General features: G+C 39.3%; 1 protein-coding gene and 1 long non-coding RNA gene across 2 annotated transcripts; one reads left to right on the forward strand and one right to left on the reverse strand.

Annotated features, from left to right (window-relative positions):
- Positions 1 to 37,733: 37,733 nt before the first annotated feature.
- Positions 37,734 to 41,030, forward strand: LOC129509278 (uncharacterized). The gene is made up of 3 exons (XR_008664324.1): positions 37,734 to 37,965; positions 39,222 to 39,307; positions 40,870 to 41,030. It is a non-coding gene; the product is annotated as an uncharacterized LOC129509278 (long non-coding RNA).
- Positions 41,031 to 41,781: 751 nt separating this feature from the next.
- On the reverse strand, positions 41,782 to 42,159 carry LOC129509284 (small nuclear ribonucleoprotein E-like). Its single transcript, XM_055324715.1, has one exon. The coding sequence runs from the start codon at positions 42,124 to 42,126 to the stop codon at positions 41,782 to 41,784; it is 345 nt and encodes a 114-aa protein (XP_055180690.1). The 5' UTR covers positions 42,127 to 42,159.
- Between the last annotated feature and the right edge of the window lie 29,930 nt (positions 42,160 to 72,089).

Genomic DNA, 72,089 nt, shown 5'->3' on the forward strand with positions numbered 1-72,089 from the left:
TTGTGTGAGTGTGTGAACTATTTATCTTTTCCTCATTTTCACATTAGATTTTGGGTTGTTTCTCTCCTGGTGTTTTTACAGACAATAATATTAGGTAGATTAGATCTTTATTTGTGATACGTTTCAAATATTTTTGCTCAATTTATTTTTAGTTTTAAACTTTTATGATTTTTTTATCATGCCAAGTTATTTTTAAAAAATTATTTAGATATGCTTATCAATGTATATTTTTCATGTCTGGATTTGAATCCTAATTAGGTTTCCCCCACAACAAGATTATAAAGATATTCACCCATGTTTTCCTCTACTACTTGAACTATTTCATGTTTTAGATTTAATCTCTAATTGAAGTTTATGCTGATGTATGGATCTAGTCTTATCTTTTCCCAAATAAGGTTCATTTTCCTTAACACCATTTAATAAGATCAGTGACCTTACCCTTGGCATGTATTTGGTTCTACTAATTTTGTTCTATTTCATGGCCTCTCTATTCATATGAGAGTATCATATACTTTTTTTTTTTAATTATAGAGATTTTCTAGTGTTTAATTATAGTGTTTTCTAGTGTTTTAAATCAGGTAAGGCCACCTGGCTCTTTTTCTTTTACTTTTTTCTTCAGAATTTTTCTAGTTATTGCCTTTTTAAAAAATATGAATTTTAGAACCAACAGGACTAACTCCAGCAAAGACTTCCTGGTATTTTTATTGGGATTGCATTAAATTTAAATAACTCGAGGAGAACTGATCGATATCTTTGTAATGTTAAGTCATCCTATTCAAGAGAAAGGGAAATGTTTCCATTTTTTGAAGTCCACTTAATGTCTTTCAGGATTTAAAGTTTTAAAATCTTCCTCATGTAAGTTTCATTTCCGTTTATTACTTGTGTTAAATTTATTCCTAATTATTTTATCTCTTTTTGTGGCTCTTGCAAAAGCATTAAATTCCCTGATTGGTTATGGTTTATATATTTGAAGGCCATTGATTTTTATGTATTAATTTTGTATCCTGATATCTTATGGATTTTATTGTTTTGTCCTACCACTGAATGGCTTCCCAGGGATTCCATCATATTATTTACAAATAGAGATAATTTTTGTTTTCAATTTTTTATGCCCAGCTGGAATCCTCCTCTGACCTTTTGTACTCTCCAGTGCCGTTTTTGCTGTTAATATGAACTCAAGTTATCTTTGTCTTTTCTCAGTAATACACCTGAATGAACCCAAGTATGATGAACTGTAGGCTCTACAGCCTCCTAGCCATGATCCTAGTGACCGTCTTACCAAAAATAAGAATGTGTTGGTTTGTTTCCAGTTGAAGCTGTCACCTTCACCACTAAATCAGGTCTTTCATTGCATTTCTAGGTGTTGCCTGGGTGGCTTTGGCTCTAACCTTTCCTTTCTCCTTCACCTTACAATCACATCAACTGCCAATTCATGCAAATTTCACTACAGCAAACTTTTTTCCTTTCCCCTACATCCAATGGCTAATCCACTTGATGGGTACATGGCCCAGACCCATTGCTTCAGTTGGATATCTTTGAAGGTTAATTTAGCTTTAGAACCTATTCTGGGATTGGTTTAGTCCTCTGCTGTGACTGCATTTCAGTTTACTTCTTCTCTCTGCTCACTGCTAACTTCCTCGCTGTCTTCGAGATATTTCTGAGAGCATTCCTCAGTGAAGTCTCTGTATAAACATCTAAGGGTCTTGGTATGTTTTCTGGGGAATCCCCATCTGTGACATCTCCTTTTCATGTGGACTGCTACACCCAGGGTTAGGCCCTGTTGTTTCTTGCTTAGAATATTGCTAATGCTTTCTAACTGGTCTCTCCTCTCATGGGCTCCCCTTTTTATAATCAATCTATACAAGTGTAAACAAACTCTTTATCCTTAAGCATATCTTGAATCACGCTGTTTTCCTGTTCCAAAACTTTGGTGGCTCCATCATCCACTTAATAGGTTTTTATTCTTTATCATGAGCTTCAGGGCATGTGTTAATTTAGCCTCCACTCTTTTCATCTGTCATCCTCAACCGCAGTGCAAGTGTCCCATGCTCCAGGTAAACTTGACTAATTGCTGTCCTCCAAATGTACCATAAAAATTTCTCCATCTGGGGCACCTGAGTGGCTCATTAAGTTAATCATATCTGCCTTTGGCTTTGGTTGTGATCCAGGGGTCCTGGGCTGGAGCCCTGCATTGGGCTCCCTGATCGGTTGGGAGTCTGCTTTTCTCCCTGCCCCTTCCCTGCTTGTGCTCTCTCTCTCTCTCAAATAAATAAATAAATAAATAAATAAATAAATAAATAAATAAATAAATAAATAATTTTAAAAAGAATTTCTCCTTCCTACATTTGTCTCAATTTTTCTTTCTTCTATTATCTTTCCTTTATAAAACTCCAACTGCATTTCAATCTCCACTTCATACACCACATTGTGAAGATTTTCCTTATACCTCACTTAAATACAAAGTCTTCATTGGTCATCCCAATGCATTTTCTACTTCTTGTTATCCTCTTGACTCTATTGTGTGCTTCTTTTACCTTTCTACCTCCCTTCCTGTCCTGCACCTTGCTGATGGAATAGTCTTCAGGGCAAGACTTACCTAAATCATCTTTATATTGCTTAAAGCAGCAAGCATAATTCTTCATCTTGGAGCTCCATAAATTATTAATCAATTCAACTGAATGTGAATTACTAATTTGTTTGACATTTGCATGAATGCTTTTATCTTTCCATCTTCTCACATTTGGGGGCAGAGGGCTCCATATGTAGGGCATTATTTCACTAAAGGTTTTTTTTTTTTTTGATGAAATAATATTTACATTCTGTTTCTCAGTTTTCATTGGAAGAAGGTCCTTGAAATTTCCTTAAAAATATTTCTGAAACTAAGAACAAAATAGTGCCCCATAGAGTGATGGCTATATCCTTTTAGACATAGACAAGAACTGTCCAGAATTCCTGAGGATGGAGAGGAGAACCATGAGACCAGAGAATCAGATGATGTGACATCAAATTCATGATGCAATTCAAAACACAGCTGTGGGGCAGGAATCTGGAACCAACCATAAGTTTCCTTCTCTACTGTTTCCATCCTACAACTGAAGTGATATGGGTTTTAGTTTCCTTTTGTGTACAGCAGTTTCACCCATATCAAAGTAGAGCTTTTCTTTTCCCATGAACCCTCGCTTCGTTTTATTAACTAAATCTCTTCTCCATCGAATGATAATAGTGATGTTATCCAAAGCACTCTTAATTGATATTCGATATTGCCCATAACACTACAATTAGAGACAGTGAAAGTAGAGTGCTAATTAAAAATAAGCTTTTGGTGTTAAAAATAATATTTATGTAGGCCATCTGTAGAGAGAAAGAAAGAAAATTGAATGAGATATCATCCACCTCAAAATATATTTTTAATTTTATCTATGTCATCCTATTTCTCAGAGGAAGCTAACTACAAATGGTGTAGTACTAGAAATGCACACTTCTCCTTTTTGGGGTATAAAGGTTGAGTTTTCAACAAGCAGAGTGTGGTTACGGTTGAATAGAACAGTACAAGGTTGTGTTTACATAGGATCTTTCATTGAAAGGACTTTGAGTGCTTCACAAGCACTGCCTCATGAATCCTTCCAACCTCCTCAGGAGGTGAATGGAGTTACTGTTCCCATTTAACTAATGGAAAACTTAGAAAAGAGAGGGTGAGAGCTTCATATTCATCAGTGACCATACAAATATGACCTACATAGCTTTTTTGGTTTTTGATGTTATAGCTATACTTGTAGAAATGCTAGATTTATGTTTTGATTTTATACTATTGTCATTTTTCCTTACTTTTGCATTAGACTGTTTAAAAACTATCACATAAAAACTTTCATAAAACTTTTTGTATTGCAAAGCATCATCTTTAAACTTCTGCTATTATAGTAATCATACCAAAGTGCTTTGTTTTGCCTCGTTTATTAAGAGGGTACATTTCAGTTACCTTAGCCACCAAGATATAACCACAATCCCAGATTTGAACTAAGACTGGTCCTAGGTGGGGAATTGCTGTCACAAAGCCCATGAAACTTGCTTTGCAGAAAACAGCACTAGTTGAAACACCCAAGCAATGTGTGAAAAGGAAAGCAAGTGATAACAGGACACTGATCCACTGGCATCAGAAAGAGATGACCATTGTAAAAGTAGGGGAAGAGTTCTAATCAGCAGCCTGCTGTGGATGCTGAGATTATATGAGAGATTTTGAATATTGTCAGAAAAAAAAGCTGCTTAAATGACAGCAGTTGGGTTATTGAAACTGGTTTCTAATTCTTTTTCATAGTAGTTTGGGAATGGTCTCCTCCTCCACCTTACACAGCACTGGACAAGAAACAAAATGGTGGTGATAGATATGCAATATTAATTTGATGTGCTCTTCTTAGTGAGAGTCAGTCAGAATCAAGTGTATCTATGTGTATCTATGAGACCATTCTATTTCGAATTCTATTTTGAAGACTAAGGTCAGGAATGGTTAAAAAAAAAAAAGAAAAAGAAATCCCTGAAGTAATATATATCAGAACAGGAAGAGCTCTTCCCTTCCTCTGAAAGAGAATGAATTGTCTTTTATTCACTTTAAGTCTAGAATCTTAGCCAATCAGTGAGTGAGATATATGCTGGCCCTTTGACAGTTGTCCAGTCTTGACACTGTTGCAAATAATTTGTTGACAGGAACACCTGGTGATGGCAACAGAGGTGAAGGTAGGAGAGAGCCTCACTGAGCTAGTGTAGCACTGGCAGAGAGCAGTAGGAAGGAAGCCAGTCAGATCTAGATTTTATGGACTCTACTTGGCATGAAATAAAGATGAAAAAGGGTTTGGTTTGATTGTCTCCTTTATATCTATTTATAAATATATTCCAAAGGAAAAAACTGTACCATTTCTGAAATCCTGTACCTGAGTCTTTAAAATCACAGACTATTTCTGGACCCAGTGTTCATTGGATCATATGTCATGATGCCAAATCATTTTTTGGCTATCAGAGCACTTGAAAAACATGTTTTGGAGATTCTGTGTAACATTCTGGGTGGGGTGGTTTCTAAAAGGCTCAATCTTAAACACAAAACAGAGCTGTAAGGCCAGTGATTAGTTTGATGCAAGAAGTTCACAGCTCTGCTGAATATGCATAATGTTCAGAATGCTCTAAACCCATGCAGGGTTGACACATCTTTCACCATATGTTGACATAAGAAGGCTAAATAGTGTGGGTTACACATTTTCAATCTTTACCCAAATAAACTCAGTTTCTGCAAAAAATGATGAGAATTTGATAGAGAATTTATGTAGATTTCTCTTCAATATTTCAACATTCTACCCCTGTGTTTATCATTAATTTAAGAAAACCTTTCTAATCCTTTTGAGGCTCCCTACAATTTTTTTCTCCTTCTGCCTCATTCGAGAGGCAGAGTGATAAACACTTTTGTGTTTATCATTCCCATCCTTTTCCTTATAGTCCTCAAATAAGTATAAAAATATGATATATATCAATACATAAATATATTCTGTACATATAAATATAGATACTATAGGTTTGTAAAAATATATAATCAAACTGTAAGCAAAAGGTATAAGTATACACATATCCCTAACAAAAGTGCTAATTTTTAAAACTTTATAGGAAAAGTATAATATTTTATACCTTTTTCTATGATTTGCTTGTTTAGAGTTTAATTGTGACATATGCATGTAGCTCATCAGTTCTCTCTGTTGTATTTGGTTGCATAAATATACCACAAGTTATCTATTTACTCCCAGGCTTTTAAGACGGATCTCTCTCTCTATCTATCTAGATCTATGTCTTTCTATATCTTGATGTTCACAAGCAAAATTTTCTCTAGGGTATAAAAAGTGGAATCACTGACTAATGGAATATGAACTTTTGCAACTTTGCAAGGTAATGCCAGTTTGTTTTCCTAAATCAGTAAATCAGTTCACACACCCACCAACAGTGGCTCATGGTTCCTATTGTTCCATATCCTCTCCAACCTTTGGTATAGTTAGACTTTCAAATTCTTGCCAATTCAGTGGGTGTGAAATGGTATCTTATAATGGACTTAGTATTATTTTCCCTTGTTTCTAAAAAGTTTGAACTTCTGATTATATGTTTCTCCTTTAGTTAAATGTCTGTTTATTTTGCATGCCCATTTTATTATTTATTGGGTTGTTGACTTTTACTTATCTGTTTTCAGTAGTTATTTCTGGACACAAATGCTTGTTTTGACTATGCATGTATGTAGCAAATATCTTCTTCCAGATTCTTTTCAATTTCTTTTGACATAGTCTGTTATTTATTTAATTTTTTTTCACCAAGGCAAGAAATATTTTGTTTAATATTTAAAGAGGTAAAATTAAATTAATTATAATACTCAGAATTTTTATTCAAACATAAGGATTAGAAATGATAAAATATATTTGTGTTATTTTATTTATAATACTCATAATTTTTATTCAAACATAAGGATTAGAAATGATAACATATATTTGTGTTATTTTATTTTATGTGTGTGCTCATTATTTTAAAACGCAAAATGGCAGATATTTGTTTTCTGTCATTCTCTGGCACAATCTATTGAGATTGTGATATCTGGTCTTAACCAAATGGATTTATTTACTTAACTGAATCCTGTTATCATTTTGGGTATATCCAAAAAGTCTGTAAAAAATAAAATAGCAGCACATGTCTGTCTCTCTTTCATTCCAGATCCAATTTCTGGGAAAAGGGCTTGATACTTGTTTCTCTTTCCTTATAATCATTCACTCCTTTTCTGGTCATCTGGCTTCCCCTCAACTCACTTGGAAACTGATTTTTAAAGATCACAGAGACCTTGTAATTTCCAAATTGAATGGCCTATTTAGAATTGCCAGATTTAGTAAACAAAAATACAGAATTTGCAATTAGATTTGTATTTCAGATAAACAGAGAATTACTTTTTAGTATAAAATGTGTCCTAAAAGTCTCAATGTATGTCCCAAATGTTGTCTTATCTCCTACCTCAAAGCATATTTGGTCAAGCGCAAAATCCTGTCAATGCCTCAAGTATTCATATTAATAATTCCTTCATAATGATTGTGATTCTACAGTGAAATAAAGATAGGAAATTTGGGTATTTAGTTCATATGGTACTCTTTTAGAACAGGGAGTTCTGATTATATATTTTTCTAATCAAATGGTGTTCAACCAGTCTCCAGGCCTGACATTTCCCCCTCATGCTGGCTTCTCCCAAGGCAGTATGACTAAGGGAGAAGATGCAGGCTAACATAAATTATCCTGGTGGGAAGTGGTAGAGCAGCAGGGAATGGTTCTGATGAAGAGAAGAATCCAGCTCTGAGAAAAAGAGAAAATTAAGATGGTGTGTAGGTGGGGGGGATGGGGAAGGAAAGCATAGAACTGGGCCTGAGGTTCCCCTCTCTCTCTTACACTAATGCTCCATCATTCAATTTAGTTTTCCCCTAACATCTATCCTCTGGAAGGAAATGCAAGAGACAAATAAATATAAACCCCAGAAATGGAAATTAAGGCAACAATAAAATATCTTGGATGGGTTTCAGACCCATCCAAGATGAGAGAGTGTGGTCAAAAATCTTTCTAAATAAATGATTTCTGTTTGATTTGAAATTTTAATTGCAGTAATAGTTTCATGATGCAAATGAACTTGTATTATGGATTTTCAATAACTTGAAATTAGAGTAGTATACCAAAAACAATGGCAATATTTAACACTTAGAAATAGCCGGGTATGACAAAAAGACAGAATTCCTAAAACCAAGAATCAGTACTTCTTTGGAGGTTCTGTCTTTAGTCATTGCTTTTGCTGTAGAAATTCAATTCTTCATTGGAGACCCGCTTTAGAAGTGATTGTCTTCTTGAAGCCCGTGCCAGTCAGGAGTTTCAATGCTTGGCTCAGAGCAAGTTTGCATTTCAATGTACGCCTTACTGTGGCTGAATACCACAGTTCTTCCAAGTTCCAGTCCCTTTCTGGATCATAGCTACCTTAAGGCAGGAGCCTATGCTTTATCTGTAGTCACCTCTCCGCTCTCTTGGCACTGGGCTGAGCTTAAGGACAGTTGACTTGAACCTCACTTAGCCTTAAAACAAAGAAGAAACAATTCATTTTGCTCAGTTTGACAAGTATGGTTCTTGTAGCACAGTTATATATTCCTAGTAAAATAAATTGGTAATATATTCTATCTCCGAAATTATACTTTGATAATCTGTTGAGTACACATACGTTTAAGTTTTGGAAAATACTCAAAAATTTCAAAAGAGACAGTTGGATACTTAAGTGATAAAAATGTGTTTAAAAAACAAGGGTCTAAAAATGCTTGACCAGCTAAGCAAGGGAAGATCACTTAAAAATTATGGCTCTTTCTCTTGTCTGGAAAGCCAGAAGACTTTACACAGGACTGTAAGGAGAAAATTTGAAAAACAAGGAAGGTGGCCTTTCCTCCAAAGACTTCAGCTATATATTATCAGGGATCCCGATTTATACATGTGGAAATTGATGACGTTGAGCAACTTGCCTAAAGGGAGTCATTGATGAGAGCTGGGAAAAGTCTCGCAGCTTGTGCTGTAACCCGCACACTGTGTTGACAGAAGCCAGGCTCTGCAGACTGTTTTGTAAGTGTAATGTTAGCATAATGTTAGCAAACAATAAAGCAACATCTGCTACAGAACCGGCCAGAGAAGTCAGTTTTTTCAAAGAACAAAATGACCTGAGAGAGAGGAGGTAAGTCTGAGAAAGATGAGTCCTATGGTCGCTAACATTTTTATTAGAGACTTAGAGAGAAATGAATGTTCATCCCCTCATAGTAACTCGGAGAACATGTGAGGCACCACAATTACTCCTGCACAATACCTCTCTATCCCTTGCCTCTAAACAGCCCAGTTTTCTGGTTATCTGACATGGATACAGCTTTACTGAAATGACGGGAGGAGAGGGAAGGAGCTGTGTCTCACGTGGGAAAGGTAAATGCTAAAATGAAAAATAAGGCTGGCATCAGAGTGGCTCAAAGAGTGTTCCCTCATAATGTTTCTAGGAAGAAAGTAAGCATGCCATTTAGATCATTGCTGGAATATTGAATTGCTACCATTGGCTTTCACAGTTTGAATAAAATATGTAACCAAATCCTAACACTCATTATAAAAACACATATGGAAAATCCTTTTTCATTTAGAGCAGACAACATAGAAGCACTATTTTAGCCACAAGAATGTGTCCCAATGAATATGACACCAGAGCCCCAGACTGCTGTGCTGCTTTAATTTGCCACACAAGAACTAGGATTTTTTTTATTTTGCTTCACATTCCTCACAAGGCTCTATTTTAAAGCTCTTAGGCAAGAGGTGATGTGGGGACAGCATTGTATTCATAAAGATTTCAAAGATGTGGAGGTTCCCACTGTTTGACCTATTTTGCCATCTAAGCATTACGTACTGTAGAAAGTTTCATACATACAGCAAACTCATTAATGCTTAAATATGTTCTTATGTCTGTGCATTTATATGTGTGAGTGAATATACATACGTTTATTTTTTGGATGCATACTTTTTCTGGATGACAAGATGAATAATATAAATATTATCAATTATGTATGCATTTTCATTTAAGATGATAGTTATATACCTTAAAAAGAATTTACTTTTCAAATCCAGAATTCTTTAAGCAAAGACAGTTAGTTTAAAATTCAAGAAAGCACCCAAAGAATACAAGAATAAGAACTTGAAAAGGTACATGCACCCCTATGTTTATTACAGCATTATTTACAATAGCTAAATTAAGAAAGCAGTCCAAGTGTCCATCGACAGATGAACAGAGAAAGATGTGAGATAGATATACATACACACACACACAGACATACACACACTGGAATATTATTGCATATATGTTGTATAATATATGTATATTATATTATATACCTTGTATAAATACTCACACACAGAGAAAATGGATTATTCAGCTAAAAAAAATGAAATCTTGCCATTTGCAACAACATGGATGGAGCCAGTGAGCATTATGCTAAAAAAAATAAGACAGAGAAAGACACATCCCGTAAGATTTCACTCATATGTGGAATTTAAGAAGTAAAACAAACAAGTAAAAAGAGAGAGAGAGAGAGAGAGAGAGAGAGAGAGAGAGAGAGAGAGGCAAACCAAGGAACAGACTCAACTAGAGAGAACAAACTGATGATTACCAGAAGGGAGGTTGGTGGGGGGGTGGGTGAAATATATGATGGAGGTTAAGAGTACACTTACCCTGATGAGCACTGAGTAATATAGAGAATTGTTGAATCACTAAATTAGTGTACCTAAACTAGTGTAACACTGTATACTGAACTTAACTATACTGGAATTAAAATTTAAAAAACCTAAAAAAATTATAATAATAATGGAGAGGAAAAAAATAACATTCAAGAAGGCAACAGGAGTTAATTGTATAAAATACAATGTGCCAGATTCTATCATCACTGACTTGCTAGAGGAATGTATTTTGGAAGCTTTGTTCATTTTTTTCAGGCCACTAATACATTAGTGCAGTAAAATAGCCTCAGAACTGATGTGACTACTAAAAATATGTAATTTACAACTCAGAGCAAATTATCCAGTGGTTGAATCTCACCTGATCTGGTGTTATTGCCTGAATCTCAGAAAAATCAGAGTTGTTTTTTTGAAGAATAAGGCATTAGTAGGAGATTGGGTTCTGTCCATCCATGTCTGTCATTTATTGATTCTTTCATTCGACACATCTTTCTGAGTGCTTACTCTAAGTGAGGCACTGCTTTATAAGCTGCTACAGAATGTTGAGTAAGTTTGACAAGTCCATCTTTTAGGAGTCTCTCGTCATATTTTAGTGAGGGAGAAAGAACAATAAGCAATTACAGAGATGAAAAGAAGATGATTTCTACTAGTAAGGATTGATATAAAGAAAACAGAATGGGGCAATGTATTATGGAGGGAATTTGGGAAGCCTTCTGAGGAAATAATATTTGAGTTGAGCTCTGGATGGTAAAAGCAAAGCATCTTCTTGACAGTCTGAGAGGGTGAGTATTCCAGGCAGGGAGAACAGTCAATTTCAGGCCTGAGGCAAGGCTACATCTGGAAAAACAGCCAGGCCTGAGCCAGGCTGGGCCAAGAGGAGGTAAGGGGGAGAGGAGAGGATGAGGGCAGAGGTAGGAAGGACCTGACTTTGAAGACCATGGTAAGGAGTCCTTCTGTGACAAAAAGTCATTGGAGGGTTTTAATTGGGCCACTGGCTTGATTTAGGTTTTGAAAGATCACTTGGATTTTTGGGTGGAGAAAGCATTATTAGGAGATGGAGATAGAAATAATAATTTTAGATGACATTCCATTGAGTCTTACAATGGGTACAGCAACAGAGATGGAAATATCAATGGGTGAGATGGGGATGTGTTTTGTAGGTGAAACCTACAGGATGTTGGGTTAAGGGAATAAGTGTAACTCAGATGGCTTGAACATCTAGGTGCATGGTTGTGCCATTTATTGACAGAATAAGTTGGAGTAGGTTGTGGTGGGGGATGAGGAGGTGAGGATAATCTGGGCGAAAATACAAAATTCTGTTGGTTAAGTTACATTGGAGATGTTGGTTAAACACTAAGGTTGAGGTAAATGATTGGGGGAAGAAAGCAGGGCTGTTTATCGAAAACTGAATCAATGAATGAGCACTGGAGAAAGCTGGTGGAGATCCCAAAGAGGTGGAAAGCATCCTTATACAAAGCTTTGAAAGCCTCAAGTCAGAATCACTAAATCAACTTCTTCCTCTGCCTTGTCATTAAAATCTCCTTATCTTTAAAATCCTTTTGGTCCTTCAAAAGGGACAAGTGCCTGGGGCCGAAGAATTAAGTACAATTTGGAAATGTTTGTAGACTCAACTATAAAAAATACAGTTTCAGCACAACATCCCCACCCATCTCTTCTAGTGCACCTCCCCCACCCGTCTGTTTTTTTTCTAATCCATTTTGAACTACATTCCATGACAAATGCGCAAGGAAGAAAGCTGGTTGTTCTTGTATTGCTCACTCTACTCATCCTTCCAGGAGAACAGACTACATGTTTATAACAAACCAGTAGAACTTTGGGTGGGAAATGTTTTTCTTCCCTGTTATCAGAATGTAGCCAGACTTAAAGAAGACTGGTTATCTATTAGTCTTTGGTATTCTAAACACGCGGGTGTGGACTCCCCACCTGGCTGTGGCTTGCCTGAATTGTAACCAAGATTGTCCCAATTAGGTCGCCTAAATGCTTTTTGGCAGTTCAACCAGAAGCCCAGTGCTTAGGCCAGAATAATAATAGTGTTGTAAATTCATAAAGGACAGAACTGACATCTAAGAATGTGCAGTGAGTGCTTTAAATATGAACTTAACAAAAATATATATTCAGAAATGAGCTTGATCCTTTGAAAGATCATCAGGGAAACAATGCAAATCTAAAGCATTTTTAAAACTCCTTAAAAAGAAAAAGTCTTTCAGGAATAGTTTCAGTTGTAAATGCAGACATTCTTTTTTTTCTTGACATTTTCCATTTTTGATCAAAATTCATTTATTAGAGTGGAAAAAGAAATTACAGGATTTAGAGTCACAGACCTGGGTCAGATCCAACCTTTGGTACATTCTGGGTTTATGACGTTGGAAAGCACTTGAGTTTTCATTTACTTATCTAAAAACTGGAGAAATTATAACACCCTTTAAAAATATGCATGCCTTGAATCCAGGAATTCTACTTTTAGGAAATTGACTGAAGGAAATGATCATAGAAATCTACAAAGACTTATCTGTGAAGAGGGTGCATCCAAACCACTGAAATATTTGAATTCTTTGAGTCGATTATGACGTATCCACATACGAGAATACCAACCAGTGAGTACAGGTGACTTTGTAGAAGTCCTGGATCCCTGGGTGGCGCAGCGGTTTGGCGCCTGCCTTTGGCCCAGGGCGCGATCCTGGAGACCCCGGATCGAGTCCCACGTCGGGCTCCTGGTGCATGGAGCCTGCCTGTGTCTCTGTCTCTCTCTCTCTCTGTCTCTCTCTCTCTGTGTGACTATCATAAAATAAATAAAAATTAAAAAAAAATAAAAATAAAACTTAGTGACACGAAAAACTGTTCAGAATATGGTAGTAAGAGAAAAATCATAAAGTCATGCACAATGTGATTATTTTTGGAGGTGAGAGCATATTTATGTATTCACTCATGGAAGAAGGATGAAACCGATAAGCATCGCCATGTCACTAGTGGTTAGACTGGAGCAGTGAGATCTTGAACAAGGTTTGGCTTCTTTCTACTCTTCTAGATTTTCCAGACTTCCTTCCGTGAACATGAACTAATTTTATGATTATTAAAGAAGTATTACGTGGGGACACTAATATCCACCTTGTAGGTTTGTGGTAAGAATTTAATAGGTGAGATGATTTACAAAACACACTTAGCTTAGTGCCTGGCATTTATCTCACATTCTCAGTTACTTTTTCCCAGTTTAATCACTCATCACGGATTCAGCTTAAATGATTTCTGACTTAAAACAACCCCAAAATATCGCACTTTAACTGGTGAAAATTTGCCACCAGGCGGGATAACCGGAAGAACGCTCCACAGGCCGCAGCGAAGGCAGTTTCAAAAGAGATGCACCTGAAACGCTCTACAAGTGCTGTGGCGGGGGACGAACTACTCGGGGGCATTTATTTGGACACATAAGCTTCGGATTGTTTGTTTAAAAGCCTGTCATTACTGTGTAGTCACATGGGGTCCACAAACGGATGGAACAATCATCTACCTCAGAGTGAGCAGTTAGTCTGTCATGACGAATGCCGCTTCTTGGCAGGGCCTCCGGTGTCATCCCGGGAACACTGCGTGAGCGCCGCTGCTTTTTCTCAGCAACATTCTTCATCCTGCGGAAATGTAGAGGGAGGCTTTCGCCGGTACGCTCGAAGGGCAGCGGGCAGCACCGCGGGCGCTCTTCCCGCGCCATTCAGCCACCCGCGCTCCTTGCCCACCGCCCACGCTATACGCTACGCGCATGCGCGCACGCACGCACGCACGCACGCACACAGCCGCGCGCGCAGCGCGCACTCCTCACCGCCCGCTTCCCTCCATTTTCCCTTCCCCTGTGCTGAGTTAGGAGCTTCTCTCTCTCTCTCTCTCTCTCTCTCTCTCTCTCTTTCTTTTTTTTTTTTAATCTCTGTTTTAGCATTTACCGTAGAATATTGTAAACATTAGTTCGCTTATCTCACTCTTGCGCTGGAGTTCCTTGAGACATCCGCCACCTTTATTTCCTCCGAGCCTTCGTCTCTTCACGCTAGTTTTTCGCCGGCAGACTGGGAGCTGAAGGCCTCACGCCGAGGTTCGTCGCGGTCACTGCCCCGCATCGCGGAAGTGGAGTTCCTGGCGCGTCCTGGGCACCCAAGAATCGAAGTTTTTGTGATAATTGTATTACTTATTCGCTTTTGTATTCTCGGGATCTGGCGAAGCGCCTGATAGGTGATGGGTGCAAAATACGTTTCTAGTGGATTAATGAATTTATGAACTTACAGAATATGGCTTCCAAATGAAAGAAGAATGTCTTTTTTTTGTAGTGCTTAGAGACTGGGGCTGCTCCCCCTGCTCACCTGTTTCCCTGTGGGGTGCTCATGCTCGGGCACTGTCTGTCTTTGGGAAATGAATTGCTCTCCTAGAGGTATGGAAACTCTATTGACTGTTGATGTCGTGTAGATGTGGCTTAATAGAGATAAGAGAAATTTCCTTCCTTGATCATCACCTCCTTAATCTACCTAGTTTATTGTCCCGGGCCCAGTGTTGCTGTCTCCTTAACGTCTAGGCTCTCTGAATCCCAACAGCCAGCTCGTGGCTGCAGTAATCTGATCAAGATGAAATCGACTACTGCTAACCCCAGGTCCCCCTGATCTGTTAGTTCCAATCTATTCGCCTGTCTCAGTGTTGACAAAACCTGTCACTTGATTTGCATTCCACCTCCTATCCGTCCCCTACTTTCTTCGAGGAAGATATTTGGGAATTAATTTAAGCCAGTCCAATCGCTCTTAAGAGTTAAGTGCTATTTTTAAGCTTTTGGGGAGCCATTGAGGAAGGATGATTTAGGGGTCGGGATGATTTCACAGTAATACCCCACAGACATTTCAGGTTCCTGCTAAGTTTCAGCATATTAGGATACTAGAGGTAAGGGGATCACCATTCTTGGATACTAAATGCTAAAGTGCTCTGTAGCAAATGGCGCCTTAAAGCAATGCTGTAAGGTGCCGGTGACACACATCAGAAGCATCAGAGGATGACTTCATTTTCAGTATCTTCTGAACAGACTGTTTTCTCTTTGCTGTTTATCTCCACGTGGATGCAGAATTTCATCCTTTTTAATCAAGACCGTTGTCTGTCTCCTGGTCAGACTTCTTGCCTCCTATCGGTACTTGCCTGTAGGTAGTTAATTGCCAAAACATCCTCTCCTGCAAAGATCGTGTGCTGGATCTAGGGCTCTGGGTGGCTTTTCAGGGGGATCAGACCTCCATAAGCTGGTGATGAGGTGAAAGACCTCTTATTTGATGATCTCAGTTGCTTTTATGTGCTTTATTTAATTGAACTCCCAGTCCACCTACCAAAGTACTTTCCTCAATGAAAAACCCTACAAGTTCTAGGAAGTCTTCTCAGGTTAATAAGAGCAGAGATGTTGTATCTTGTCTCAACATTTCCAGACCTTTCTATTGATTGTCTCATCTCAGTTATGCATCTAACACTGTCCCTAGTTCCTCTTTTACTATTCATGCTTGTATGTAAGTCTATGCTTCCTTGATTAACTGCAGTTTTTGTTTTGCTATCTGTGTATCCCTATCATTGCTGGCACAGAGCATTATTCCAGTGATATACTGCACAGTTAGAATGGAATGACTACCTTCCTTTTCTTTTCTTTTCTTTCTTTTCTTTTCTTTCCCTCTTTCTTTTTTTTTCTTTTCTTTCTCTCTGTCTCTCTTTCTTTTGTTCTATGATCAGTGAAGCACTAGCTATAATTACGACTTAATACATGCTTTTTGTTGATGATGAAATGTTCCTTCACAGTCACAGACTGTACATTCCTGTAATCCAGGTACTGTAGGTCATGGGGAAACAATGGTGGGATGTTAATGCTGATAAAATCTGGAATCATGTCTTATTGACAAACTGAAAACCTGGATACCTTTTAAAATAATTTTTTTATATACATAGAACCAGCTATTATTATGGGTTAGGATTGCAAATAAGTCCACAGTTTTTGACACAGATTGTTGAATTTGGATAAAGACAAAGAGCTTTCTTAAATGCCTGGATTGCTCCAACTTTCAGGGAAGTCATCTTTCCACAAATAAGGTAACATTAATTTTTTTTTTTTTCTGGTGAGGGCACCAGATTTTTCTCTGTATGTACATTTTATTTTGACATACGGAATAATGAGAAAATCTACCACTAGGTTTTGGAGATTATTGCCATAATCACTAATTTCACAGGGAAGAATGATGATTGCAATCATATTTTTGTCACTTTGTTGTCATTCTTGGTAATAATCCATAGCACTGTTGAATCAATAGGCATATGTATGTACATGGAGAATGTTAAATTAAAGCTAGAAGGGACCCAAGAGCACTTTTGTTTTCTAAATAAGGAAACAGATCCTTAGAGAGATGACATTTAAGATGAGACAGCTAACATATTGCAAGCCCAAGCCATTGGATTCCTAGTCTAGTTCCCTTTCTAGTAAACTGTGCTGCTTCTGTGAACTCTTGGCATTGAAAACAGGGCAGGCAGGACTGGTAATGTTGAGAGATGGCTCCCATGTTTTGCCCATTTACATAGAAGTCTTCTAGGGCTTCACTGATACCGTCACTCGTTACAGAGGTGTTATTATGGACGTAATCAATGCAGGCTTGTGTATATGGAGCATACCTACTTGATATGTAAAATAATGAGACATTATACTGAAAACTTTTGTTCTTAATAATGCTGAACCATCACTGACCTGGCCTGTAGGTCTTTGTGAATGAAGAAAATTAAATTCAGTGGCAGCAAATCTTTTATATGGGAGGAAAAGGTTGAATATTGGGGAAAGGTGCAAAACGGGACACATTTCCAACTTGCTGTGCCCTTTTTAGGCTATGTGATTCCAGTGGCTGTGTTCCTGGCTTATTGGCGGGGAGAGGGTGCCCTGCTGTTCCTTTTATCCTCTTGTTTTTATCTCTCAACCCCTTTGCAAGTTCCAGAAGTTTCTGTCTCCAAGTCAATGTAAAATAAAACAAAATATCGTGTATAACCTTTCCTCGATCTTATTTCCTATTTCTTGTAAGGACTAGGCTAAGGAGATGGTTGACCCATCCATAGATTAAAAACCAAAACTGAAAGAAAACCTCTAAACTTTTTGTAAATTCACTCTCTTTGTACTTCCTTGTAGGTAAATCTCACTAGGCCTTGGCTGGGTCCCCTGACACATTGGGGTTCATCGTGCTCCTCTTCTGCAGCACTTAGAACTACTGAAGTAAGGGCAAGCCTGGTCCTCTGCTTACCAGAATTATAACAAGGTCTTCATTTTGTTCCACTTTTTGGGGCAACTTATTGCCCTGAAGCACAGGACTTCCCTCCCCGAGAGACTTTAAAATGTATGTCTCTCTTCCAAAATATGGGAATCTTAATTTGTAATAAAATCACATGAATGAGTTGTGGTAAGTTTTTGGCAGGATCTAGAAAATAATGGTTTCATTTAAGCATGAATCACTAAAATACTGCTTCCTTCACATAATTAAGTCAAAGCAGCCCTTATTGTTAGAATTAAGAGATTTCCTCCACAAATCTCTGTGCCTTACATAGACTTTCAGTGTGGAGATCTGGGCACTATAGGACAGAAAAATGGTTTTCACAAATCTGCTCTTCTGTAAACCTAGAAGAAAGATGCACTGCTTCTCATTACCATCCTGAAGAAATATTCTCAGGTTTCCAGAGTATCAGTAGGCTGATTATGACATGTATGAATCAATATACCAAAGGTGAAAAAAGGAAAAAGTTGAGGAATGTCGTTTCCCCTGAGGGAGATTTTTTAGTAACCATGGGAGACACATGGGGATCAATATTTAGTGTGGAATGCACCATGGTTGGGATCTTCACTGGGATAGGAGCTTGGAATATTATCCAGTTCCCCATGTCTAAACAGGACTGCAGTTTGGTGCATGTGGTGGTAGTGAGTCCAGAGATCCATTGACAGTGTGTGAGTTTAATGAAATACCACTGGGAGCTTTGCTTTGCTATGGAATCAGTTATTACACAATAGTGTTTCTGAGTCACATAAAGAATAAATAATGTTATTTTCAAACAGTGTTTATTTTTTTAGAAGATTTTATTTATTTGCCAGAGAGAAAGAGAGAGAGAGCACAAACAGGGAATGGCAGGCAGAGGAAGCAGGCTCTCTCTGCTGAGCAAGGAACCCGATGCGGCCTCCATCCCAGGACCCTCAGATCATGATCTGAGCTGAAGGCAGATGCTTAACTGTCTGAGCCATGTGGGCATCCCAAAACAGTGTTTATTTTTAAACATAGGTAGACTTGACCATGTTTAAGATGCTGAAGAAAAGGAAAATGCTCTCCCCTTTGAGAACTTAAAGTCTGAAAGACAACATGATTGGTAGCCTGAATAGTAACTTTGATTTTTCTTTTCCAAATGAAGGAAATTAAGACACTTTTTATCCTTGTCCCAATGGCACTGATTCTTCCTTTCTGTTTCAAGTTAGTCTTGGGTGATGGGCAAAAGTAAGAAGCGTGTGACCTACTTTCAAACCAGGCAGCTGACTAGGGAAAATACGGCTGATTGGAGAAGAAGGAAAGAAAAGTTTATAAGTATTTTTTTTCGGGTAGGATGGACCAGTTAAAAAATATCAGTTTCACTCGTTAACACATTCCATGTTCCTATTAAGACAATTTTTAATAATTGTTGGGCTTAAGTCCTTTTCTGAAGTCAGGTCCCATCTTTTCTTCATGTGGAATACACTGAATGATGTCCAAGAAGCAGAGTCAAACTCTAAAGTCATGATTACCCCTCTGGTAGAGATAAACACACAAAGCAGTACGAGTTTCAAAGGCTACTTTAAAAAATCACATTTTATTCTTTGATTTGCTTAAACATCCAGATGATATGCAATTCAAAATAGTACATGGTGAGAAGTCCATTTCCCTTCAGCCTCAGCCCACAACAATCTAGCTTTTCTCCCAAAGACAATCATTGTTATTGTTTCATTTTACTGTTTTAGAGATGGCCCGGTAGAGGCTTCTTTTAAAAATACTCTTAATCCTTCTGATAATATCAGGTCATGAGGCTCAAGTATTTCTCACCAGTGAAAGGTATTTGGACCCCTTTTGGCAAGCTGGATGGGTAGAACCAGAGATTTTCTTTCCAGGGTGGCAGTGCCTCACTACCACCCTGAAAGTTAGTACAACCAACTCCATTTTCCAGATGAGGAAGCCTGTGATTCTAGAAAACTGTAATTTTCCTGGTCAAACGAGTTGTTACTGGTGGAACCAGAGTTCCCACCTGGGCAGCCTGATCCCTTGGTCTTATATCCTTTCCACCATCAAATAGTGCTCGACCAACACAGAGATGTTTTTGGCACCAGTTAGACTTCTCCAGTGAGGGTGTAAATGAATTTTCTTCTTTTAAAATCATGCTCCCCTACAGCTTATAAGAGAACATCAGGATTATCCTAGCAAAAACCAGAATTCCAACAAAATAGTAGTGCATGAATTTAGATACATACATACCCACAAAGCTTCATGACCTCCTCACATCCCCTCTGTCCAACTCTGATGTCGGGTTTAATGGTTGTCCCCATTCACAAGTTCTCTTGGGGAGAGGCTGTGCTTGTTTCTTCCATTCAGCCACGGTAAAACATCTTAAAAAGGACGGTTGATTCAAGGCAGACTTGCTGGAAGTGCCAGGCAATTATTCACCATCTTTGGTGGTTCATATCAGCAAACTTGCTATTTTTGCCCCCCAGTACTTGCCATGTCATCTTTGAGGTTGTGCTCCCGGCCTCAACAACTCTGAGACATCTGGTGTTGTCAGGGACTCTACAAGTGTCTGATTTCACTGTTTTGAGCATTCTTACTAGTGCACATTCTGATTTGGTTATGTGTGGCCCAGTTTCTTTGAGGCCCTCTATGAATTTGGCTGTGACATACATTTATTTTAGAATCATTTTTTAGATAGCAATCATAAGATGCATTATAAGAGGACATGTTATTCTCCATTTGTATCACTGTATCACATTGAACTGTCATTAATAATTGGTTTGCATTACCTGTATGCTGCTACTCCCAAATCTCTAAGGATAATAACATGACATTAATTTTAGTCCATGTACATAGTTCTGAAAATGACCAAAGAAACAAGCACCCCCCCTTTCTTTTTTTAAGATTTTATTTATGTATTTGAGAGAGAGAGTGAGAGAGAGCACAAGCAGGGAGAGCAGCAGAGGCAGAGGGAGAAGCAGGTTCCCTGTTGAGCTGGAAGCCTGAAGAGGGGCTCCACCCCAGGACCCCAGGATCATGACCTGAGCTGAAGGCAGATGCTCAACCAACTGAGCCACCCAAGTGCCCTGAGAAGTGCTCTTTTAAAGGAGGTTTTTTTCTGAGCATTGACATATCATCTGTATTCACAAAGAATGAAGTGTTCTGCTATTTATCTCTGATCCTATTACACAGAAACATTCCGTATAGCTCTAAATGGGCATCGAAAAAATAAAGCCCATTACTCTCAATGCATATAGGATGTACTTTCTTTTCCTTGCTTAAGTTAAAAGCACAGAAACATGTCTGACCCAGATTAACATTTCTCATGATTAGAATGAATAGACATTTAAATTGCTTTGTAACTGTAACAAAGTTTGTTAAAATACACTATTTTCTTTCTTTTCTCAGGCTTGTAAGAAACCGCATTCTTGAGAGTAATATTCCTCATTTGCAACATTAACAGACATTATGTGTAGCATCTCAGTTCTCCCCCTAGCAAGCCTGCCTAAAGATAACAAGGGATTTGTCACAGAAACTTAGCACTGGGGGATCCCTGGGTGGCTCAGCGGTTTGGCGCCTGCCTTTGGCCCAGGGCGTGATCCTGGAGACCTGGGATCAAGTCCCATATCAGGCTCCTTGCATGGAGCCTGCTTCTCCCTCTGCCTGTGTCTCTGCCTCTCTCTCTCTGTGTCTCTCATGAATAAATAAATAAATTCTTAAAAAACAAAAAACAACAACCCAGCACTAAAGTGCGTTGGTGATTGAGGCTGGACAACCTTGGGTATCCTGGGTGAGAAGAAAGGACTGCCTTCACGATTAAAGCCAGACCATTGACTGTGGTGTGAAAGCTCTGGTCTCTGCACACAGGACAAAGCATTTCCAAGCATGCTCTTGTAGGATGTTCGTACCTGCTATTATGGTGTTGTGTGCCCCTCTAAACTCATATGTTAAATCTCCAATATGATGGTATTTTCAGGTGGAGCCTTTGACAGTGAATTAGGTTTAAATGAGGACTTGAGGGTGGGGCACATGATGAGATTAGTGCCCTAATACAAAGGGAAAGAGGGACTAGAGCTCTTTCTCTGTCCATCATGTGAAGACACTGTGAAAAGATAGCCATCTGCAAGCCAGAAGAGGACTCTCATGGGGAAACTGAGTCAGCTGGCTCCTGGATCTTGATGTTCCCAGACTCTGGAACTAAACTAAATAAACCTAATAAATAAGTTCTTGTTATTTAAACAACCTGGTTTATGGTTTCTGTTATGTAGCCTGAGCTGACTAGGATGACTGCATACTTTAATGCTACTCTATTTTTTTTTTTTTTAATGCTACTCTAACATTGAAATTTTGACTTATCCTCTTAGTCCTTTACTCAGTGTTACTGTTTGCTAGACAGCCTGTCAGGTCAAAAGTCCTCATGTTATTCCCTGGAAACAGTTTCATCCAACATCCCCAAGTTCAAAGACTGAATCTAGGTAGATTTCCCCTAATCAGGAATATTTAGTGTTTTTTTTTTTAATTACATGTCCTTGATAATTTATTCATTATACTTAATCACCAACACCATATTAAAATTCTTCTTTTTTCCTTGCCTGTGCATCTCCATTAGAATCTCAGCTCTGTGAAAGGACTCTCTTTTGTTCCTCTGTGCATTGCCAGCAGCTAGCTAGCACAGTACCCAGCCCCGACAGGTGCTTAGTGGATGACCGAGTGAGGAGCACTCAGGGTGTGATGAAGGTCAGTAGGTGAGAGAACCTCTGATTCAGAGCTAACCGGGTCCTTAAAAAGAGCTAAGGAATTCTTTGGATGGTGTTTTTCCCAGGGTGTCTCTTTCCATCCTCCTCTCCATTCCTTGTCTGGATACTGTCAAACTCATTTCCTTGCTTTGCTTTAAATGGACTATTTTAAACTGACCTGTGACATGAAGACTGAACTAACCAAATAGATTCCCCAGAGCTTCTCTGAAAGAGTTGATGAAAGACATTGAGGAACTGCTTCGCCAGATCGGTAATCTTGAGCAAATTACAATTTACACTGAGAACCAAGAAGAAACCTAGCACCCACCCAGAAGATTATGTTCTCTGATTCTTCTCTGTTTTAGGGAGACTCTCACACTAGGATCATTCAACACTTACATGTAGAAAAGAAGGAGAAAAGATTTCTCCAATAGACAATTACAAGCCCTAAATAATTGCCTTGCATTATGATGTTAATTTGCATGCAGATAAGGAGAAAAGTGTGGGTGGAGTATATGTAGATTTTCAGAATGTATTTGATAATTTGATATTCAGTGGAGTATCCCAGTGATTTTCTCACTGGGGAAAAGAGGATGATTAGTCACAATTGGGGAACCAACTGAAAAATAGGAAATAAAGGTTATCATAAACAGACAATTTAGAATGGGGAAATATAAAGGGGGCTATGTTTAAGTCCTGCTTTTAACCAGACTCCTTATAAATGAGTTTTAGTGTCTAAATTTGTGAATAGCACAAAATTTTGTTGAGTCGGAAGACAACTAAAAAGGAGACAAATGCAGAAAGTTCTTAAGTTGGCATAAGTAGGGATACAGATGACAACTGGGACATTGAAGAGGTTTTAGGTAATAGTAAAAACTAATATTTATCAAGAGTTCACCAGGCACTGGCCACCCTTCTAAAGACTTGGCATCTATTATTTTCTTAGATTTAGAATCACCATATTGGTGCTAGGATTATCCTCATTTCATTGATGATGGACATTAGTTTGCCCAAGATTACACAAATAGCAAATGGTCGAGCTGTATTTTAACCAGGGATCCTGACTCAAAACTTATGTGGCTTACCACCACTCCAGGGGACCCATCAAATACATAGAGGATGAAGGAAATAGCAACCAGGAAAGAGACTAAAAGTCTAGAAACTGTTCAAAGAGCAAACTTCAAAGAAGAAAGAAGTTAAAAAAAAAAGTTGTGAAATACCAAATCAAATGTTGTTCTATTGTCCTATATTATAATTAGGATGCATTTACATCTGCATTTTTGTGGGCAGTTCTAGTGAGATTAATTTAAGAGGGAACCGACCAATAGAAGATTGGCGATGAAAATGGCAAAACAGATGAAAATGAGAGTTTGGGAGAAAGACTTTAAGTATGAAGTTTGAGAAAAGGCTGAGATGAATATCTATGAAGTCACAACTGACCAAGTAAATATGGACAATGAAAAGGACACATTTGTTTAGTAGTAAACCCATGGTGTTTTTACCTCCAGAGTTAGTGTGGGTGGGATCTATGGTATATATTTCCGTGTTTAACAAATTACTAAGAATAATTATGAGAACTCTTGAAAATAGAGATAGGTCCGGTCTACAAGAGTGATGTCAAGGAGGGTAGTCATGAGCCTTACCAAGACAAGTGTTTCTCCAAAAAGAGAGGAGAATGAGAGAGAGGAGAGAGAGAGAGAGAAGAGAGAGAAAGGGCACTGAAGTGATCACCCATGGGTTTGAAATCAGACAGATGGAGATTTAAGTCCTCAGTCTCCAGTTCACTGAGAAGTTATTTAATCCCTCTGAGATGCGGTTTCATCACCTGCCAACTGTAGATAATCATACTTCACTGGGCAATTGGGCCTGGCACAAAATTGGCACTGAAAAAATGTTGGTTGTTATTATGATTAAGATGACCCCATGTATGTCTGTGCTATGTGCTCCCAAAAGCCCTTCTCTCCTGTGAGGCTGAAGACTATTGAGGGTTTCAACTGGATTTCCCCCTGAGCTGAGATTCCTGGGCTGAGCTCTGAACTTCTGTTTCTATCTGTATGGATGAGGGGAAACCACTGTGATCTCCCTGGATCTGGGGACAATACACACTTTTGCAGCCTTCTCTTGTAAATTAGAGCAGCTTCCCTATTTATTTCTTGATTCCTTTTTCTTAATAGCTTATGATTATATAGTGGTGTCCTATGTATCTCTTCTGAATTTTGTTTTTTGGTGGCTTGGTTTGTTTTGATGATCCTTTTATGCCCATAAGGTGAAAGGAGAAGGACAATGTGTGTTTGCCTTTCTTGTGGAGAGTGGACTCTTTTTGTTTGCCATCTCTTATCTCCTAGATTGAGAACCCTTGAGTCCAGGGACCAAACATACTGCAAGTAACAAAAACAACCATTCTCAAAGAAGCCTTCTGCAATGGAAATGGCAAGCTGAATCAAAGACAAAGTAGAATGTGTTTATTATGACTCACATGTTGCCTAGAACTTCAGAGTCCCTGCCCCACTTTGTTTAAATCAAACATGTCAGGTGATCTGGCCACAAGGACTTAGTGTGACACTAATGTGCATTTTGCTGAAACAAGGTCAGCAGTCAGGGCTAGAAGCTATACCCTAGGGAGTTCAGCTGTGACAGTTGCCCACAAAATTAGAATTTAGGAAATTATTTCCTAAATTTCAACAACATTTCTCATTTCTGGGCAATGCAGTGTCTTTTTTTTTTTTTTATCTTATTTATTTTTTTTCATTTGCCTTGTGAGTAGGGGCCTCCTATTCAGTTAACAACAGTGGGGATTTGACCTAAGAGAGAAACAGGAAGAAAGAAATTGTCCAGAACTTTGAAATTATATATTTCCACTTCTATTATATTTATAATTTCAAAGAAATAGAGAAATATTTTAAAAAAGGGAGCACCAGCCAAAAAAAATCTACAATGAAAAGCAAAGAGTTGATTAGAATTTGAGATTATGACTATTACTTTATTTGTTATTTTTGTAAGCTGACATCTACCTTAAAGACATAACTTTGGAAAAATGTATAAAATTAGAAACACATTGACAATAAAGTCTGCTCACCCTGTCCTCTTAATTTTTACCTCAGTTTCAAATTTTCCGGCTACAGTCACAAAAACAAATGAAAGGTCATTGGAGAACAGCATAGTTTTGCTTAATCTTTAAAACTTCTTTACATGCTTTAGATGGCATCTACCTGGAGCCTGGGGCTGGCCAACAGAGGTGCCTTGGGCATGAAGCCTCTACATGTCCCTCAATAGTGGTTTCTGAGATAGAATCCATTCAGAAATGTAATCAACATCCATGTTTGCTTTAGATTAAAAATAAAGTAAAATAAAATAAAGGATGTTTTTAATCAACTAGGGAAATATATCAGAAAATTTTGGCTACATGTGAAAATTTATAGAGGAGAGACAGAGAGAGGGAGGAAGAGCAGAGGGAGGGAAGGAGACAGATAGGATAGGGCCTGAAGTGTGCCTATTGAATTAATGAGACTTCCAACGGCTGCGTTTATAGCTGTGTTACCCAATGCATGCAACTATGTTTCTCCTTATCTTTCACAATTACTAAAGAAGTTGTCAAGGTCACCCATTTTCACTTTTCTCCATGCATTTACCCTTGTCTTTTTAAGGCTGGCTTTTGAAGTATATTGGGTACACCTCATATCCAACAATGACAAGGAAAGGGAAGGATAAAAAGGCTGAGGGCTCTCTATTCAGAAGGGCTGACTCTAGTCTTTTGTAAATGACATAGGTATGACATTCTGAGTGAAACCTTTGTCAACTGAGGCAAAACGCCTGAGCATTTGCTTTATAACTTTTTTACATTTAGTTTTTAAAATTAACGTCGGTTTTGGAGAGAATAGATGAAGTTGTTAATGTGTTCTTCAGCAGGGAAGGAAGGCTCCAGAAAGGCCCCAGGCTGGCTGCTTTCCTTACACAGGGCACCTACTTTGCAAGTTAAGTTCAAATTCCAGCTTCCTTGTTCAACTTGAACAACACTCAAAAGTTGACTGCAAAGTTTTTTTTTTTTTTCTCTCTCTCTCTTCCCTTTTTGTTCTGTTTTGCCTGATTTTTAACCATCTAATTAAAGAATTCTGGATATAGATTAACTTCTTTCTTTCCCTCCCCCATCCCCCCAGCTGTTTTGACTGCCAGGGACTAAGCACCACAGTGCTTTGATGGATTTCCTATTTGGATGGTAAAATCTTTGTTTTTCTTACAAAAAAGATTTTCTCTGCTTCTAATAAAACTCTAATCTTGCCCTTCTGACTCCTCATTCCCTGCATCCCTTCCTTCCATGTTTCAGGAAGGGGCAATTAAGCAATCCTGTCACGTTGCTTCTGAAAGGAGCAAGCAAAAAAAGTGGCTTTAAGGCTCCTTGTGCTGTGTCATGACATAAATGCCTTCTCTACACCACCCAGCACATTTCGAGTTAAGGCAGGAAGCCTGATTCTAAGCCACTATTGAAATAATCCCCGAAAAAAACAGAATTGTGGAAGAAGGGAAGAGCACTGAAGGAAAAACAACTTTTTTGAGTCAGAAGTCCAGTCTTCTTACAGCGTATAGTTTAAAAGTGTCGACTCATTGGAATACGTTTTAGGTTTGGGTTACAATTTTCTTATAGTGGATCCTGTGATTAAACTCATTGAATAAACCCTTTCTAACCTGTTAGGTGGCACAGGCGTGGAGATTAAATTCTGTCTTCTTTACACCCACTCTGCTACCTTCTCATCCAGCAACACCATTGCTATCTGATTTCTTTTTGCTTAAGGGCCCCAGGAAACACACTTGCCTTGGAGTCCTGAGCACTTGGGCAGCCTGTATCCTCAAGTGCACTGGGATAGGCAGCCCAGGGATTCCACGGAGCATGAGGCCTACACCCATGCTACAATTTTGGTGATTGGAGGGAGACAGAGCTAAGGATTACCAAGAGAAAAAGGGATCCCCTTGCCTTCCCCTTACCACATTTCCTTCTTCAAGTGGAGTTGAGCTGCCATTACTGTTTTTTTCTGATGAAATGAATTTGGCATTTGACTGACTCCTCTCATTTTCAAGACTCAGTAAAAGCTTCAGAGCCATTTCTTCTGGGAGTGGGGGCAGTTCCTGACACCTGCACCTACCCCACTCTGACTTTCAGAGTCTTCTCCTTTTAATCCCCTCCTTATGCCACCTTCTTCTTGGTCTCTCTACAGAGTGGACAGTACTCCTCCTAGCCACTGGGCTCCAGGAGTCTTGGCAAATCTTTGTAACCTCCTGTCTAGCACTTCGGAGATAGATGCACAGTTGTTAATTGAATGAGTAAACAAACTGTGGGAGCCTACAGAGCTCTTCTGACTCCCAGACTGCACCAGTAAGCCACATTTATGCAGAGCCGGGGAGAGCAAGCCTAAGACTTCTTAAAACAGGAGATACTTTGGAGGAGGAGGAAAATGATAGAAGTGGCCTCCTGGTAAACAAAGTGAGAGCCTCTGTAAGGACCAACAAATAAAAATAAGCCAAGCATCTCTGTTTTACTGCAAAATGAATGTTCTAAACCGAGATTCAGAGCTGCCTTATTTTATAAGTGTGGGCCAATCACAAATCCAGTCGTGTCAGTTTCTGCATGTATTCTTCCCTTCCAGTTCTGTGCTAGAGTTGAAGCCATCAAAATGCTAATATGATCTATACCAGTCGTCTCCAAAGTTTTTTAACTGTGCATTCTATAAGTAAAAAATTTATCAGCCCACATCTCCTCTTTCTACACAGCTATAAATTATATGCGTGCACTACTACTTTGCTGATGCATCACACACACTATAAAATATTACTCATATAAATTAAAAGATGAGACAAAAATATAAATAGAAATTCCAGCATTTCTTCTCAGCCCTGAGCAGATCATTGTTGTACCCTCGGTGGTTGGCACTCTCCTCTTTGGAAGTCACTGCTATGACATGGCTTCTCCCATTGTCCTCAGTGTGACTTAATGATTTGGTCAAAGTCAGAGCATGGGGCTGTGGGCTACTTATGCTTCTCTTTGTCTCAGCTCTCCTGATGATATAGCTTTGTTTATCTCACAGAAATATGGAGATCAATGGACAGTACTCTTCATTCTAAAAGTGAAATCATTTGTTTGTTATATTGTGTATTAATTCCTTCTAACCTATAATATTTTTGGGGGAAATCTTATTTCATTGACTCATGTTGATTCTTCCATTAAGTGCAGATGAGGGAGTCATTGTCAACTTTGGACTGTAGAATTCTGGCAGTTGGAAGAGTCTTAGTTGTGACCTCTTGCCTAATTTTTACCCAGTGACATGGGGAAAATGAGCCATAAAGACGATGGGAGGTTTCTTGATATGTCAGATAATCCCTGTTGCCTGCAAAACTGACCTTTCCTCCTTTTCTCTAATTTTGTTTTCCCTCCTCTGAGTGGCCACATGCTTGAAGGCAGTCTGGGCTCCCTCTTCAGCCCTGGGAAGTATCTTGATTAGGGTAAGTCAGTCATGGAAATTGCATTCAGGGGCCTTGCTAAGTGACTGGGTTTATGGTTAGGTGCAGGACATGGTCAGTCCAAACTTTCTGGAAATTTCTTTCAGTTTAAAAAGGGAGACAACCGGTTAGATATTTTTTGCTGCCTCTGGATCTCATCAGGTCCATGTGTCATGGATAACTCAGTAGCCACCTGACGGGCATAAACGGACAACCTCTTCAGGACACATTGCAGAGTAGAGACATGGTCACAGGTCACAGAGCTGTCAATTTAACCATGGTGAAGCTTCCATAGAACTCTGGGTTTTGTGCTATGAGAAATAATAAATGCCCTTATTGTTTATATCACTGTTAGTTGCATCTACTGTTATTTGTAGCCAGAAGCATTCTAACTAAAACACCTATACAAGGATGTTGGAAATGGCAGAAATGGAACAAGAATCCATAACTTTATTTTTTTTAAGGATTTTATTTTTTGATTCATGAGAGATACACAGAGAGGCAGAGACACAGGCAGAGGGAGAAGCAGTCTCCATGCAAGGAGCCCAATATGGGACTAGATCCCGAGACTCTGGGATCACACACTGAACCGAAGGCAGACGCTCAACTACTGAGCCACCCAGGCATCTCAAGAATCCAGAACTTTAAAATAGCAAGTGACATCCTGCTTGGTTTTTATTTACAAATAGTTGCTTAAAAGAATTAATTCATCCTGCATGGTAAAGGCAGTCTGTTCCTGTCACTTAAGGAACTTTAGTCCCTGTATACTTAGAAGGTTCCAGAAGAATATAAAATTATTTGATATAGGAATGTTCTGTTTCTTCGTTTCTGTTGAACGTTTGACTCTGATGACATCTTGATGAGTTTCTTCTGAGAAAATATATTTGCTTTTTAATATTGAGCTTCCCATTCAGGGATGCCCAGTGACAGTATAAATTTCATCTATTGGCAAATATAATTTGCCTACAGAGGCCCAGGGCCAAGAGTCTTTCAGTGAATTAGTGGCAAAACGCCTGAGTGTGGAATTGGGGTAGTTGTATGTTCAAACTAAAACTCCATTTGCTGCTGGTCCAAGCTGCCTTTGCTGCTGCCAGTTAGTTGGGACACTCAGAAATAACCCCAAAGCTTATAAAGGTAATGAGTGGTTTCAAATCACCCATAGACACCCATAGTAAATGGAAAGCTTTTGTCAACATCTTTAATGGTTTCAGTTGGTAAATTATTAACAGAATATATATGGAGTCCTCAGCATTTCAAATACATTTCCTTTCTGAACAGGAACATTGGAGAACAGTCTCCTGCCAACTCACAAGCTGCAGCTGCCTACTCTCAGGCCCCTGCTTCCCTTCCTCCCTCTCTCAGATGCTGTGGAGTTGTCTCTTCCTTTCACTGAAGGGGCTTCTCCAGTCCAGGCCCAGTCCAGGCCCGGTCATGTGATCAGCTTCATTCCATTCAACTCCTTTCCTGGCTTTGGGGGGTGGGGGTGAGGGGAGATCACAATTTGAAAAAAAAAAAAAAAAAGCAAAACCGGATTCCTGTTAAGAATCTGCCACTTATTAACTTTTAGTAAATCACTTAACTTCTTTCAGCCTTGTTTTCCTCACCTGTGAATCAGGGAGGGTCATACTAGACATGTTGTCAGCGTCTCATATGTGTTCGAATCACGTGATGAGTCCTCGGACATGGACTATGAACCTTATGATTCTCACTATTTACAAATTTTATTGCTTATGTTGATATTTTTCCTTCAAAGAAGGTTGACACACATCCACTCAAATGTTCCAATTCTGACTGACTCAGTAGGCAGGAAGAACAAGTCCACATGCCAATGAGTGGAATGACCCATCTGGTAGGTTTGCTGGAAAATATAGAGTGTGTTGTGGTTTTTACACTAACAAACGCTGAGAGGCTGATCCTGTTATTATTTTTCACAGTAAATTTCCTGACTTATACCTAGAATGCTAGATAATGTCCGTATGCTGAGCATATTCAATATTCAAGTTAGAAAGAGGAAAGCTTCAGAAGAGTAGAGGAAGGATGAGTGGGAGAGACAGATTATACTTTATCCAGGTTTTTTAAGATTGCTAGCTATTATATTGTTATGATTGTATCTGTGGGGTGGGGTACGCTATCTTGAATCAGGAGACAATAAAATATGTGGTCTATACCTGTCACTGACTTGATGACACTGGGCAAAATATGTAAATTTTTCCCACCAATGAGATGGAAATGGGAATTGTACCTAGCTCATAGGGTTGCTGTATTAAATGGGATAATACACAAAGTAACACTTGATGAGGATGCCTCCTGTGTATGTGTGCATGCACATGTGTGCATACTTTCATATTATCCAGTTTTTGATGTACTGAGAAGCCACACATTCAACTAATCACTTACTGATCGCTTATACATCTTAATGTGGGGCAGCCCCGGTGGCTCAGCGGTTTAGCACTGCCTTCAGCCAGGGGCCTGATCCTGGAGACCCAAGATCGAGTCCCACATTGGGCTCTCTGCATGGGGCCTGCTTCTCCCTCTGCCTGTGTCTCTGCACCTCTCTCTGTCTCTCATGAATAAATAAATAAATAAATAAATAAATAAATAAATAAATAAAACCTTTAAAAAAAGAAATCTTAATCCTAGGCTGTGAGGCAATGGACTCTCAGGTGCTTAGAATCTAGATTAAAAAAAGAGAGAGAGAGAGAGAAGACAAGGTCCCAGAGAATAAGGAAGAGTACAGATGGAAAGTAAATAAAGATGCTAAATACAGACTGTGATTGGCTGTAAATCCTGAAAAGAATACAAGTTCCTGAGACCTGAAAAATTCACAGAAGTTGTGCTTTGTAGGCGGGCTGTGGAGAATGACTATGTTTTGAATAGTCATATTCAATAGCGGAAGACAGTCCAGGTGTCAAATCATCAGGAGCAAAGGCACATTGAGGAAGCAGGAAGCAACCCAGACTGGCATGAACCATCAGCAAGTGGGAACTGGCTGGCTAGCAAAGTTAGGTCAGGTGTTCTTTTCCTGGATGGTGTCATTGGCTCCAACACCAATGGAGTCTACCTGGTCATTGCACATAAATTCTTGCTTCTTAAGACTGCAGCTATGATGAACAGTGCTCAGGGACATTGCATTAACACATGATATTCACTGTGGCCTGGCCTCTCTCTTTGTAAAGAATTACCTGTTGGGGTGCCTGGGTGGCTCAGTCAGTTGAGCGTCAGGCTCTTGATTTTGGCTCGGGTCATGGTCTTGCAGTTGTGGGATCGAGCCCTGAGTTGGGCTCTCCACTCAGTGCAGAGTCTGCTTGAGATTCCCTCTCTCTCTCAAATGAATAAAAAAAAAAAAAAAAGAAAGAAAAAAAAAAAAGAATCGCCTGTTGTTGATCAATGGTATTTACTGAGTGGTGTCTTAGGCATCAGGAAAGTTTATAAAGTAGAGAGCACTCAAGATACCTGGCCAGATCATTCTATATACGAATGTAGGATAAAACATACATATAAAGAGAATACATCTTTATAGAATAGGATAGCAGCATGTTTTAAGAAAAAATGTCTTTTCTTGAAAAACTGCATAATAGAACGCTGGGTGACGTTCCCTGTTGTCAGCACAGGTGGGATTGTTATGAAGTTGGTGTGTGTGCAGAACAGTGTTTGGAAAACCTGAAATCACAATTTGACTGTACTTTGCCTGAGGCACAGAGGCCCACTCAGCTCTGGTGAGCAGTTGGCATGCCACACTGTTTCCTGTTTGCCTGGTGGGTTACCCATCATATTTTGATCTTGCTCCATCAAAGCAGGCATGATATGTTTAATGATTTATTTTTAATTCTCTTGCTCGTCTTCTTTTTTATTCATGGAAAATGTGTCTCCATTTATTCTTTCCTTAGCCTGGCTCTTGGTGTAAGTATGACAATTTCTCTCCCCATGACTGATGATTCTTTCTTCTCAGAACTTGCATAGTGTTCTGGAGGATGACCTCTGGACACTCCCTGCTTCTTGCTAAGTGTTAGGGCAGACAGCACCCTGAGAGGTGAGTTGGCTCCATCTGCAATTTGGAAAAGTATAAAATGGTATCAATCTTGGAAAATGAAATAAGGTTTCTTATGTGCTCATAAACACAGCTGATAGAAACAAGGAGAGCCACCTGATTCCAGACAGATACCTGTCAAATCTTTCGGAAGGTGAGGAGGAAAGACTGTTGGGGGTGGCTACTGTTGGGGTCCAGCTCTCTGGAACAAAGACTGGGTCTCTTTACTTCTTCTGCCTCATTCAGTGCTGGACACATCTTAGATGCCCACTTAGAGCCTTTGTGGGCATGAGTGAATGAATAAACTCCAAAAGGGCTTCATGGATTGCTGGTAGCTTCAAGCAGATCCGCAGCCTTTTGAAGCTTAACTTACAAATTTAGCAGAGCATCATTTTGGCTCTGTAGCATTCCTGGACCCATCTCACGTTTTGGTAGTTTGTTGTTTTCTTTGAAACAAAAACCACTCTTTGAGACCTGAAACCAGAAAGTACTTGTGCAGCTCTTGCTTGAGAAATACTATTGGTGGCTGCAATGTCTTTTTATTCCCAGAGTTTTCTTCTCTCAGACTCCTTGCTATGAATATTAGTCTTCCCTTTAAAATACCTTCAGAATTTTAACATTTACATTTTTATATGAATTACAGCACTTAGCATGTGAAACGTATTCAAAATCCACACCTATTTATTTTCTGGATAATAGACGCATAATTTCTTATGGACTAAGTAGAAAAAAAATAGAAGAAAATTCACATTGTAACTTTGTCACAGGAATGTCCTTGAGGCTATTGGTATTTTTAAGAAAAAAAGAAAGATCTATTTGTCTCATGCTCGAAATAAGAATGGAAGGGGGACACAGGCACTTTCTTTGATTACAAAGGAATCATAGTTTGTGTCATCCAAACATTTTTTTCTCTCTCCCCTTTCTACCAACCAATGAACAGAAGAGAACAAAACAAAAATTCTAAAAACAAAACAACAACAATAATAGCGGCATCGACAAAAAAAACAACGAACAAGAGGATTTAGGGGGAATGGTACCAAAATTAGATCAGCAAATGAGACTGAGAATTTCACGTGCCTTATATAATTCTAAGAAAGAGATGTTTTATATGTTGCTATCAAAGGAAAGTGGGAGAGAAAAAAAGAAGACCAGGGAAGAAAAGCAAAGCAAGGAAAAAGCTCCTGGACTGGGCCATTGTTTCTCAGCAGGGACACCGCGAGCGTTTGGGATCAGGTGGTCAGTCACATTTTACAAATACAATAAAAAATTCTAATAGACGCTGAAAATGGGTTGGACTCCTTTTGATTAGTTGTACATTTTATCCCCACTTCCAAAATTCCTAATGTTTTAAACTTTTTTAAAAGAGGATATCTTCCTGTTATAGTTTATAAATGTCTCAAAGTGTGGGTGTAAGGCAAACCATTCCAAATTTACCCTCAGAGAAATATTCTTTAATTTTGACTGTTCTGGTTCTCCATTTGACTTTTGCATGAGAATCCTCAGCTCTTTCTGCTCTTCTGTCTTTAAAAGCACACTCCATCGGAGTAAACAAATTCATTCTCATGGCTTCATTGCTGTTTATGGCCTAGTTTTTATACCCATCACTGACATTTCAGCTACTCCTCAGCAACATGTCTTCACCAGGGGTAAGAATCTGAATTTAGACCGAATTACTTCATCTAAGAAAAATAGGATAAAAATTGAACTCAACTACTTTTCTTTAGCTCCTTTAATAAAGTCAATGACACCGTTGATTGAATTTCTTAATTTCACAAATATTTGAGTGGCTATTTCATACCTGTGAGGCCAAGTTCTAGTACCAAACAGAGTCCCCGATCTCATGGAGTGTTATAGTCCAGGGGTAGAAATGTATTAGTAAAATAATCACACAAATGTATAAATGACAAATAGCGGTAAAAGCCATGGACAAACTACAGATGCTTACAAGTGTATGATGTAGATACCTCAGTCAAAAATTATTTTCAAGGCTGCATTTCCCTTACTTCTGTATTTAATCAATTACTAAGACCTATTGGCCACACTTCTATTTTTAAAGTTGTGACCCTGCTGGGGGCTTTCCATTTCTGACATTCGGAGAACTCCAATCGCGTTCTCGCTGGCCTCTGTTGCCAACTATCAGCCTATAACTGCCATATTAATGTTCTTAAATGTCCATTTCTATCACATCACTCTCCAATTTGAGAATTTTCAATGGTCCCCTAAAGTCTATGGAATCAACTTCAGGCAGATTTCTTTGCCTAAATGCTTTCAATGGACTCATTCAAAACATTCTATCACTACATTCAGCTTTACTCATGCACTCCTCCACACACAGTGCTGCCTTCCTTCTCTTTTTTTTTTTAACTTGCTATTTATAGATGTTCAGGATTTTCAAATTGTGAACCTTGAAGGTAGGGGAGTAACAGGAGAGGAATAAGGGAAGAGGAGAGGGTGAGGAGTGGGCTCCGCATTGGATTTCTGTGGAAGATTTCATGGGAAGAAAAGGGCCCAATATTAAAAAAAACACTTGAAGATCTATGTCATTGAAGTTTCCAATTAACATTCATCTTTTCCACATTGACTCTTCCCTCTACCTTGAACACTGTACTCCTGGGTGTGATGCACTTGCTTACCTATTGCCTTGTGTTGTGTTTTTAATAAATTGGCCTCCTTGAACCCTATTTTTACATTTCTTTTGCATTCCCCTGGTATGTGCTTTATCTTGGTATAAAAGAGTGAATAAACCAATGCACACGTGAATACTCTATGGTTATTTCAGCCTGCGGAAAATGTCTGTTTTTTAGGTTATGTTTTCAATCCTATTCTCCATTTTTGGCAACCATATAAATAGAAATAATATCAAAAGTGGCGTTCTACCTGGGTTCCTGTGTTATATGAAAGTTGAGTCTATATAGATATTCAAAAACTAAGGGAGAGAGAGGACTGGTGAGAAGAACTGAGAATGTTTTCTCTGAAACTCTTCACTCACTGGGATTGACCTCCTGCCCTGCTCTGTCCTCTTTGCTCCCCCCAAGGTATACACAAGCCTGTTAGCTAATCTGTGATATGGAGTTTCAAACTTTGTATCTTACCTCCCTTAGGGCAGAATGGAAATCTCTTGTAAGCCCAAGATCTAATTTGGTAAAATTGTAATAATGTGAGTTTAATTGGATCACAAATATTGTTAGCACTTATTATTCAAGCCTGTTCCTGAGCTATAAGAGGACACTGATATATCCCAAATTCCCAACTGGGAACAAACAACAGAGAGAACAAGTCCCTGCAGTGGCTTCTCCACTGAGCCCAAAAAACCACATCTGATAAGCTATGTAATTTGCTATAGCAATTTGTGCCAAAAATAAAGGCACACTTTTGCAGAGTCGCACATTTCTAAGAAAAACCGAACTCCGCCTCATGCTAATCCAGCTCCTTTTCTTTTCTCTTTCGAACTTGATGTTTGTGGCTAAAAACTACCAGGTTGCGTCTTTGTCCCATGCATCTATTCTCCTGGAGTCCCTTGGCCAAATGGCGAGGCCCATACCCTGCTAGTGCCCCCAGGCCTCTCTCACTGTCACATTGAAACATGAAGGGTGAGCAAAGGCACCAGCAGTGGTCTGTTTTACAACACCCCAATAACATGATGTCTTTAACAGCACAGCAGATTCTTGGCTGATGGCCCTGGTTAAAGGAAGAGAGGCACAGAATCTTCGAAGTCATCAATTTTAATGAGTACGGCAACTATTCCAGTAAACTAGATCCCTTTATTTTTGTTTGCTTGACAAAGAAACCTGATACATCCAAGACATTTATTCCTTTTTAGTTCAGCACCAGGACAGGAACTCGTTTTTTCACCACCAGTATTAAGCCCCCAGTGGTGATAAAAATTCCTGTGCAGTCTTTTGGAGGCAAAGAATAAAAGAAGCTACAAGGGGGAAGAAAACACCAAAACAAAACAAAACAAAATACACACTTTTGAAAAAATTCAGGCTTTTTTTGGCTCAGAGTTTAAACATGAATTGTTTGAGTTCCCTTTCAGAGTTGGAGTAGGCCAATGTCTCTTATAAGCTTGGATAGTTTTGTGGAAGTTACAATAGAAATAAGAAATTTTATCTGCATTTTCAAAGACAAAGGATACTCAGTATGTGTGTGTTGTGTGTGTATAGAGGAAGATATGGGCAGATAAATTAATCCAGAAGCAGATGAGACTTTGCCTAATTTATTTATAACTTAATTATTAAAATATTTTGAAGGAATATTCTGAATTTTCTGGGAAAGTCACACTAGAGGTACTAAATAATTCCTAAGGTTCATAGTGAGATAAACAACAGGAAAATTGCTTGAGATGTTTGTGTATCAGAGAAAACAACAACCTGGCTTTTGCCTCTAATCTTTTTCATCTTTGTGCAAACTCAATGAACTCTCATTCCAGATCTGAAGGCAACAGGCAGGCATTTGTTTTAACTCCTTAGGTAAACTCATGTTCTAGAATCGTTAAAGTTGAAAGTCCTTGTACAATTGCTAAATTACACTGCTCATTAGTAAGGGATTCATAGTAAGGGCAAACTGTGCTATCTCTTATGAATTTTTCAATCAAAAGAAAAATCCTCCTCTTTTCTGTTAAAAAAGTTTAAATACAGGGGAGAAAAACAACTCAGAAAAAAATTACGCAAATGGCAAGGTAGTGACAGGGCATCTATCAAAGTGGCTCTGGAAATTCCAATTTTTAAAGTGCTATAAAAATATCATTATTAATGATGATTGACTGGGTTTTCAGAGCCAAGATATTTCAAGGCTGCTAAGTTAGAGTGGAGTGCAAAAGCGGGGGTGCTGAAATGGCTTCAGGGTTCCCTCACTTTGTTTCTTCATTGATTTTTAAGTAACATGTGAGTACACTCAAATTGATGATTTTCATTTTGAATTAGTTTGGCCTCTGTCATGGAGAGCCTTCCATCTTCTCCTGAATGTCAGTGTCTAATTCATCTTCATCAAGTCCCCCCGCAGGAAGATTTGGATCTTATTACTTTTTGTTTTACAGTTTTATCTTTTACAGGAAATTGGGACTCAGAGAAAAAGAAAGAGGAATCTGCCCACTTTTCAGTCAACTTACCCAATGGGAGAAGACACACCTTCCCATGTGGATCTTGTAGAAGCTTCTGGAGGGGTCAGTCCCAGGAAGTGGGAGAGTTGACACCATAATCCAGGGCTCCTTTGAGATATTTTTTTGTTTGCTTGTTTTTGCTTCTCTCAGATTCCTGAAAAGTCTTAGCTTCCCATCTTTGTCAGTTGGATGCCTTTGGTCTTTAAGGACCCAGATGTCCTCTCCTTTTTACAGATGGAGAGATGAAGGCTAATTTAGACAACGCATACAGGACTGGCAAAACCATATTAGACTTTTGGTATGGTTAATTGTTCCCATGAAAGTCTTACATTTTGCATTGTTTTCAAGTCACTGCCAAGGCTGAGGAAAATGACAAGGATGGTTTTGTAAAGTGTAATGAAAATGTGCGTGGAGAACATCACAGACAGATTGTCCTGTGTAGTGTTTAGGTAGGGCCCAAGGTCCAATTTGGGGAGCTTCCATGAGGACGTGGGGAAAAACATGTCAACGCTGACAGAAGCAATTGCTGACTGAGCAAAAATGTTCTCCTCTCTACTCCCTAAAGCTTCCTAACTCTCATCCATCTGCTTTTAACCAGAGCCTTGGGCACCCCACCTGAAGACTCACATTTTCTCTGGTCCCCGGGGAAGACACCAGTTTGCTCAGTGACAGTGTGCCAAACAGGGAAAAAAAAAAAAAAGAAGAAGAGCTTCAGCAACTGTGAACCAGGAAATTTTTTGTTTGTTTGTTTTTTTAAAACAAGATTTGCCAATCTCGCCAAGAAATTTTGTCTAAGTTGCAGCCTGGCAGCCTTTCTAATCGCTCATCATTCTTTTTCTGAATCCCGCATTTTCATGGGGGGGGAGATAATCTTTGGCATTATCCTCATTGGCTTGGCTTAGCTCTCAGTCCCTTGGGGTCCTGTTGCCTCTAGAAACTTTCAACTTCTAAATCCAGCGCTGGCTCACCCAGGAAAGGAACAGGCAAATTGAACAATAAAATTCAAGCCGTAGCTTCCGTTGTGACTCAAGAGCAGAAAATGTTTTTAATGTCCAAGAGCACATAAGTGGCATTAATCATCAAGAATTTATTATTTCTCATTGGGGGCCCCAAAGAAACACCATTTTGCCCAACTCCATTATTATCTGGGATTTGAAAAGCTTTTCAAAACCAGTTGCCTGATTGGATATTTACCTAAGGTTGAGCGTTTCAGAAGTTCTTTCATAGAAATTATATATGCCCCAAAAGAGAAAGTAGTGTTTTTTTCTTCCTTTCTTTTCTTTTTCATTTCTCCCTTGTGTTTCTCTTCCTTTCTTTAGTGACCCTTGCTGTGTCAGCCTTTCTATGCATGATCAGTTTGCTGTGATCTATGGAGAACTCCCACCTCAGGAATTTGAAGCCTGTGGTAAGTCTTTTTGTTTTTTGAGTCTAGGCTATAGATTACTTTTGTTTTGAGAAAATCTTAGGGGCATGTAATATAGTCACAATTTTTTATTCTTTGAACTGCATAAATGAATTAGACCACTTTGTGGAGGAGGGATTTTTGCAATCATAAGCTCAGGATACTTTTCTGAAATATTAAGTATTATTTGGGTGTTCACACAATAAGTTGATAGGATCGATCCTTCCTTCCTTCCTTCCTTCCTTCCTTCCTTCCTTCTTCCTCTTCCCTTTCTTTCTTTCTTTCTTTCTTTCTTTCTTTCTTTCTTTCTTCTCTTTCTTTTCTTTTTCTTCTGACCTTCCTAGTGCAGTAAATAAACATTGAAAGAATGTTATAAATTCATCTGTTGGTAATCCTTAAACTGCATTAGAATAATTGATTTGGGGAACCTAAATAAATATTTATCATAACAAACCCACGTTTCTCATTTCATGTGGAAGGGAGCTGCATTTTCCTTCATGCACAAGGATCATATGAAAAGCTTATGTTAGAAGATAGGAGCTTCAAATCCATTCTCTGGTTTTGGGGGACATAACTTCTTGAGATAGCTAGACTACAGTTCAACTAGAATATTTAAGATGCAAGTAAGAATTTTTTTAAAAGTTTCTTTTTCTGAGTTAGGTTTAATGACTTTACTAGTGCAGAACAATGTAATTTCATATGCTCCATCCCAAGAGGGAACTAATGGAGGAAGACTACTGTATTTGTTGAAAGCCTATGGTCTGCTGGGCTCCATGCATATTCTCCCCACAGCCCTACAAGATGAGTATCATTATCCCTATTTCACAGATGAAGAAACATAGGATCAGAGGGGTTAGGTGATCTAACCAATGTCAAACACAAATAAATAGCAGCATTAGGAAGATCTATGTGACTCCAAATCCACGCTTTTTTTTTTTCCATTATAACCTATTGCTTTCAAAAGGTGAGAAGGCTAATTTAACATCTACCATTACTGCCTGCCTACACAAGAAAATGCACAGAGAATACTAACTCTTCTAATGGTCTGGCAACCAGAGGTGGAGGCCATTGCCTTTGGCTAACCCATCTCTCTAAGAATCTTGAATATGAACAAAGTGTCTTCTTCTCTTCACCGTATTGCCGGAGGGAAATGAGCAGTTCAGAGAAGCCACTCCAGAATTTTGGCCAGTTGCTGAGTGTTCAGGCTGAGGAGATGAAGCATATGCAAACACTGTGGTGTCAGGTGCAGTGAAATAAATCAGAATCAGCCTGAGCTTTCCTATGATCTTCAGTTGTGGTCTTTTTACAAGGCATTGAATCAAGACAACCTCAATTTACAGGATCAGAGTAAGTTCTTGTTGGACAGGAGTGGTTTTGGCCCGAAGTGTAGTTGTAAAATAGACTTATTTTCTGGCTTTCCATTCATAGCTTTTGTCTCTATTATGGAAATTCCTCTTCCATCAGCACACTGGACCTTCATACTCTTTCCACTTTCCCCTTAACGCAATCTGATCTGGTGAGCTATCACCTGGAAAAAATCTAATCAATTATATCATTACTTGCAGGAATGACTCTGATGGTGGAATTTCAAGAATCAAGGGAGGCAAGTGAAGATGAAACTTCAAAGCAGCAAAGGTTTCTTAACACCCTTCGATGTTTAGGACATAAGTGACCACTTATTTATGAGCTGTTCATGGGTTAAGACTGATCCTAGAGGTTGATGGAAGAAGGCTAATGTAAGTGGCTGAAGGGTGCTTGACTAGAGTGTGCCTCTGGGGAAAACAAAAAACAAAAACCCTAGAGTCCTTTTGCTGGCACATTGTTGCTCTGTTATCTTCCAACACACTCTACTGTGGAGTCTGGCATTTGTATTGAAGCTGACTGTGGGGGTGGGGATTGCTGAGGTTGGTGGGGGAAGCATTTTCTTTCCTGCAGCTGGCTTCTCAGCCTCTCTATAGGAAAGCCAAGATGATTCCTTTGGTCATTGTAACTTGGTCAGAGATCTTTCCTAGAGGAGAAAGAGTGATTGTGAAGATGGATGGCCTAGGCAATGCAGTAGAAAAAGGTAGCACATTTTTAAAAAAGTAGTCCACTGACTGGCTGTGATGACAGGAGAATCTAATGACGTTTTCCTAAAGCTGTTTCCAGATCTGTGGAAGCTTTATCGAAGTCCAAAACTTTTGGTTGTAGAGTTCGGGAAGTTTCCTGGAGTGCCAGCAATTTATCTCTCCTCTTACTTAACTGTAGATACTTAGGGCAGAAGTACATTGCCAATTTATAACATAGAAGCGTCTGGCACTTTTTTTTTTTTAATTTTAAAATAAAAACAATCCCACAGCATTTATTGTCCTCTGGTAATAACATAAAGGTAATCAAAACAATACAAACAAGGGTTTTAGAACTATATTCCCAACAAAGGACATCTAAAAAAACAAACTACGTGGCCTTCTCAAGATTTTCTCACTTCACTGATCATTCTAGTTGGAGACACTTTGGAGCAGGGGAATATTATCTCCTTTTAGGATGATCCGACCCAGTTGTTTTCTTGACTTTGTTTTAGAATGAATCTCTTCGGCATCATCTAATACAAGGTTCATGTACTCATCAAAACCAATGATACAGCCCTCTATCCGCATGTTTACTTGCTCATAAAGCCACACCTGAATCCGAGATCTATTTTGCAAGTATCTGAAGATGAGGTTGATGGGCTGAACCATTACCTTCTGCACTTTTTGGCCCTGGCCACGGTATGCCATGGTGGAAGCTGACAAAGACCGGTATATAAAAACGTTTTCTAAGACGGAGAGATCTTCTATAGACATTTCAGAAGAAGCACTACTATTTTATCTAGAAGGTGAAGAAATACTGAGCGCAAAGCCACCATTGCAATCTGTGGCAGGTAGGTAGATGATATGCTTCTTTTTGCTTGAGGGGTTGGCCAACAATGTTTGAGGTAATTATAACTTATTTCTTGCTTAAAGGAAAAGGTGAAAGGACTTGAGGAACACTACTGTGTACTCCACACTGTGAGAAGGATGTGTTGAAGAACTAACACACAAAAAAAAGCTAGATTAAAAAAACAAGGGGGAGGAAAAGGGAAATGTTTGTCAACAAGTAGATGTGATGAACTAACTATCTTTTCCCATTGGTAGAAATTAGGCTTATTCATAGTTCTTTTTGATTTGGTTTTTAAATTTGCATCCTTCTGTTAGAGCATTGCTCTAGTTGTTTTATACCTATTTCTTTAAGTGTGCCTACCCCCGCTATGTTGTGAATTACATGAGGCCATGCATTTTCTTGTCTCCTATCCTTAGCATCAAGCTGGATACAGAATAGATCCTCAACAAGTGACTCATGAATGACTGAAATTATTTTTTACACTATAGAATTTTAGTTCTAAAACAGTCACTTCCCTGGGAATGGGACACCCCTGTGGGTCATCTCAGATAATTTAGGAGGTGAGTAGAAGTATAAGCTGATCTGCGTAGGGCTAGATTATTGACTAGTTAAGGAACAAAACCTCTTTTACCATAAATTGACAATTTGAAACATGAATATGATGAATTTAGCCAAAGATGATACCTTGAGGCAAAGAAGGTTACACAAAATCGAATATTATCACAAGAATAAGATTCCAGAAATACATGTTTCTAGCAGGGCTGGCTTCATGGGAGTGCAGCCTATGTAGTCACATGGAATCCTATAGTCAGAGGCCCTGCATGTGGCCTATGGTGTCCGATTGCAGTCTTGAAATTCTTAATTTTTTTTATTTATTTATGATAGTTACACACACACACACACACACACACACACACACACAGAGGCAGAGACACAGGCAGAGGGAGAAGCAGGCTCCATGCACCGGGAGCCCGATGTGGGATTCGATCCTGGGTCTCCAGGATCGCGCCTGGGCAAAGGCAGGCGCCAAACCGCTGTGCCACCCAGGGATCCCCGAAATTCTTAATAAGTTTTGAACAGAGATCTACAATTTCATTTTTCATTGGACCCTGTGAATTCAGTAGCTAGTCCTGGCTACTAATAAGATGATGGGAACCATGAGGGCCATGATCAGAGAAGCTGCACTGGATAGTATCTGAGAAGAGCTAGGGAAGAAACAAGCACAGGTTATAAGAAGAACTCATCTTACCTTGCCTCTGAGTGTGTTGCAGGCACTGTACAGGGCAGATTTCTCAGGAGGGTGAATGATAGGGCCACTGGTCAAGAAAGGATGGGTATCCTCTGGGAGAGGAGTATTCAGGGAGTTAAGAAGGAAGACCCTTTTCTCTGGGAGAATGGGAAAGACAAAAAGGAGAGCTTGCAGGATGGAAGACTGGGATAGTCTCAGAAAGAGGGAGGACATACCTGCAAATTCAGAATGAAATAACCTGAAGTGCAGAGAAGGAATCATTAGGTATTTCTATTTTCTATCCCCAAATAAGGCCCCACAGGAATGCCAGACTGATCAACCTGGGAAGCCCCACACCAGGGACAGACTTTAGGATGTGAAGTTGTAGAAGACACTAAAAATCCACAAAACTTCACCCTGGTTTCTCAGTATACTAGATAGAAAGGAAGCCAGTAATTTCAAGTTAAGGAAAATTTCTCAGAAAACTCTTAGATTGGGATGCCTGGGTGGCTCAGCGGTTGTGTCTGCCTTTGGCTCAGGCCATGATCCCAGAATCCCGGGATTGAGTCTCACATCGGGCTCCCTGCATGGAGTCTGCTTCTCCCTCTGCCTGTGTCTTTGCCTCTCTCTCTCTCTCTCTGTGCGTCTCTCATGAATAAATAAATAAAATCTTATAAAAAATTAAGAAAACTTAGATTTCTTGATTTTGTGGGGTAACTTCTTCACATTTGTTGTCATTAACCCATCCACTTCTCCATAGTAATTAATAATACTGTCTTAAAATGGAAGGCCTATGTACTTATTCTGGGCTGTAACAAGAAAGGGAGGAAGTGGGTGAGTCACACTGTACTCTGTAGGCAGAGCCTACCTTGGAAGGAAACAAATCATAGGACATAGTGTAGAAGGGTACAACTTTTCTCCTTCTTCTTTCTTTCTTCTTTTTTTTTTTTAGGTTAACTATCTGGGGCCTATAAGGACCTTGACAACTGTGACACAGCTGAGGATGAGCAAGAGGAAATTAAGTTGCATGGAAGTTTATGAGGTTCTTCTCCTGGAGGGCAATTCCAGACATACTCAAATAGAGGCATTATCCAGCCTCTAACAGATTCCAAGAGATTCCTAAGCATTAAAAAAAATGATGGAACTATTATCTCAATCAAATAAAACATACATATAGCTATTTGAACTCTCTGCTGGCTGGGAGGAGGTGGCCATGCATAAACCTGGCGTGGTCATGGGTCTATGCGCTATAACTTTAAGAACAGGCCTCCAGATAGGATAGGAGGGTCTGCCATGATCACCAACCTCACTGATCCCTGCTACTCTGATGGTTCTTGTGGGAACAAAAGTTGTAGTCACAGGATCTGCATCGTTAGGAGCAGGAAGGAAAGGGAAAACATTTAAGGTTGGGTGGGACTTTTTTTGTTTTCTTCTGGTTTGTGGTCACGACTCTGGAAGAGGAAGAAAGCTAATAGCTGGTTACATAGAAGGTATCTAAAGGAAAGAGTTTGTCTTCTGGATCATGATAGGAGTGTCCGTAGGATGAACTACTGAAAATGGAAAAGGACACTGGGTCAAAGTAGAAAACAGGTTTAACAAAGATGAATAGATAAAGGGCAGTGAGGAAGCCAAGACCAACTAACAAGTAGGTAATAAGGACAGTGGGCATGCCAGGAAAGGGTTTGTATATGGAGGTGGTCCTTAGTAATTGTCACTCTTTCATTCATTCAACAAATCACAGAGATATTAACTAAGAATGATATTAATGGGGGGCACCTGAGTGGTTCAGTCAGTTAAGTGTCCAACTCTTGATTTTGACTCAGGTCATGATCCCTACCAGGGTCATGGGATCGAGCCCTGCATCTGGCTCTGTCTTGAGCATGGAGCCTGCTTGATATTCTCTTTCTCTCCCTTTCCCTTTGCCCCTTTCCCTTCTCTCTCTCTCTCTCAAAAAAAAAAAAAAAAAGAATAAAAGAATAGATATGACCTTAGGAAACTATATATGTCAACACAGAAAAGGAGGCTGCAAAAGAACTCAAAGTTTTAGACCAAAAAAATAAATATAATGTTATTGAGAGGACTAAGTTTTAATGGGATAATACTCAGCCTAAAAATATGAAGACAAAAAGATACTTTGTTCAAAAACTGATATGATAGAAGGAAAATAGAGTAGTGCTATGTATAACTAAGGTGTACATCTAGATGGAAACAAAGGTCGAGCAAAAAAGAACTCAACCAATTTACTGTCATAAAATTATACATCACTTAGGCCCCTCAGGAAGAGGAAAAATACAGATATTATGTTTTTAGGGTTAAATGTCGGTATGAAGTAACCCTTTGCAGTAGTGAGAGAATTGATTATCTTTTGGAAAATTAATTTTGATAAAATTAAAGTACTTGATAAGGGCTTCACTTTTAACATTCACATTTTTAATCCTCAAAATGATGTCTCTGGCAAGGCCAAATTGTTGTTGTTGTTGTTGTTTTTTAAGGCCAAATTGTTATTGGTTTGTAACAAGATCAAAGCAAGTATTTGCATACTTTTATAGAAGTTTTGTCATCACAAGATTTTTATTTTATTTTACAAAATTAAAACTGATCCTTTACTGCAGATACTTGAGAGGCACTATCATAGTTCATGATAAAATAGAATTCATAAAATATACTGCTTTTTGGAATACAGCTCATTAGGAAAAGGAACCTAAAGGGGAAATGAAAGAATGGGGGAATTTGAGTATACATTTGGCTACTATCCCAATGGGATAAATGAGGAAAGTCATCTCAAAAGCAGTGTGATTACATTAGCAGCTCTCCCAATGAGTAAAAGGGGTGAACCCTGTTTATTGAGAATCTGTTATATAATGGACAGTTCTATTTAAATTAACCTATTTAATCTTTATCCTTTGGATAAGTGAAACCATTCTAGTTTTTACGGAAGGGAGACATGAGACTCAGTGACTTTAATGGGTTGATGGTGGCCCCCCCCAAATGATATGTTCACATCCTAATCCCCAAAATCTGTGAATGTATGGCAAAAGATGGCCATCTTTTATATGGCAAAAGATGTAATTAAGTGAAGGATCTTGAGAAGAGGAGCTTGTCATAAATGGGTCCTAAATGTAGTTACAAGTATCCTTATAAGGTAGACACACAGAGGAGATACCTTATATCCTTATAAGGTAGACACACAGAGAAGAAAAAGAGGCGACAGGACAGTGGAAACAAAGATAGGAGGTGGTCATAAGCCAAGAAACGTCTGAGCCATGAGAAGCTGGAGAAGGCAAGGACAATCCTCCCTAGAACCTTTGGAGGGATTGTGGCCTTGCAGACACTTGGTTTTGGCTTCTGGCCTTCAGAATTGGGAGGGAATAAATTTCTGTTGGCTTAAGCCACCTTGTTTGCAGTAATTTGTTACAACCACTTAGGAATATAATATAGTGACTTAAAGAAACTTTTGGAAAATGAAAAATCTATTATTTAATCTCTGGTCTAACTCCAAAGCCTTTTACTGCGACCTATCACATAGCAGCCTTCCAGACTTTATCATGCTGGGAACAGATGATGAGAAATATGTTGAAGGGATGGTGAAAGCATGGAGAAATAAAATGCATGACATAGTGTGATATACTAGGCAACAATGCTCATTCCTCATTCCTCTACTCCTTGTACTTGGCTTTCAAAGTCTGCATTCTCTTAGCTGAACACTAAGTGTCATAAGCCAAATTAACAGTGTTATTGTGAGGATTGAATATGATGCCATATGTGTAAATGTCTTTGCAAATTCAGGGCACTATTCATTTACCAATTACCAAGACGTTTCCGGCCTCCCCCCCACCCCTCCTGCCCCGCCTCCCCGACATAGACTGAAGAATTGATGTTGTCTCTGTCCATTCACTATCTGCCTGTTGATGCAGTGGCACTGGGTTGCCCACCTTCCTGCCATTGCAGATGGCAATGTGAGCGTACACCTCTTTCTGGATGCACCCTCCTAACATCACATGCCTGTAGCAGCAACGAGAAGCCCCCGAACTTGCTGAACAATTTCTTTTCTTTTTTAAGATTTTATTCATTTATTTTTAGAGAGAAGGAGAGAGAGAGTGAGTGGGGGGCAGGGCAGAGGGAGATAATCTCAAGCAGACTCCCCACTTAATGTGGAGCCCAGTGGGGGCTTGATCTCACCTTCATAAGGTCATGACTAGAGCTGAAACCAAAAGTCAGCTGTTCAAACAACTGAGCCAAATGGGTGCCCCTGAGAAATTTCTATTGGAAATAAAATATCAGAGCTACCATGTCAGAAGAGAAGAGTTATTTCCAATAGATATTTTTTTTCAGTATTCAGAGGGAGAATACTAAATAAGTCTATTCAACAGGTGAATTCAAGTTTACTTGTTTCCTTATATCCTGCCTTGTTCCAGAATGGATTTAAGGTGGATTGCCTATTAATACCACACAAGATAAAATAAAGTGAAAAGTAAGTGGTGAGGAAAGTAGGACAAGAGGAAAACAAGACTCAGAAAACTAAAGGAAACCAGGAGTGGGTTAGAATGAGTGTGATCTGTAAGATCCCTCACCCTCACAAGGGTTGGCTACAGTGGTCCCTAAGCTTTTTTTTTTGCCATTAATAGAAAAAAAAAGGGGGCTCTAAGTCAAGGTCCCTCACAACATTCCCTAGGATGTGATTGGAGTCTCTCAGGGCACTGTCTATGGCAGAGCAAGGACCCAAAGATCTTGACATTGAGCATCACAACAATCATTTTCACCTGAATTGAAAATAAATCGGAAAAGCACAATAAAATTTGTGTCTCTGAGGAACATAACTTCCTGATGTAGTGTCTGATATAAACTAGCTGTAGAATTTATACTTGCAGAAACCATTGACAAACTAGCTGCACAGGATGACTGTAAATTAGATCCACCAAAAACAGTGACTTTGGTTTCAGCAACGTTCATCTGTGACCCTTCTTTCTTGGCACTAATCAGGGCAAACTTGATCTGTAGCCACTCTGTTTATGGCAATAAACTCGGTGTGTGCTTAGAAGAGAATATCTATTCATCTCTTCCTTAGAACAGGAGGAAATACACTATTTGTAGAAAAGGGCCATTCAATTATTAAAATTCAAGTAAAAAAGAAGAGGCAGTCCAAGCACATGTCTGTTTTCACCCCACTGAACTTGCTACTTGAAGACTAATTCAGTTACTATTTTGGTGTGAACTGTGAGCTAATTCATCATGGAGAGCCCTATATGATGTTGCAATATTTAAAATAAAAGCATTTACAAGGACTGTATTACACCATTTTATAGTGAAAATTGATGGTGGTTACGTAATAACTGTAGCTGTTAAGCCTCTTTAAACCTGAATTCTCGCTCTCTGTTCTCTGGCAAACTTTTTCTGCAAAGGGCTAGATAATAAAAATTTTAGGCTTTTGTGGGCCATGTGTTCTCTGTTATGACTATTCAGCCCTGCCACCGTGGTGAAAAACAGCAATAGACAATCCATAAGCCAGTGGGTGTGGCTGTATTCCATTAGAACCTTGTTTATGAACACAAGTGGCAAGGGTGTTTCACCCAGAAACCACAGTTTGCTGGCCCTTACTCTATGATGTAGAACTGCCTGTTTGAGGTTCCTTACTCTATGATGTAGACCTTGTTTGAGGTTCTCACCATATTCCAACCTAATTTCCAAGAGAAATTTTGATTTGATAGTCTACCTCCCTGATGATGATGGGAAGGTTCCCCTTTGAGGCAAGATTTTACATTTTGAAATAGATCATTGCCACCGGCATGTGAGTTACTTAAAGTGTGGAACTCTTCATTGCATCAGTGAGATAGTAGAACCATGTTCTTGATTTCCAGTCTAGCCTCAGCCTTGATATATCAGTACACTACTGACTTGTCAAGAGCTGGCTAAAACACTGATAAGGGAAATCACATAATCATCACAATCATTAATTCATTAGTCTTGGTTTTAAAATTTTCAGCTTTGGGTGAAGCCAACATAGAAGAATATTTATTCACACATATACAATGTTACCTTCTGTCACCTACAAGGACCCTCACAGAATGACAGTGTGACACCACAACTTCATCTTTTATTAAGGATCGTATATAACAGTGACCGTTTGGAGAACATATTTCCTCTTTCATGAAATTGCTGTTGGAGACACTTTCTTTTAGATTGTTTTGTGTTCTTTATGTGAAACTCTGTCAGGGATCCCTCTTAGAGTTTAGCACTATGACAGAGTGTGTCTATTGTTACACTTCCTGTAATTAACCAGAGAGAGCAGAGTATCTCCTCCTGTGTTGCCTTCTAGTCCGGTTTTTTAGCTGTTTCCAAAAAGCAAAGCTAAGTATATGTTCCATTGCACAGATTATATTTAGCCAAAGTTTCCTTACCCATCCATCTCCTCTTTTTCATTCTTTTTTTTTAAACGTTTTTTTTTTTTGATTTTTATTTATTTATGATAGTCACACACACACACACACACACACACACACACACACACACAGAGAGGGAGAGGCAGAGACATAGGCAGAGGGAGAAGCAGGCTCCATGCACCGGGAGCCCCACGTGGGATTCGATCCGGGGTCTCCAGGATCACGCCCTGGGCCAAAGGCAGGCGCTAAACCGCTGCGCCACCCAGGGATCCCTCCTCTTTTTCATTCTTGATCTCTTCATCTTCTTCTAGTTTTGCTGGATCTGATTGTACTAGCATCTCAATATAGAATATCATAGGTTTATAAATAACAAATAAATAATAAAATTTGAACTTGTTGAAAACATTAAAGACCACAAAAGGACATTTTCGTCTGTGTTTGAAAATAGAAGAACAAGGAAGTGATCACCAAGCTGCCTGTGGCAGATGGTATAAAGATAACAGATCATAAAACTATTAAATTCGTATTTTGCCTTCAAATTCTGCAGCAAGGAATGTGGCCTGCAGGCTAGAGGGATAAAAACAAATAACTCCCTGAATTATTTTTTGGAATCCTTTTTGGTGTGGGGGAGGGACATTTTTCTTTTCTTTTACACCTTGTCTCATTGTATTTTCACTCTGTGAGGTAGTCACACTAGTTATAATTATCCTACTTTACCGAGGAGGAAATTGTGACTCAGCGTTTAATGACTTGTCCACATTCACAAACAATGCAAGGAGGCAGTTGACTGCCACTCTATGTAGATGAGTGGAAGTCAGATAAAGCCTGGTCACATTAAATGAGTTTTAGTTGTCATCACTGGGCGCAAGTGATGCCAGGCTGCTCAGAAGACTGAGGTGCTGGACAAAGAGTAAATACTCAAAATGCCCTTTTGAATGAGTGAATAGGAACTGAGAACTCATCTCAGGAGTTACTGAGATACTTCAGAGACCAAAAGGTAAATGAATCAGGCTAATTTCAATCTATTTTTCAGAAAGAAGGATATATATTCCACAGTCCATCAACAGATCAGCTATTCTCAGAGGTCATCCCAGAGAAAAAGCAAGAATGGATTTTTAAGCTAATGGGTTCATGAGCATTAACAAAGGAATGTGGTGGTTACTAGGAGTGAACAGAGGTTTATAAGGAATGTCATGTTATGCTGGCTTAATTTATTTTCTCGCTTTTGAAATAGAGCTACTTTAATAGATCAGAGGATTGACTAGGAAAATGAAGTTTTCACAATAATATGAAAATAGAATGACTTGTTGAACACTTCCTCTGTGCCAGGTCCTATTTGCTTTATTTCATTTAGTCCCACAATAATTCTAGCAGGTAGGTAGTTTCTCTCCCTTGTTGCAGATAAGCAGAGGATCAGTAAGAGCAAGTCATTTACTCAAAGTCGCATTACCAGTGAGTGATTGAGCTGGAAATGAAGCCAGATTGATCTGACTCAAAGCTGTTGATGGTAACTACTACACCATATTGTGTTGACACAGAGCAGGCTCATGAGATCTTGAGGCTAAGGGAAGCTAAGGTTATACAGGTTGGGTCATAATCTTTTAGGCAGATTCACAACAGGTGGAAAACAAACCTAGAGCATGTCAATTGATATTTTGGCCTTGATCAGCTTAACATTTGAATCAATGATTCAAAACCTGGGAGAAAAGCCAGTCTTATCACCGCTATTAACTAACATTTGCATAGTGTGTCCCATTTTAGGGAATACTTTCCCTAAATATTCTTATAGCTTGTCATACTCAGTTCTCATGCTTTAAGAAGACTTATTACTAGCTCCCACACTGCGCCTCCCCACTCTACCCCCCACTTTTCTTTACAGTGAGCAGAATTGAGATTCAGAGAAATCAAATGACTCAATCAGAGTCATATGGTGAATAATCTGGGGACTTCTGTTTTTTGTCACACAGCAACAGATATGGAGTCATGATTAGAAATAATATCAAGACATGCAAATGCCAGATCAGAACCACTAAGATGAAATATGAAGGTGATGAATATAAAGTCTAACACTGAAGCAGAAAGTATGTTTTAGGTTGGATGTTCGATGTAAGCCAACATTTCCTTATGATTACTCACAATGCTGATTTAATCCTGGCTTAGACGAATGGAAGTGGGCCTATCTCACAACAAACAATATTCCCACTGAACATGGACTGTCAAAACATACACAGGACCCATATGTCCTGGACCCAGTATTTATCAAAAACTTGGGCTAAGTAGAGAGTACCTAGAGGTAACTACTGCGGAGACTGTGGGCTACATGTGATGATGGAGGAGGATGAGGAAATGAATAGAAATTCTAATTTGTGGCTAAATTTTGAGAATGATTATGTAGAAAAGGAAGCATAATATTTCTTCTGTGTTGGTCTAGGTCTAACAGATATAAGTGTCAGAAGGTCAGATTTTGTCTCAACATAAAGGACAAGTGAGCTGTTCCCAATGAAATGAGCCTTGTTAGTGAAGTGTTAATGCTCTATCATGGGAAGAGTTCCCTCAGGGGCTTCATGGTCTCTCTTGCTCTTGGAGTCACATAAATAGTGAAATTATAATGACTTATGGCCCGTCCAATGTAATATTAAGTGATAGTTTCTAAACATGCTCCAGGAGGGCAAGGAGGATTCCCAGTTTGATTTCCACTTAGCTTCAAGAGATGCCTGGAGTCTAATAGATACTCAATAACTCTTTTTTGAGATGAATTTCCAAAAGGGAGAGGAAAGGACCAGGGGCTAGTGGTGAAATATGTGCCCGGATACATCGTTCCTGACGTAATTAACATTCCTTGGATCATCTTGCATGAGAGGCAACAGTGAGAGGTCCAGTCTCCAGCGTGTGTACTCACGGCTGCCCCTTTGCTTGGAATGTACTTCTCCTGGATTTTCCCCTGGCTCAGCATCTCACTTTAGTTAGGTCTGCTCAAAAGGTACTTTGTCAGAGAGACGTATATCTGCAGTAGCTACCCCTTAAACTCCATCACTGCACTGTACTTTTACCCTGCTCTATTACTTCCTAGCATTTTTCATGGCCTGATAATACACACCACACACACACACACACACACACACACACACACACACCACACATCTTCTGTCATTTGAATGTTAGCTCCATGGTTGCAGAGATTTTATTTTGTTCTTGCTCGTTTATGGATTGAATTTTGTCTCCTTAAAATTTATATGCTCAGGTTTGAACCTCCGGTATTGCAGAATATGGTCTTACTTGGAATTGGGGTTGTTGCAAATGTGATTAATTAAAATATGGTCACACTGAAGGTGAGCCCTACTCCAGCATCATGAGTACACTTATAAAAGGAGAATTTTGGACACAGAGATGTACACACGGGGTGAGTGTCATGTGAAGATGAAGGCAGAGATCTGGGCAATGCTTCTACAAAGCAAGGAATGCCAAAGATTGCCAGCAATCCATCAGAGGCTACACAAAAGCGTGGGACAGTTTCTCCACACAACTTTCTTAAGGAACCAACCCCGCCAACACCTTGATCTTGGCATTCTGGTGTCCAGAACTGGGAGACGGCACATTTTTATTGTTTAGGCTACTTGGTTTGTGGTACTTTTTTATAGCAGCCCTAGCAAATTAATATACTGCCGTGTCTCTGCATCTAGAACTGTGACTAGATAGAGTAGGTATTCGATATATATTTTCCCAGTGAATATGGAATGAATGAATGAATGACCATATGTTACCTCTGGAAAGCCATCTATTTTTTTCCCTAATCTTCCATGTTGTCATTTGTAAAATGACATCCGCTACAGTCTAGAAGATTTATCCAGTTCTCATCTACTCTGCTGCATTCATAAAAAAGAACTCTTGTGGCAGAAAAATTGATCATATATTAGAAGTTATCAAGCAAGCTTATTTAATCTGAATCTCTATTAAAAAGTACAGACATGGTTTTAGGGATGATTGAAATTTTAATTTGACCCGAGGCAAAAGTCTGAAATGAATAATTTCCTGAGTTCACTTTTAGATTTCAATCCTGTGTTTTTCCTTGACGAATTTATCTATTTATAGAAATCAGGTCAGTGAGATTGTGTGAGTTATAGGCAATGTGATTTCATTGCACCTTTCGGAGTAGAATCTTCCTCACCGAGGAATTGGGCCATCAGCAAAGAAATGGTGTAGGAATCATATTGGAGCAGAATATAGAAAATTGTCTTCATGGTTGAGAAGTTTGGGTGTGTCATTACCTGAGGCGATACTAAGTTTATCTTTGTGCCTCCAAATAATGATCTTTGAAGAAGGAGCTGGATGAACGGGCAAGCAGAGCTCCAGAGAATGATCTGAAGGGACTAGGTTCGTTAGTTTGGATTCTCTCTGCAAAGCCCTGGCTGGCCAGAGTGAGCTTATGTTTTGAGTCCTTTTGAGACTGGCCTTGGTGGACTCTCAAGGCTGACTTTTTTTTTTTTAAAGATTTTATTTATTTATTCATGAGAGACACACACAGAGAGGCAGAGGCATAGGCAGAGGGAGAAGCAGGCCTCCTGAAGGAAGCCTGATGCTGAACTCGATCCCGGGACCCTAGGACCATGACCTGAGCCAAGGTAGATGCTCAACTACTGAGCTACTCAGATGTCCCTCTCAGGGCTGATTGATGGAGGAGGTTTTCCAGAAAGCTAGTCCACTCTACAGAGCTCTAGCTCTAGTTCCCTTCTCTTCACTGGAGTGGACCTGCATTCAGAGCGCTTGACCCCTCCTTTGTGAAACTTTTTCAGGTGTCTTATTATTGAAAGTTGATACCCTCCACTTGGCCCTTTTTCCTTCTCCTCTTCTCAAACTCACATTTCCTGAGATGGCTCTTCTGTGTAGTAAAAGACATTGATACGTCAGTGTGCAAAAATGATTCACTGGGCCTAGGGAAGGAGGACACAGAATTTACCGTGCCAAAGAGGAGTTTGAATCATCTGCCATTTGTCGGCTGCTGGGTCCTATCGGGTGGATTATTATGAACTGGAATTTTAGTGCTTTTGGCTTCATCAACTCTTGGGTGCCTCTACTCTCCTTACTTTGCTCAAGTCCAGACCAGTGTTAAGAAGAAGCCCTGCACAGTGTTAAATATATGAAATCGAAATCAGCAAAGAGCAGAACATGCCTCTCAGTTTCCCATCCCTTCCCCAGTTTTGCAAATGGGTCAATAAAAATAGTGTCCTTGATGTGGGCAAAAGTGTAAATTAGTACAGAGAAAACTCAAATAGAAAACAAATCCCCAGAACAGAGACTATTTATATTTCAAATCTTTGGATTACGGAGAGCAGTTAGAAGAAATCTTAAATGTCATCTAATTTAACTCACTTATTTTACAGATTAGGAAACAGGATGCTCTGAGTAAGAGATCTCCTGACTTGCAGACCCTGTATTTTTCATGCAGTTCTATATTTTCTTATCTTTAGTTTAGGGTTCTTTTTTTTTTCTTTTGAAGTTTTCCCTGCTTGCATTATCTTTCTGCATGATCGAGGACAAAAGTATTTACAAAATAAGAAGGTGGATGAATTGACCAACATCACAGAGCTAACAACTCCAAAGGACTTGGATGAGAGCCCATGTGCCCTGGCTCTGAGTTCAGTGCTCTGTGATTTAACTGAGCATTAAAGCAAGTTCAGTCTGAGTGAGGGATGGTAATTGTGGTCCATAGACTCTTAAGTAAAGAATATAGCCTAATATTTGTTATCAGTGTCTATGGCAATGATTCTAAATTTCTTTTGGAGGCTGGAGTAATGGTCCCCATTTGAGAGTCTGAGGAATACCAAAGGTCCTCTTCCCAGAAAAATGTACACACATAATTTGCACACTGTTTAGATGATTCACATAGCTCCTTAATTTGAGGACAGGCTCCTAGGAAATGAACTAATGTTCTGAATATTAATGTCTGCTCATGTTTACTGAGTGCTTGCTATATTCCAGGCATTATTCTGAGGACATTGCACATGCTCCATCATTTCATACATGTAACACTTGAAGCAAGTTCCATTCTCATCTCCATTTCACAGAGAAAATAGAAATATTTAGAGAACATCTGTTTGTTCAACACTATTTTATTTATTTTATTTTATTTTATTATTTTATTTTATTTTATTTATTATTTTTAAGTACCGACCAAAGCCAGGCATCATGCTTGATGCTAAGGATACAATGGTGTAAAAAAGACGTGGTGCTGTGCCTGCCCTCATCATGCTTGGGATCCAGTGAAGTAGACTGATTACATGTTTACATAGAAATGTGGCATGAGGCAGACAGATGTGGGTGTTTTGGGCATTGATAATCACATGTACACATGGAGTGTTTGAAGAATTTAAAAAGGAATACATGCTTGGACCACCAAGGAAAACAGGTGCAGGGGGGAACCTAACGAAGGGCTGCCAGACCCTGTGCCAGACCCTGTGTGGAAAGTTAAATCCTGTGCTAGAGGTCAACTTCAAAGGATAGATCTCAAACTCAAAGCAGGTCCGTTTGCTCCCAAAGTCAACTCCTGCTCTGTTGTCATCACAGTCCCTCTAACTACACTGACTCCCATGATACTTTATGACATCTGATCCTACTGTCCTCCATGCCTGTAGGGAGTACACCTTGGTGTGCCGAGCTTCTTGGAACTTCTGTGGTGAAGGACCAAGTTTTAAAATTTTCAGTCTGTCACACTGTGTCCTGATACTTCTGTTCTTATTTTCTGCTGGGAATCAACTTGTCACTTCCTCCCCCAAAGCCTTAAACCCCAACTTTGCCCCCCAGGTCTGGATGGGCTCTAAGTAGGTGCACAGAGGATCTTGGATTATCATGGGTTCGTGCCTAGTTATTTCCTGCTCACCCTAAATGTAGACAGATTGTGTGTCCGGACTGGTGCCTTAACTGGTGAAAAAATACTTTCTAAATCTACTTCGGAAAAATTACCTAAAAGTGTTTTGGCTCTTTTGGTTGCCCCATATCTGCAGAGCCCTGCCCCCAAACAATTGGGGCTTTATTTCTTCTTTCCAGAGCAAGCTAGTGGAAACACGTGACCCCAGGCCCAGGGCTGGAGCCTTGCCCAGAGTGGCAGAGGTAGGTTCCCAGGCCACATACGACTTGTAGTCTGTCGTCCGGCTGATGTACTGGGTGTACCACTGCCAGCAAGTATGCACGCACAACAAACAGAAACACAGTGCTAATTTCAAGGGCTATTAGAATCCCAGGGCAGTAGAAATGATGGTTGATAGACACAAATGGTTGGAATTGGCAGGTTAAGAAGTCTTATTCTAAAAGCTTCTCGGAGATGTCGACAAACAGTAGAAAATAAATAAATACACTCTACGATAATAAAAATGCACTGGACAACGTGCTTTTGAATGAGCATGGTGAGGGACTGAAGCGGACAATATGTGACCATGGTTTCCTGCACCCCCACTATCCAGAACCACCGATCAGGTCAGGCCAAAAGCAGACATCTGTGCATTGGCATAAAAGCTATTGGAATGCAGAGTGTTCTCAACGAATACATTAATAACTTCCAACATCCTTCACTCCTGGACATGATGTAATTAATTTTTGAATTGAGAAAGCAAGATGGTCTGTAGTCTGATATTTTCTTTTGAAAGCAAGTGGGAAGACAAAAGCAAACAGGCTTTTTGGCTGTGCGAGGATGAATGACCTTCCAAGTAAGGAATTTAAACTGGGGCTTTGGACTTCAGAGGGGAATGAAGCCGGAGAGCCTTTTGGTAGCAGAAATTTAAGGTGGAGGAATTGTTGTGGGCTACAGTACCCCCAAAGCCCTCTGAGCATGCAAACTCTTCCCCACTACACATACCACTCTCAGGTTCTTATGTCCCCCAACCATTTTTGAGCAGGAAAACATTGTTGCTAACATTTTTTTTTTTAAAGCAGGGCTGGCATGCCAGCACATGCTTGAATGCTCTCACAGTTACATATAAACTTAAAAAGAGGCCCCCTTTCCCCCTAGCCTGACTCATACTGTATGCATCATATAACCAGAGTTTGGAAAGGCTATGAAAAATGCACATGGCAGCTGGATACATTTTTCCCCGTTGTGGGACTGATATAAACAGGTGATCTAGTATGGGGAGGGGTGTGAAGTTGGGGGGTGTAGTTTGGGTGGGGAGGGGTCATGAAAGGCAGAAGGACAGTTTGCTATACTTGTTGACTATTCCTTAAGACACTTAAGACAATAGAACCACTGTATTCTAATGATGGAAAAGCCCTTAGAGATCTAAAATGGATATTCGGAAGTATTAACTGCAAATGCAAGATCATGCGGCCCAGCAGAAGATGTGGGAACCAGCCTCTGAACACTCTGTACATCCTTTAGCCACTTCCTCTGTCCCCAAAATGTACACATATTGTTTCCTGTACAATTTTCAAGTATTTATGGCCTCTTTACATTCATCCCTGAACCTGAGGGTCTAATGAATTTTCTGTCATCTTAGGGTCATCAACTGAACATATAAATAATCGTTCAGACAAACCAGGGTTTAGGTTCCTCATTTCTACTTATCATTTCAGCACACGCAAACATAGAATGCTTCTAGGCTTCCATTTCCTGATATATGAAATAGGAATAATAATAGTACCCAATCATAGGTTATCAAGAGATGAAATGTGATGTGTTTAAGGAACCTAGGTTAACAGAAAGCCTGGCCAGTGGGAAGGACAAGGCTGCTTTGTGATTGTGATTGTCATTGACCTCCCTTCAGTGAGTTCCTGCCCGGAAGCCACTCCAGACCTGGGGCTTCTGAATCTTTTCCTAGTACTTTTTTTTTTTTTTTTGCCTTTTGTCTGCTTCCACCCTAAATCTATTCGGTTCCTGGCCATTTTCCTTTCCTTGAGGGTCTCTCCATCTTACAACATGCAAGGTAGCCTGTGTTAAAATGTTTTGATAACTTTGTTGTGCAGAAATCCATTAGAAGGAAGCCTTAGGAAAATGAGATTGCTTGAGCAGAGCGTGCCTGTGAAGTGCTTCCTTACTGTAGCGGAGATCAAACAATCGAATGGGTGAAAATATTGTCTGCTGGAATGATTTTAAGTCCAGATTATTATTTCATCTTCCCTCTAATAATACCAGGCAAATAACATGGCTTGTTTTCTTCATACAGCTTATTTTTGAAAGATTTAAACTTGCAGCTTTGAAAACTTCTGTTTTTAATATCAATTTTCTCTGGTCAGTGTACTTAAATTACTTGCAACTTCTAACGGTTCCCCCATACCCTGGTACCCCAATCCCTTAGTCTCAGGAGGAAAGATGTTAAAAAAATATTGAGTTGAGGGGAGCCTGCTCACCCCACCCCCACTTCTGATTAAAATTGTCCTTTTTTTAAAATTATTTTTTTTATTTTTTAAAGAGTGTTAGAAGTTCCCTTGGGGACTGGTGCAGGGTGAATTATATGAAATTTTGGAAACTGAGTATCCAAAGATAGTGTAGGGGAAGCCTCAAAACTTCCCTTTTGCCTGGCAGAGGTGGATCAGAAGACCTATAACCTCTCATGATTTTTTGTGCCAATTCAACTCTTACCCACTTATACTTGAAAGCAGGACTTCAAGGTACTTTACCACAGAAACCAGAAAGCAACCTTTGTATAGTTCCAGAGCAGCCAAAATCTGCACTCTCATTAGGCTAACTACTGAGTTTAACTTCACCCACAAAAGAATTACATGATGAGGGCCAGAGGAGAGAGTTTCTGGTTTTCTGATGCTTTAAGATTAGAGATGGTCATTCTCTCCTCTGCTGTCCTTTCACTTTGACCTGGTAGGAATGAAGTGCAAATGACCATCTTAAGGGATTAAGTCTTTTTGGTAGGGATAGTAGTCATGGGACAGTTCCCCCAAAGAGCTGCAATCTGGGGCGCCTGCGTGGCTCAGTGGTTGAGCATCTGCCTTTGGCTCAGGGTGTGATCCCGGGGTCCTGGGATTGAGTCCTGCACTGGGCTCCCCGCAGGGAGCCTGCTTCTCCCTCTGCCTGTGTCTCTGCCTCTCTCTCTGTTTCTCATGAATAAATAAATAAAATCTTAGAAAAGAAAAGAAAGGAAAAGAAAGAAAAGAAAAGAAAGAAAGAAAAGAAAAGAAAAGAAAAGAAAAGAAAAGAAAAGAAAAGAAAAGAAAAGAAAAGAAAAGAGCCGCAATCCGAGGGAGCATAATAAAAGGAAGCTGCTTTGCAGAGGGCGGCAACCTAGCTCAGTGGGACAATTCTGTCATTCTCCCTGCTTTTAGATTTGGGTTCAAAGTCCTCCTTTACTCTATTCTAGCTAAGGAGCAGGGGCAAATTACTTACTTCTAGCTTTGTAAACTCTTCTTCCTCTATAATGGAGATATAGAGCCAATGATCGAACCAATCCATATACAATACCAGCGCACAAGCATCTATTCCCTCCTCTTGAGACAGGGACTTTCATCGTGGGTAGTGACTACCTGCCCTGGAATAGGCCTCCCACATGACAGCTTAATATCCAGAATTAGTGGAGATGGAATTGGAGTGTGTGTATGTTGGGGGCTGGTGGTTATACTCATGAAGACAATCAACGTTTCCTCTAATCTGTTAAAAATATGCTAGAGCCTTTTTTCTCTCCTTTTTCTTACTGTCTCCTATGGGTGTATACAAAGAAATCCCTTAGGCTGGTACAGTGCCAGCACATCACCTCTGTCATCCAGGTGATTAGTTAACAGAGCAATTGGCTACTAACTTCTGCATGATATGCTGAAAAGAGAATTGAACTGGGTGTTACAAGGAGAAGCATCTATTCCACAAATACATATTAACACTTACTCCAGGCATTGGGCTGGGTTTTTTAGACAGAAAAATGAGATAAAAATTTGGTACTCAGATATTGCAATATGAATTACCACGTAGTGTCAGCTAATACCTCTGTCACATCACCTAATCACCATTTCTTTTTTTGTGGTGAAAACACTTAAGATCTACACTCTTATCAACTTTTAAGTGTATAGTAGATTACTGTTATCTGTGATCACCATGCTGTGCATTAGCTCTCCAGAACTTATTCATCTTCTAACTGGAAATTTGTACTCAAAGACCAACATCTCCCCACTTCCTCTACCTACTCACCAGGCACTGGAAACCATTGTGCTTTGTTTATAAAAATTTGGCTTTTTTTTTTTTTTTTTTTTTTAAGATTCCACATAGCAGTCATACCATGCAGTATGTCTTTCTCTGCCTGGCTTATTCCACTTAGCATAATGTCTTCAAGTTCCATTCCATGTCATTGCAAATGGCAAGATTTCCTTATTTCTCATGGTTGAGTAATATTCTGTGTATTATACTTAACTATATATAAGATATAGGAAAATATATATGAAGTAATACTACTTCTTTATCCATTCATCCTTTGATGGACATCCATTGTTTCTGTATCTTGGGTATTGTGAGTAATGCTTCAGTAACCACGAGGATGCCGTTATCCCCAATTTTCATTTTCTTTGGATGTATACACAGAAGTGGGACTGCTGAATCATATGGTAGTTCTATTTTTAAGTTTTTGAGGAACCTCTATACTATTTTCCACAGAGGCTGCACCAATTTACATTCCCATCAACAGTCCATAGGCTTCCCTTTTTTCCACGTCCTCACCAGCACTTGTGGTCTCTTGTCATTTTGATGAAAACCATTCTCATAGCTGTGAGATGATAACTCATTGTGCTTTTGATTTGCATTTTATTATGTGTCCTTCTGGGAAATGTCTATTCAGTGTCTCTGCCTATTTTGTAAGGAGATTGTTTTTGCTATTGAGTTGTATAGGCTCTTTATATATTTTGGATGTTAACTCCTTATGAGATATATGGTTTGCAAATATTTTCTTCCATTCTGTAGGCTGCTCTTTCATTTCGTTGATGGTTTCGTTGATGGTTTCCTTTACTTTTTAGTTTGATGTAGTCTCATTTCTTTATTTTTGCCTTTATTTCTTGTGCTTTTATATAGAAAAGAACCATTGCTATGTTTCAGCACTCCTATGTCAAGGAGAATTGTCTCTCATGTTTTGTTCTAGGAATTCTATGGTTTCAGGTCATATGCTTCAGTCTGTAATCCATTTCAAGTTCATTTTTGTAGTGGTATAAGGGAGGGCACCATTTTTGTTTTCCTGCACATGATTATCCATTTTTCCAGGCAAAACTTTTTTTATAACCATAAGTCAGATCTGAAAGATACATCCAGAGAATATGTTAATCTGCTGAGACTTTGCATACATGTTTTCAGAATCCTCAAGATGTTTCCTTTCATTCGGGATACATATATTATCAAAGAAAACATGTCAAATGGGTCTGAGTTTTTGTAATCCCCAGCCTCTACCTAGGAGTTGTGTGGTCTTAGCCAAGACGCCTGTTTAAACCCATTGGGCCGCAGGATCTTTCTCTTAAAACAAGGTGCCTGGATCAGGTGAGTTCTGAAGCTCTTCTAGTTTTAATTGTCTCTGCCTCCATGATTATCCCTCTAACTGGATTATAACCTGGATTTCTTTGTAATTTCTGGTTCAGAGGAGAGTGTACTGGCCAGACCTCAGATCTGTTCTAATTCTCCCTTCTGAAATGATTGCTTTTAAAATGATTGCTTTTAGAAATCATAGAATCATTTTCCTTTTTATGTCTTGGACTTTCCATCTGAGACTTGAAAATGGTAACCCAAAATGAAAACCTTGAAAATAAGTGATGATCATGCTTTAAGGCTTTGAAATACATAGCATTATTATTATTATGAAAGTGAGGCCAACAGTGACACTAAGGGAAGGACAAATTACTCTCTCTACGTTAGTCAGGACAATATAGGCTTTGCTGTGGCAACAAATAATCCCAAAGTTTTATTCATGCTACAAGCCAGTGCAAATTGGTGGGGGCTCTGCTCATCATAATCACCAAGGGATCCAGGCTGCTGGGAGCACCATCTAGACTCATGGCTCCCAATATCATTAAAGGAGAGAAATCGGAATTACACTTTGTCTTAGTCACTTCATTGGCTAATGCAAACCACATGGTTATGCCTAAATTCATGATGGGTAAAGGACAGCAATTCTACTGTGTCCAAAAGGAGGATATCTTGAATTTTTATGAAATTGTTAAGATACTAGATCGTCACAAATGTAACATCATTAGCAGGCTCACTTTTAAGCTTGGAGACTAAAATCCCTACTATAACTTCAGGTAGGGATTATTCTAAAATGCAAAACAACAAACAAACTGAAGTTGATTTTGGATTTGACCATATTCATTGGTCAGAAGAGGAAGCTTTCCTGGAGAGGGTGAAGGAAAAGGAAGATATTCGGTAGCTGCTGAATTGGTGGCCTGCCACGTTAGAACTGGCAGGTAAGAATTCTTAGCACTGAGAATGTGCAAAAGGAACAAAATAAAATTAACTGAGGTTAAAGTTCATGAAGCATGAAAGAACACAGAACAGTGATCAAAGGAACAAATGGTTTATGACAGAACTTCTTTATTATGGATTCTGACGTGGAAGTCACGTTTGTGTTTAAAGTAGAATAATCCTATGTGGGGCATGGGGAAACAGCTTGGAATGAAAGAAATGTGTTCAATGGAAGAGATGTAACAAACAACAGGAAAGTCTCTTGAGGAAGTATGGTAAATATTTGAATTTCTATGTCGTCATACACATTGGTTTTACTGGTGGCATACCTTAGCATTCATTACTTACTGAGATTGGCACTACACAGTTTACCAATTTTACCCAGCAGAATAAATGAAAATTCGAAAAGAGAGGGATATTTGAATCAAAACATGTAATTAGTTGATTACCTGCTCCGTAGAAGTAACAATGACTTTACTTTCATGTGGCAGTCTGTCATTAATCTGGGAGCTGAGTAGTGCTAAAAACAGTGGCTTTATAGTTCCTTTGGATACATTGTTCTTAGAATGACATCATGATGTAGGGTAAATTATTAATTCCCAAATCACTGGAAACATATATTCAGCTGTAAGTATAAAAACATTTTCAAAATGCCAAACGTACCTCAAATATATATATATATATATATTTGAGGTACGTTTGACATTTATATATATATATATACACACACACAAGTTAACATATATGTATACATATATACATACATGTATACATATATATATAATATGTTTGTGCTTTTATATCTAAAAGAACCATTGCCAAGACCTGTGTCAAGGAGCATTTTCTCTTATGTTTATACATATATATAAGGTATGTTTATATATATTATATATAATATCTATATGTATTATATGATTATATATTATGTTTATATATAAACTAATGTTTATATATATATATATATATATATATATATATATATATATATATATTCATTCCAGTGCTGGGTGACTAGTGATGTTTGCATTTATTCACGTTTTAGATTATTTTTCACTATTGTCTTTTATTTTGGTGTGTCTAGAGCATTGGCTGGCATAGAAATAGAAGTGAAACCCTACAGAGGGGAAAAGACAGCAAATGTTGGTGACAAATTTAAAAACACAAAGAACCAAGGCAGAAGGGAAGAGATAGAGTCCCTTCAGTGTGATATGAATCTTTTGAAATGATTCTGCATGATTTGGAGGCAACAACTAGAAGGAAAAAGCCTTTCAATTTAAAACATGATATAGGTTGCTTAAATTCCTGCTTATTGGGAATGCAGATAGAACTGCACTTGGTGTGAAGAAAGAGCACCCCAAAACCCTGGGCTCAAGTCCATGCATGCCATTTGCTGTCATGTGTCACTTTGCACATCACTTTCGTGCGTGAGAAGTGCAGTATGTCCATCAATGCTAATAGCAATGTTAGGAAGTTCCTGATCTTGACTGCACTAATATCTCTCTCCCCCCAAATTTGTTCTGGGATGCCACAGCTGTAAAGAACTAGCAGTAATGATTGGAAAGGACATTCTCTAGCTGTTTGTCTAAGAGGAACAAGGCCTTACACTTCAGGTCCTGCTTCTGCCTGGGTACAGAATCATAGATATCAATGAAAAGCCAATCGAAACCCAGCTACTAATAGAAGTTATGACCAAGTTGCCTAATGACACCCCGTGATGGCAAGAAAGCAAATGTGAGGCAAAGGGATAGCCCTGTAATGATAGAAAGGAGGACTAAGAGTTGTTCCTCTCCTACCTCTGCTTGCTGCCACTCAGTTCTGCTCGTGAGGGCTTGTGATTATGCTATGATGCTGGAGTAGCTAGGATATGTGCATTCTTCATGGGTCTATGTCCATGGAAAAGTGTTCTAATGTTTGGTAAATCCAAACATTATTGCTATTGGAGAGAGAAGGGCATTGTCAAGAAAAGGAGCTCAAACCTTGGAAAGCCAGCCAGTTCTTGCCTGGTGTCCATGTGTGGGCATGTGTGCTCATGCTCACCTGTATCAGCAAACCTAGCAAAGGTGTGACAAGACTCAGAGTGACACTAGTGTCTGGGACTAGAAGGGCCAGAGTGATGACTTGGAGATGGGCCATTCCCTCCTGGAGCCTCAGAGGGCCTATGGTTATTGCCTTTCTAGTTCTAGGCAAGAATTCAGGTTATTATATAACTTGTTTTCAAAGCATTCGTATGGGGTGGGAAGGTGGGAACTCTTCATGGTCCCTCTTTCCAGGGAAGTACTGTGGCACCTATGAATTTGCTACCCACTGTGGTGGGGCAGGCTTATCAGGTTGGCCAACCTTGTAGATCCTGTTGTGCAGAGAATATTTTCTTCTCTCTCCACTTTTGTTGTTTACTTAGAAAAAGGCACTCCACCCTCACTGCAAGTTTTGACACCCGCTGATACACTGTATGGCTACTGTACCTTGACTTTCAATTACATTAAATCCTATTATAATCATTTTCTTATAACAAATCCTCTTTAACACCTGAAAAGCTCAGCTCCCATGGGTGTAGTGTTATGCTGTCAAAATAAAAAACAGAGGAATCCTACTGGAATTGCAGTAGTTCTTGCATGTGTTTGAAAATAAGATCAACATAAGGGCCTTACCCACTTTGCATTCAGTTCTGGTAGCAAAAGAGAGAAAAGTTATTCTAAGCCATTCAAATATGGCTTGACCTATAAACCAGTGGCCTTAATTCAGTGATTTTAAATCAATGCGATAGCATGGTAAAACCCTTTCTCTGGGAAAGCGTTTCTTTCAGAAGCAAGGCCTAGAATTCCTAATTATTGCCTTATAATGATTAATGTAAGCAGAATAAGAACACACTGCATGGGAAGGTTTTCATTTGTTTGTTTGCTTTGTTTCTTTTAATGTTTCTGGGGTAATGACTCACCATAATCACATTTCACATTTTTTAGGCAAATGAATATGGTGGATCATCTTCTCTGTCTTGACTGTTTTTGACCGATATCTGTAAGTAGAGCTCAGAAGCCTATTCTGTAATTCCAGTTTTTTCATTTATTCCATGTGGTTTGTTGGTTCCCACTTTGAGGAAACTCATGATTTTGAGCAACATCCTCAGGGTCAAAGGAGAGGAGTGGATGTCTCAGGAGAGTAACGGACTTTATTAGCCGTGGCTTTTCAGTGTTAGTTATGCCTATTGATTCTACACATGGACATTCTGAGTTCTGTCCAGTGTAGTGAGAGCCCTTTCTGGATCAGCTGGTGGGAGAATGTCTTTCCAGTTAGTCAAATCTTACACTAGCAATCACTCTATTCTGTATATAACCAAAGCATTATCTCTACTTTTATCATTTTCCCATTATGTTAGGAAAATGAGTCGGTCAACAATGATGTGTCAACCGGAAGGATGAAATTTCCTCTTTTCCTTTTGAGCCTTACTTCCAATTGGCAGGTTGGTAAAATCTTACCCCTTCTGGGGATGAACATATGCCATATTTTAATCATTTTCTTGAGGAACAAAATTCAGGTTGCTGATGACTCTGGTCGCCATACATGACAACTAGGTCTTTTGGATAACCTGGGAAAGGTAGAGTCGTCTGCTTTCATAACATAGTTCTGGTTCAGGCCCATCTTTCCTGCTATGGGTAATATGAGCTGGACTTGGTCGCAGAGGCTCTGGCAGCTGGCTTAACCTGTTTATATAAAGACGGAACACAGCCACTGATTAAGAGAGCCACCTCCTACTGGTTGGTTTTGGAGGAGAGCCCAGAATTTTCCATGGAGATAGCTTTTAAAAGTTAGGTCAGCATCTCAATGAAAGATAAGGGCACACAAGAAAGCCCTTGTGGGTTTCCCTGTCTTCAGAAGCCCCACTGTTCAGAAAGAGTTAGAATAGATATATTTGGCCAATAAAATGCCTCCACTAGGTTTATCTCCATGGAAAGATTACTCTTCTTGGGAGTGATCCTCTGGCCTCAGAATTAACTGGGTCAGTTTGAGCCAAGATTTGCATTTAGCAATTTATATGTATGGTCCTGGTTCTTCAGGGTGGACTGGTCAGTGACCTAAGATTAATTTGATGTCAGGACATTGTATATGGGGGACATTTTTAAGTGGTAAGGACAATGTTATAAATAAGTGCAGAAATTCTAGGGCATGGGTGATTCCATTCACTGCCCCCTCACTAATCGAACATTCTTGAAGAAGTCATGTTCCTGAAAAACTGAGAAAAATGATCTCAGGTCTTGGTGTGATTTGCAGATGCAAAGGAATCCTTCTAGTGGATTGGATTTTGACTCTATATTTTTATTTATTCAGTAGGCAGGGACTATTCCTTAAGTTTTCTGTGTGCTTAGAAATAAAGACGTGTGGTAATCCCAGAACACCACTTAAGCTGGAGTCTTTAGTAGCTGGGGCGTGTGCAAGTAAATGTGGTGATTGGAGGATATTCCTGCCCTCTCGGCTGTAACTTCCAGAGGTTAAAAAAGGAACATCCCACTTTTATAAAAGGGAAAAAAAAAGCCCTTTGCATAGATTATTATATAAATAAATCTTCTTAACAAGCCCTGCAGTTCTTTTTTTTTTCAAAGCACAAAGAGTTATTGTGTGATTTATGTGAAAAGGTTATATAACTGTACTCTGTTACTTTAAATAGTGTTTTTTATTTAAACTGCCAACTTCTTCATCACCAGCAAAGGAAAAAATGCATATTTGCAAAGCACAAAGGTAATTTTCGAGGACTGTAATTAGCTCATGATAACTTTATCTTTTGTGATGTCTTTGCTGCGGGACTAGAAAAGAAATGGACTTTTTTCATTGTTAAATCTAAACTGTGGCACCTGCAGTGTGTCAGTTCCATTAGAACCAGGGAAAGAGTTTGAAGTATTACACTTGGTCTGGGAAAAATTGTGGATGGACTAAAGTAACAGATCTTGCAATTTTCATTTGGCTTCATATTTTCTTTTAAAACATGACAAGGCTCCATTTCCCCTGTTCCTGTTCCCCAACTGACCTTTTATTTCCAAGATATTAAAAGACCTATTTAAAAACCAAACTGAATGCATGATGTGAGAGATAAGAACAACAATGAAATTATGATAAAATAAGCTAGGAAAGTAAAAAGGATTAAGCATTTGTGTCTTAAAGATTCAGAAGACAGAACTCTGATGAGAGAAGGAAAAGTGAAAGAAGGAAACAGCATTTGAGGAAAAGGATGCAAATTAATTTCATTCATCCCAGGAAAATCAATTACTAAGAAAAATTTCATTTCCATGAAAAATTCTGTCTTTGGGAGAGGGCAGAATAGATGTGCACACAGGACGTGTGTATGTGTGCGTGTGTGTGCATGTGTGTGTGTGTACTCATGTGTGTAAGAGATAGGGAGAAAGACCTGATGTATTCCTGTGATTGGTTGAGGCAACAGGATGGAGGAATCCAGGAGGTCAGAGTCATACAATTTCCCCATGGTGAAGAATATTTACAAAGGAAAGCTGGGAAGTCTCCTTCCTAGGAAAATAGGCTGTTGTAGGCAGTGGAATTCCCTGGAGGTCATAACTATAGTACATTCCGGGATTTGGAGGAGGGTTTTCTTCTGAGAAGTAAACTCCACCTTAGTAGGCTGAGATCGGGAATTCTAGAGCTTATTTATCTCACCAGTGGACTCTAATCACATGAACAACAGGAAAATCTATAAAGCACTTAAAGGCAAGGAATTGCAGTGTGGCAATATGAGTGCAGGGTGTGTTTTCTGTGGGACTGTGAGAACATTATCACCTGTTTGGTCACCGACCTGGTTGCCCAGGTGGCAGTTTGGCAAACAACCAGCACGAACAACAACCACCTCTTGCAATGGACTGTGAAATATTTGGGCATAGTTGTTCTCAGACGTTATCGATTCTTCTCAGTTCAAATGTTAGATTTCAATTTTAGTGGGAATAAAAACAACTGATATGAGACTAGAAATAAATAAATGCTTTTAGAGTCCAGGGGTCAGACACCCACTTTTAGCAACCCTGCACAGGGAGAAGGTGATTGATTTTTTAAAGAGCGCCATGCAACTAGCAGGAAGAAATGAGACAATAGCTGGCTTTTCCAATATATTATGGACAATGATGCCAGTCAGTATGCTTGGCAGCAAGAATTCATTTGCAAGCTTGATTGTTGTATCTTTACAAGTTATGTGGGAGTGTGGAGCCTCTGCCAGGTGAAGTCTGCAGCATTTAGGATTCATTAAATCTTGTTGTCTGGGAAGGTGTCACATACACTGTTTCACAGATCAAATAAGAGGACAGAAAGCTAATTTCCTAGCCAGGAAGGAGGAAGTCAATTAAAAACATACAGATGAAGAGTGATCAATTTCCTTCACACTAGAAGCCAAAGGAAGTGTTTTGAAATGTGTATTTAAACTAAGAAGTAGAGCACATATAAAAGGGAAGAGAAAAGTTAACCTGAAAGCCGAGCCCACGTTAGCAGCAATGGTACAGAGGAGAACAGGTGCAACCTTTTTTAAATCCACAACCACCCTCTCTGGCTTTAACACGTGCTGGGAAAATCTCTGCAAACAGAAGATTCTTTCTCCAAGACTTAAGTGCTGTCTTGGGCTTCTTGCAGAGGTTGATGAGTAATATAAAATCTTCCATGTGCTCAAAATAAGGAGCATACTAAAATTAACCCCACTTGTAGACAGAAGGTAGCCAAGATGACACCGTTCTCCATTATGCTGAAAACGAAGTGCTTCCCTTTAAACTAAAAGCATAGAGACAAAAAAGTCTTTCAAAATGAATTGTGTGCCCAGTTGTATGCAGACTGGGTCACTTGGAGAGACACCTCCTTATTTCTGTCTTCCATGGACTACATTTAGACCTTAACCAATTAGCCCTCTTGAAGTTTTTTTTGTGTGTGTTTTGTTTTTTAAAGTCACCTGCTCTAGAAATTCCAGCGTTTTGTATTTTTAGATGCTGGGGTCAGGGCAAGTGCAAAAATGGTGACATTTTGTGCCTTCACAAGCAATTTTTTTTGATTTGAGCAGGACACAACAGTACAGTGGGACACTGAAAATGTCCCTGCTTTCTATTTTAACCCCTTAGGGTCAGAAGCACAAAGTGTAAATACTAGTATATTCTCAGGAGGCTAATCCCAGCAGAGTGAATCCCATTTAGGAAGACCAATGCTCCCTGTTGTGAAACTCCTCAGGGTCCTACAAGCTACACAATTAGGCACATTTATTTTCTTGATCTGCTGTTGTTTAATTGTAATCATAAAAGTAAGGCAAAGAAGCTACTTTTTAATTTGATTCCTCCCTACTCCTGACAATTCTAAATCGAGTGTCCTGTGAGCAGTTGAGCTTTCTAAAGTATTTTTTCCCTTTAAGGAGAGGAAGTGTGTGTTCTATTGGAGGACAGAACCTCCCGTCTTCTCAATTACACTAAAAAATTCAGCCCAAGTCTCTTAGAATAAATCACATATGAGAGGAAAGGAGGATGGCTGGAGAGAAAGAATGGAAAAACATACTGAATCGCATAAACATTTTAAGTTTCAAATGCATACAGGCAATTCCTCAGTTGCGGTCACTCCTTATTTATGAACAGCTGGGTACACTTAAACATCGCCCCTCTTTGCCTTTTCCTCCCTAATTGAGAGGAGCTAACCCCTACAGTCCCTCATCTACAGCCTCAAAGCCATCTCTCCTCACTGCATCTCATTCATTCATTTATTCATGCATTCACTCAGTACGTATGTAGTGAATATCTATTATGTGCCATGCACCGTGGTCAGCAGAAATAAACCTCCCGGAGCTTATGGTCCAAGAGCAAAAATAGACTCTAATCAAGCAATTACATGAATAGATGTAAAACCACAACTCTGGTGGTGCAGTGAGGGGGAAAAAGTCCATAGTGCTATGAGAATAGTAAAGAAGAAGAATTGAACCTGATCCAGAAGTTCAAGGAAGGTTTTCATGAGGAAGTGATAAAAGCTGCAATGTGAAGGTTGGATAGGAATTAATTCATCCCAGAAGGACATGGAGAGGCTTACAGATTAAGTAAGCGGCATATTTGAGGGTCTGAGGTGGGATGGGCCTTGGGGATGAGAGAGAGAGAGGACCAGTGTGGCTGGGGAGACGAGGCCAAGCGCAGCCTGGTGAAAACTGAGGCAGGAGAAGAGCCAGACAAATGGATCTGAGGTCAAAGTAGGATTCTCGTTGATCTGAAGAGAGCTGGGGGGCTATGCACCATTTCTAGCTTTTATTACAGTGCTATGTGCGGTGAGGAAGAGGGGTCCTGTTGGTTTGATGGGTGGTATCAATGGGAAAGCGCTTTCCCTTTCGTTCCTCCACCACTGCTTTTCCCCTGCCACTGTACCTCTACCTCAGCACCTCCAGATGCCCTATTTCTGCTTCTCACCCTTGCTCATTGTGTTCCTTACTCTAGAGCTCCTCATACTTCTTCAGTCTCTGCTTTGTTTGTAAATAGTGGGAGTTCTTGCCCTCTTGGTTTAAGGTCATAGAAACCTACCAGTGATTCAGAGTTAAGGCGGGTGGGGCAGTTAGGTGAGGCATCTATTCAGGCCCGCTGAATTAGAAGTTGAATGCATTTCTCCATGGATCAGTGGTGCATAGCCTTCAATGTTGACTTCACCTATGGGATGGATGACACTGGTTTTGGAAGGCTATTCTTGGAACCTCACATCATGGGATGCTGTTTCCATGGGAAGTTGGCTTTAACAAACAATTTATAAATAAACTCCTGAAGCCAAATGCATTTTTCTCATTAGGAACTGCCTATATATAAAGAAGCTCTTGCCTAGTGAGTACTTTAGTGATATTTTCCCCACTTCCTTGTTTTTCATCCTTTACATATCAAACTCAATAGTGTTGAATTAACGAAGAACTAATGAGAGTAACCAAAGAAACTTCAGTCCCAA

This window comes from Nyctereutes procyonoides, unplaced genomic scaffold, assembly GCF_905146905.1.
Source record: "Nyctereutes procyonoides isolate TBG_1078 unplaced genomic scaffold, NYPRO_anot_genome, whole genome shotgun sequence".
In the NCBI taxonomy this organism is placed as follows: domain Eukaryota; kingdom Metazoa; phylum Chordata; class Mammalia; order Carnivora; family Canidae; genus Nyctereutes; species Nyctereutes procyonoides.

Coding starts and splice junctions, on each gene's coding strand:
- LOC129509284 (XM_055324715.1), bottom strand. CDS start 42,126: ATGTCTATAGAAGATCTCTCCGTCTTAGAAAACGTTTTTATATACCGG.